The following is a 70,304-nucleotide window of genomic DNA, read 5'->3' on the forward strand; positions in this document are numbered from 1 at the left end:
ATTGCCTAGCTCATGAGCGGGACCATTTGTTTAGTCGCTGAAGCGATGGGCTGCCCCGCTTGAGTCGTCTGGGCGGGGCCTCTCAGGATTTCTTAAGTCGTATGCGACTCCTATCTTTTTCTCACGCCTTTCTTTCTCTCCAGTTCTCTCTTTCTTTTTCTCTCCCTCTCTCTGTACTCGTTCTCTCGCCCATTAGAGTTATTGCGTCCCACGTCGGACAAATCGACGCACGTGTTATGGGAGCGAATCAGAGGAGGACGAAAAGAGCGCGTGCCGGTTCATGATGATGATAGTTTTCAGATCACTCCACGCGGCACAACAGAAAGCTTAACAGGTCCGCTGTTATAAAGTTACTACTACTACTGTCGCATGTTCATAGACAACAACCCGGATTGGCTTTGCCCGGTATTTATTTCCTTTTCCATCTGTTGAGGTCGTAGGAGACACCGAGCATGTCTCTACTTGGGCAACACCAGGTCGGCGACGAAGGTGCGTATCTCTCCGACGGCCATGTGAGCCTTGACGATGGCGCCCTTGTCGCGGTCGAAGGCGTCCCCGCTTCGCCGAGGCGAGTATCCGCGTCGCCGTCCACTGGCCACCGTCACGTTCCACTCGAACTGCTCGGGCTGCTCGTCCAGCCACTGGCTCGCCGTCAGGGTCACCTCGCGCACGTTGGTCGTCTGGTAGGTGGACATCAGGGCCTGCGCAATCATTAGAACAACGCGGCGAGCGTACGCATATAACGTGTATTTCACATAGCTTGAACCAAGCTACATGTAGCTTGAAAGTAAAGGTACAAATTTAGACACCATGAAACTGAGACAACAGGACAAGAAATACCGTGGCAAACTGGTCTTTACTCACGTGTAAGGGTACGGCCACGTCTGCCACGGGGGTCTCGCGGGGCACGATGGCTGGTTGCATGTACTCCAGCCGGAAGAGCACTCTCTTGGGTTCGTGCTGTTGCAGGGTGAGCAGTTGCACGCCGCGCGGCAGAGCAGCTCCCAGGCCGCGGAACTGCGATCGACCGTCAATGTAATTATTACATCGATTACGTAACAACGCCGATTACGTCATATTGCGTTGATTTCATGTAATTGCGTCATTAGAGCAACAGATGATTACGATCGATATGAATTATGGCGGATATAACTTGAACCTCTTAACAACAAACACGGATATAGCGAATTATCGGTTATAGCAAAGTAAGTACGAATTTTTCTTGCTCACGCTTGATTTCAGTGACATTTATTAAGGTGAAATCCGTAGATGCATGATCAAACGCGAAAATTGTGAGTCGGCGGCGTCGGCATCAAGACGAGTGATGCAAAAAGTCGTCATGTGATGCCGTCACCATATGACGCCATCATAATGTCACGGATCGCCAAAATTTGTGACGTCATCATGACCTCACTATGACGTCACGTGATGATGTCACTACATGACATCGTCGCTTGGGCAAAGGTGGGCTGATCACAGCAGTGCAAAACCAGGCGAGGTGCAGAAAGCTTGCAATGCCCCCGATCCTGGAGGCAGTGCAAAACCACGTTAGAAGCAGGAAGCTTTCGCAAGGTGGCGGGGGTGGGAATCAATGCATCGACTCAGAAGAAAAAGATGGCTTCCGCGCCTTCGAATCGTCGTAGGCGGTTGCATAAGGGCCTCTGTGAGTTTTGTCTCTGCCCATCTACTCTATCATATTCCTTAGCCTCTCTTCGAACCTCATTTTGCTCTGAGCTTCCCTCACCTCAATACTTGTCCATCGCATATCGCCCTTCACAGCCTCATTTGTCGTCTTCCAATGAGCGCCCAACGCCAGGCGGCCCACAGACGTTTTGTTCACATGCAGTCCTGATTGCTCCTCTGACCTCATGCACACCACTGAGTTCCCAAATGTAAGCCCTGGAACCATTACGCCTTTCCACAAAACTCGAAGCTCTTCGTACCTATCGCATCCCCACAACGCTCTGTGCTTCATTATTGCAGCATTCCTCTTTCCCTTTGCTGCCGCGGCTGTGCCATGTACATCCATATATCTATCGCCCTCATTTATCCTTAGTCCGAGGCAGCGGCGTAGGCAGAAATTTGTTTCGAGGGGCGGGGGGGCACCCCCTTGATTCGACGTGGGATCCAGGCAGGTAAGTGTGGTCGAGTGTCATTTTGTAGGCTGTATGCCATGGGAGAAAAAAAATTCGGGGGGGGGGGGAGTAACGGGCCCGGTGTGCCCCCCCCCCTGGCTACGCCACTGGTCCGAGATACTTGTATTCTCCTACCCTCTATATTTCCTGGCCCTCTATTGACACCGCCTGATAATTGTAATCATTGAACACCGTCAACGAACATTTTGTTACGCTAAATCCTAGTCCTAGAGCTTCACCTTTCCTTTGAGGTATAGATAGACACAGCTACATAGCGCCCTCCGGTCAGTGCATGGTGCCTTTATACACCGCACGTGAACAACAAGCGGGTCTTACATTGCGCGTCTCGAGCGTGCGCGTCTGCGGCGAGATTCCCTCGGAGAAGGCGAGAACGGGCGCCATGACGAGTGCGTTGGCCAGCTGTCGTACGCGCACCGCAGCCACGTCCATGCGACCCAGGTGGAGCAGGTGGCGACCGCGCACCACCAGGCCTTTTCTGTCGACGCCCAGGTCGTTGAGAGACTGCATGACTCCTTTGCTGTCGTGGCCCATGAACCGCCGGTGAATCTGTAGCGCGCCGAAGATTGTCAGCAAGGGCTCATGCACTTCTGGCCTTGTTGGTACGACATATCCTAAAGGGCTGATCCACACCTGCGACTTGCACCGGTCGCGTGACCATTTGCGACTGGCGACCAAAAAGCGACTCGAGGCGACCGATGCTCACACCTGCGTGCGTCGCTACTCAGAATTCACGTGTGCTCGCATTGAGCTCACATTGCCACTGTCCCGTAAAATAAGATGACATTATCTCCCGGTGCATCTGCTTGTTGCAGAGGTTTGCGACTGCAGTCGCAAAATCGAGCAGCGAGCAACTGAGCCGAAGCAGTCGCTTTGCGACCAAAGCAGCCATTTGCGACTAACTTGGTCGCGTGACCGGCACTTATGAAGACAGGACAAGACGAAGGGGCACACACACAGGCGTTATTTGTTGACAGTTATAGTCTGCTCGTGCGCGCGTGTGTGTCCTTTGTCTTGTCCCGTATTCATAAATCGGCGCTACATTCTTCGGAAGCTTCGGAAGCTTGTCAGACTGCGCTCCCCTGAACTACACTATAAAAAGAAAGAGTCCCATCACTCCTTTTTGCGAGTCCTGGCTTCTCACGACTCGCTTTAAGGTCGTTATACTCTCATCGTAGAGTGATGGGATCCAAAAGAGAGTTAACGTGTCTCCGTAAAGAGAGTGATATACGTTGCAAGTCGGGACTCACCGAAAAGGGTTACACATACTTTTTTAACAGCCAAGCTGTTCTTAGTCGACCCTTCGCCGGCGTAACGCTGGTCACGTGGTCTTGCGATGTGACGACAGTGAGGCTCGGTATGAAAGAGGGAGGACTGCGCCTTGCCGAGAGAGGCTTGGCGGAAAGCGGGGAAGGCAGTGCCTTCTAGAAAGGGGCGACAGTGAAGCTTGGTAGAAAGGGGGAACCAATGGGAGGCGTGCCAAGAGGAGCGAGTGCGAGGCTCGGCGTAAAGCGTGTCAGAACCAAGCTGTTTGCGAGGTCAGTGAGGGGCGCGGTGGAGTATAAAGTAGGGTGTCTCTTCCAGAACGGCCAAGGCTGCTCGTGCTCCCGAAGAAGCCGCCCGATTTAGGCAAGAAGAAGAAAAAACGTTTATTGAACCCCTAGAGTCATCTATAAGGGGAAGTAGTCTGCCAGACCGTGCCTGTCAGCCACCGCCCCGGCTCTGTTTATGGCCCGAAGCAGGACCCCCGCGTTGTTAGTCGACAGTATTTTTTCTCACGCTACAGTTGAGGGAGTGACCATGAGATTAGGTGGGGGAGGGTCTTCCCTGCAGTTCCAGAGAATATGGGAGAGAGTGGCTATTTCCCCGCATAATGAGCAATTGGGACTAATGAGGTCAGGATGGATACGTGAGTAAACATACGGGGAGGGGAAGGAATGCGTCTGCAGTCGGCGCCGGTTGTTAGGAATTCTTCGTTCATTGTAGCGCTTCACCATTCATGAACGTATACCAACACGCCCAACTGGCAGTCATTTTACGTGTGCATACCATGAGCTCGATGGTACCGGGATGGTAGGCGGTGCCCCCTTGCGGCCGGTCTGGCAACACGCTCATCTGGAGCTGCTCCTTCCTGTCGCGTACATAGATCCAGGACACGACGGGGTAGTAGTTGGACTGTACCAGCTGACGCTCGCGCTTGTTCTTGTCGCTTACGTCCCATGGTCTTGTCGCGTTGGCACTGCATCAGAGAATGGCGCGTACTTTGGTTCGTGGTGCGTAGAAATTAATTTGGGCAAAACAAATGCACGGTGTTCCCGCAAGGCTCGGTGAAAAGAGGGCGTAATCGTCCTGACTAAGGTCTTTCATCATCATCATTATCATCATCAACCTGACTAGGCCCACTGCAGGGGAAACGCATCTCGCATGTTTCACCAATCAACCTGGTCCTGTACTTGCTGCGGCCACGTCATCGCCGCTGACCCCTTAAATTAATCTCACCTGCCCACCTCGCTTTATGCCTCCCCTTCGCGCGCGTGCCTTCTCTTGGAATGCAGTCTGTTACTCTTAATGACCAGCGGCTATTTGCCTACGCGCTGCATGCTCTGTCCAAGCCAATTTCTCATTAATTTTGACTAAAATGTCGCTCGCACGTGTTCGTTACCTGACCCACGCGATTGTGTCTAACGAAAAACTGATAATTGATCTGGGTGGAGGGGGGGGGGGGGGGCTTCCCGAAATATCAGTTCCTCGGGACTCCAATAAAGCTCTTGTCGTGTCATGTCTATCCGTTCCTCTTCTTCAGTTCATTTCAAGAACACGCGTCATTTACATCGGCAACATCGTACAGTTGTAATCCTGATTCCGGCTATATATTGCCACGTGCGTTTCTTATTATCGCTTTCGCTGTATTCGGTTTTCGCCCACAAAGACTGTCAGCAACGCTCAGCGCAAACCGCGCCTCATTGTTCGAGAAGCTTCGCGATTATTGTAGATCGTTTTGTTAAGATTGCGCGCAAGACGCGAACGCTCGAGCTTATTCTAGAGCTTTCGCAACAACCAGCGATAACGCTGGAATATTGGACGGCACATGTATAAATGCCGACGCGCTTCACCGCTTGTGAGTTGATCGACGGTCGACGCTCTGTTCGCCGCTATCAGTGCATACCGTGTGTATTGCCGTTTCTCGGCCACAAGTTCGGCCAAATAAAGAGCTTCATCTTGGACACCTCGCCTGCGGTCTTCGTCGACGTCACGACCACGTGACAATATATCAGCGAAAATGTGGTAGTTTGGGCGAAATGATGTTCGCGGAGGCATGATGAGGCAAAAATCACACGGCCCCTTACGCATTTGCCTAATACGACTGGAAGGCTAAAGCCTGTCTTCTCAGTCCACTGTATTTACCCCTTGAAAGCTTTCTGCACCCAACGCGATTTCGCACTGCCTCTGGGATCGGAGGCACTGAAAACTTTCTGAACCTCACGTTGTTTTGGCGTGCCTCCGGGACTGGCTCACCTTTGACCAACCATGTCATGGAGGACGGCATCATGTGAAGTCAAGTGACGTAGCGTCATGATGACGTCAAAAATTTTGGCGACCTGTGACGTCACGACGACAATATGACGTCATCACTGATGATGTTATTTGCATCACTCGTGTTGACGCCGCCTACGGTCACTTTTCGCGTTTGATGAGGCATCTAAGGCTTTCGCCTTATACCGGTGTCACACGGTGTGCTGCGAGACCGGGATCACGTTTCTCTGCAGTGATTGGCTCCCTTCTGCAGCTTGCGTAAAGGGACCAATCACGATCAGGAAATTCGATCTGGGTCGGGCCTGATCGCGATCAAAAGTGTCCGTGTTACACCGGTTTCAATAAATAAAAAGGACACATATCTTGTTTCGGCACGGCAGAATGTATGTATACACTCACGCTCGCGGCATTGTCTGCTTGCCGTTAGAGTCCGTGTAGAAGACTCCGTAGTTGGTCAGGTTGGACTTGAAGCGCGTCACCACGTCGTAACCAAGCTTGGACGGGGGCCTGCATAAGGTTGAAGTGCGAGCCCTTTATAAACAAGCAGCGCCACTGATCCCTTCGATTTGTCGTCCCAGACTGCCCGAGGGCCGCCCGAGGACTATCGAAGCACTGTCTGAAAACTATCCGATGTGATCCTTACAGCCAATGAGAATTCGCGTGAGCAGCGTGTCGTGTCTTTTAGGGCACACCTGAATGACATAAGAAGATACATTCACATAGTTAAGTATATTTATCTGTTGGTGGCGCATTAAATCCATTAGTACCATCATAACTTGATAATGTATCTATCTGATTCTTAAGGACGCTTTTAAATGTATTACGCGGGATTGTGAGCGAAACAGAAGCAAATGCATTGATTGGGATCCTCTAAGACAGCATATACACAGGGGACGATCATAGACTGCAAACGGTGACTTAATACCAGCTGCGCTTTTCATTTCTTTTTTTTTTTGTCAAAGGGTGCACATTTATGTAGCAATGAGAGTAAAAAGAACAAGGCTTACACAATGCGGATGAGCTCCTTGTCAAAGAGAAAGATTCAAGGGTTGCTTACGCATTGATCTTGCAGTCTGTCAGTCAAGTCAGCTTCCATAATCTCTCGTGTAATTCAATAGTGGTTGTTGTGGGCCCCGCCGCGGTGGTCTAGTGGTTATGGCGCTCGACTGCTGACCCGAAGGTCGCGTGATCGAATCCCGGCCGCGGCGGCAGCATTTTCGATGGAGGCGAAAATGTTTGAGGCCCGTGTACTTAGATTTAGGTGCACGTTAAAGAACCCCAGGTGGTCGAAATTTCCGGAGCCCTCCACTACGGCGTCTCTCATAATCATATCGTGGTTTTGGGACGTTAAACCCCAGATAATATTATCAATAGTGACTGTGCTGTCATGACCACAAATTTGCACCCTTTCACGTATAAAACCATTTATAAGTCAGCGCTTAAATATATCTATGGTGGTGGTGATGATGTTTCCACACAGGCGGGGTTAGCCTGGCAGACCTAGCCGTCCGCCTGAGCGACCCTTTCCACGCAGTATGTCCCGCCATACATCACTTAAACCGCTCGAAGAAAACCATAAAGTGTAGTAACTGCTTCCTTGATAATCATCCGCACACCTTCCGCAAACACAATCTCTTCACAGCATCTGTGGGGAAACCCTCTTTTCTTCATAAATTGTCCATCAGGATTCGTCCGTCCCTTGTTGGTGTGCTGTTTTAGAAGATCAATAACATCAACTAACTCTCGCAGCATCGATTTTATGCGCAAGCACTACGTATAAGGTTAAGCGTTACGTCGTATTTCGAACATTTAATGTTATTGGACGCTTCGTAAGGACACGTAGGACTCACGTGGTGGGAATGGGTCCGACGATCCAGTCGAACTCGATGTAATCCTGATCGACGTAGAGCCTGATCACCTGGCTCAGCCATGGAGTGAACCACTGGTGCACCTCCTGCACGATGGTACTCTGCGCAGAGAAACGGATGGAATACCCTCGTTCGTTGATTGCCTGATTCACCGAATGTCTGATGGATCGGTCGATCGCTGCATTTAAAGTGACACTAAAGAGAAAAGACGATTTTTCTCGTATTAGTAAATTACTCTGTTACAGTACCAAAATCATCAAGCATGCCGCGAGAAGGCGTTTGGTAAGCGAGAAAACGCGCAAAAAGAAAATGCGGGTGGCGACACCGCGTTGAAGTTCCCGCATCAATCGCCGTGACGTCATAGATTTTGACGGCGCCGGCTAGACTCTGTGTAGCTCCTAATCGGTAAGAATGAAGTACATTGTCCTCCGAGGAGGGCAGAGACTTAACACGCCAAGTTTCAGAAAATTTCGTTGAGCCGAAGTCGCAAAAATACCAAAAATACACTTTGAAATCCGTGACGTCATGCGCGGAATTTAAGAATGATACTTTGACTTTGACTTCCTCCTCTAATAATAAACTTATGATGATGAATTTAACGACATTAGAGTTTTGAGAGTGCACTTTATCGATATAAACCGATTCATTGCTTCATTTTAGTGTCCCTTCAACGAGCACACACACGCTTGCTTCTTGAGAGAAGGCTAGACAGTGGAAAACATCTCAAGCGAAAAATTGTTGATGACGTTCATAAATCAGCGTATACTATTCAGAAATGCTCGAGACGATCAAAATATTATGTAAAACGATTTAACTAAGCGTAACTGTTCTGTGTGTGAAGCAGTAGCTGCGCAGATGCCAGGCACCGGCAACACTAACCAACATTAGCTGACGCTAGCCAGTGGTGGGTCAGTGGTAGCCTAGACTAACCAACATTAGGCGACAGTAGCCAAGACTAGCCAACACTTGCGAACCGCTAGTCAATATTAGGCGACAGTTACGTAACGTTAGCCAGTGATAGCCATCATTAGCCAGGGATTGTATGATTAGCATTAGTCAGTGCCACAGCGTAAGCATTCACATCAAGGAAACAGTGCAACACTGAGGCACGCAGCGTTCTAGGGCGCATGCTGGCTTCCACAGATCAACAAACAAGAAAGACATCACAGTTACTTTGAGCAATACAAAAATATAAAATATAAATTCGTTCATTTTGCCGGCGTTTGCTTATTCGACTAAGCCCACTAGGCGATATTTGATCAATTATTCGATCAAATGCCGCCGTCCCGCAAGAACCGAGTTATCGGGAGCCGACTGCATCAGTGCATTTCCTGTATGCTTTCTCGGTCTTTATTGATTTAAACAGTGAAACTGTTCTTAAGTCGACCCTTCGCCGTTGTCGTTACGCAGCTCGGCGAAAGGAATATGCCGATGCGGAGGAGGAGGGTATAGGAGGTGACCAATACAAGGCCGCGCTGGGCGCGAGGAGGAGAGGCGCGGTGGAGCAACACCATCTAGAAAAGTGTTGGGTGGAGACAAGGCGACCGAATAGTGTATATGGCTTCTTTAGGACTCATGCACAGTAACTATAAACGTAACTCTTAATATTTAGTACTTAAAGGTAACATATACAGTAACTCTACTATATGTTTACGTGCAGCGTACCCTTTCCCAAGATGGGCAAGACTTCTCGTAGGCCCGAGGAAGGAGCCGCCCGTCGCGAGCGGCAGCGGGAGTTGCCACCAGAGCGCTTCGCTGTTTTCGACAGCTTTCACTGCGTGTAACTGGCTTTACTTTCTTTAGAAAGCGAAGCTGCTTAAGGTGTCGGTATAGCTTGTGCTCCGTCGTAAAAAACTATCATCATCACGAACCGGCGCGCTCTCTCTTCATTCTCTTTACAGTCAAGCTGTTTAAGCCATATCGGTAACTTGTGCTCCGTTGTGCAAAACTGCACGGGTGGGTATGCGCCACAGGAAATAGGCAAGCCCCACTATACCGTGTACAGCAGGTGCGAGCGTCAAACGAAAACGAACACGCGAAAAAGAGAGAGAGAAAGAAAGAGATAGAAATTATAGAGAAAGAGAGAGAGAAAGAAAGGGAATAAACAGAAATAAACATAGAAATAGCGAGAAAAAGGGAGAAAGATAAAGAAGGAGAAGAAAGAAAAAAAAAACATGGCTGATCCCTCTGCCGTATGAGTCGGTATAAGACGAAAGTGAAACGCGTCTTCACAGACGTAGTTGAGCGTTTGTTGTGCATTCTTTCGCCCCAAGCGCGAAGGAATGAATGCTACAGCAACAAATTGTAATGTCACGCGAAGGACGGCAAACAGCTCGAAACTAGCAACGCGCTGCTCAAGCAGAAAGGGCGCACGGAACGAACATACATAGGATGAGCGTATACTAACTGTTACAGTTGTAGCTTATTTCTGAGTGAACAGCGCGCTCCTTTCGCAAAAGCGGCCGCTGCAGTGATCGAAGTGACCTTCCTGCTCTCAACGCAAACTTGCGGCGAGAGCAAAAGACGTACACACCACCGCCATCACGAGATAAGCCCATAGAGCAACATTATAAGCCCGCGCACGAGCGACCACGCCCTGTAGAGGCGCGCGCTCATCCTCGTGTGGCGACGACCTTTAAAGTGCGCTCTTGAAGCCCTTCGCGCCGTCTCTCTAGTGATAACGAAAACACGCTGATGTACCACCGGTCTCTGAGTACCGCCACCGGCAAATGGTGTATATAAATAGCTCGCCATTAGCATGGCAAAGAACGTGCCGTCTGTGGCCGAATCGTTTCGCGGCCCGCGCTGCGGAGCGAGGGGTTGTAAGTTCGACTCCCGGTGACGGAACTTTTTCTTGTTTTTTTTCTTTGCCAAATGTTAGTCTTTATATTTTACAACGTCATATCTGTGACGGAAATACGTCAGCGGAGCCGCGGTGGACCCCGGCATAAAGCACTTTCGTGTTAAAAAATATATAAAGAGAAACAGGGAAGGTCACCCAGCTCCGCCCTTCCTTCATGCTTGGCACAACTAGGGCGAAGCTGCCATAATTTTTATATTTCGTGTGATTTTAACTGGTTCAACGAGTGTGGGCCGACGAGTCGTTACCGTTACGAGACGGCAGGTGGCGTTTGCGCGGAACTCCTCGGCCTCGGCTTCCTTGGGCGCGAAGAGGACGTGGCCGTACTCGGAGCTGTAACCGGCGAACGACTGCTCCAGGGTCACGTGTTCGTTCTGGCCCAATAGCGATACCTTCTTCAGCAGGCAGCTGCTGGAATCCACCACCACGCTGTACCACTGCGTTCGAGAGTTATTTTTTGTTATATACATTCAACAGTTTTATTTTATGAAGTTCATTCTGCTCCTGTAAGATGCACAAGGTCGCAGTAGTGTTGAAGGGCCATAGGTCTGACATAGGCTTACCGTGAGGATATAAGCTATTAAAACTTCTTTATTTCAAATTTCTTCATTTTCGAGAGATAAAAAATTCTTGAACACGAGGTGCCGTTGGATCGAGCCAGTGTTTTGACAGGCGCCAAATTCAGCGACAATCCTTCCGCTGTGGTAGATACACAACGAAAACCAGTGACACTGAAGTCTTTGTACAGCCATGATTCATCGAAACTTTCCCTTCTGCCCCCTTCGGCCCTTTAAAAAGTTACACGCATAAAGTTATACGAACAGGAAATTTAAAATGCCACTTTGACCATATCTATCTATCTATCTATCTATCTATCTATCTATCTATCTATCTATCTATCTATCTATCTATCTATCTATCTATCTATCTATCTATCTATCTATCTATCTATCTATCTATCTATCTATCTATCTATCTATCTATCTATCTATCTATCTATCTATCTATCTATCTATCTATCCGTATCCGTCCATCCATCCGTCCATCCATCCATCCATCCATCCATCCATCCATCCATCCATCCATCCATCCAATCCACTCATTCAATCCATCCATCCATTCATCCATCCATCCATCCAATCTGACAAAGACAAAGTATCTGATACCTTGTTTTTGAGGACGTAGTCGGTGCCGGCGGAGAGTACTCGTTCACTCGCCTTAATTTGCTGCCTCAAGAATGTGGCTCCTGGAGAAGAGAACAACAGCGAAATCTTCTTTATTCCACGCTCTCAGCATAAAAAAAAAACATTTGTGCGACGAGTGTAAGTTACTCTCCTCTGTACAAAGCTATGTTATTTTCATGTTTTTTTTTTTGTGATTCAATCTAAGCCAGCAGCATGACACGGAAGAAGACCTTTTTTTTTTTTGCATTCGGCAATGCCATTGTACATTACTCGGGCCAGAGGGGCAACGTGACGGTTCTCGAACGTAGCCTTCTGATCCAAAACAGCAGCTTCTTCTTCTTCTTCTTTATTGTTGTTGTTATTTTAAGTGACCAAAATAACATCGCATAATGAGCGCGTCATTTCATTAATGTTGTTCAACATCTCTTCCATAACCCGAATTTTGTAACAATGCCACAGCGTTATCTCATTTCGAAGTAATGAAGTCCTCCTTTCTGGCGAGTACGAGGACGCGGGTTCCATTCCCAGTCGCTGGGGCCGCATTGCGATGGGCGCGGAACTATAAAAACACACTCTCCAATATACTTTTATTTAGGTTGTGGGATCGAAACGAACCGCGCTCGTGGAACACACGGACACAGTAGACGCTGTCAGGCAAACGAACACGTGTACATTTATTAGCTGCTTTTATAACGGTGAGCTCGCCAGCCGAATCTAATACATAACTAGTAACACACTTAATAACCAGATGCATAATCCCAATACAACACACAAGACAACATAACACATACAGTGTACTGCGAATGCGCCGTCGTCGACTCACCACGAGAGCCCCGCGGGTAACGAGCTGCGGTATCGCACCCACGGATACTCCCGGCAGGCCGAGCGTCGCTGGCCACGCCAAGCCCCAAAGAGAGCGAGTGCTCATACGCACGCGTAGCCTCGCTGCCGCCAGGTGGTGCTGCTGGCACTACCGCGCGAACGCAGCGCCATCTCTCGTGGCGGCAACTAACTACGCTATGACGCGCGGGTGCCATGAGGCGAAAACGACAATTTCACGGGGGTGATACCCCCCCCCCCCCCGCTAGGTGTCCTGTAAGAAAAAAATGGAGCTCCAGGGAGTCAGATATGATCCACACATCTCCGCTACGACGTCCATTATAACACAATGTGCAATTTTACGTTTTCACGCTTGTCACAATCGATCTTGCGTCGTTCTTAGAACGCTGCTGCTTGCAACAATCCTGGATCGTCGTCCTGAAACGTCATCGAGGATGACGACGACAAAGGCATTATTGATTTTTTAAAGGACAACAGACTTGGAAGAGCAGCTGTAGACTGATAGTGATGTCGGATACCGCATAAGACTGAGAGACTGTGACGTGTGTTCTCTCTCACTTTCTCTACACTTCTAACTTTCAAACCCCTATCCCCTTCCCGAGTGTGGGGTAGCATACCGGTTATTCTAAACCGGATAACATCCTTGCCTTTCCCTCCCTTCCCCCCCCTCCTCTCTCTCTCTCTCTCTCTCTCCTGTTTTCCTTCCTTACTTTATAAGTTGAACCCCATAAAACTGATTTGTTTGGATTAGTAAAGCACGTAGCTCACCGCGGAACCGCTGTACGAGGAAGGTGGAGACACCTAGCGGCGGCACGGTGGCGAGGAACACGAGGTCGTGGAACGATGTGCTGTTCCTCTCGGGAATGTGGAACAGCGCGTGCTGGATCGGAATTATCTGCGAACAGCCACAGTTGGGAACACATCTGAATACAAATGTATAGTAACTTATATTTAAATAACCGTAATAATTTACTTAAAGGTACCCTGCAACACTTCTTGAACTCATGATCACAAAATGCTGCCGATCGGTAGTCGAGGCGTCAGCGAACATATGAGCCAAACATTATAGAGCAGCACGCTGCCTGAAATTTACAATTAACCCATATATGCCCAGTGTCCTACATATAGGACGCTTCTTTGATGCACTCTAACATCGCTATTTCTTCAGCTGATGACTAGCGCCACCTACAGCACATCAAGCAGGCCGCATCAAAGAAGCTTCCTATATGTAGGACATTGGGCATATATGGGTTAAGTTTCAAATTGAGTTGGAAATCGTTCGCTCTTCTATCGACAAATGATGTCATAAGCGCAATTTGGCTTATGGCATTAATTCGGCTTACGGCCATTGGCTGATTTAAGCACCGTGAGCTGCACAGTTACTGCGGCCGCCGTGTGGGGCCGCGACGTGCCCGCGGTGCGCTCTATAGGGCTAGCACAACACACGATATGGAATTACACCAGCGCGCTGGGGATCACACTTAACGTGAGCCTCGCGTTCAACGAAAAAAAGAAAAAAAAATCCTCAAGGTCATTACGTTCGCTACCGTAAAGACGTAGATGCTTATCCTCTTGTAGCTTTCATGGAAGATGCTTTCACGTGGCCTATGCTTTCACGAGAGTCGATTGCATTGCTCCTCTGTGATAACGTCATCAGATTACGTCATGACATGACGTCGTTGATGACATCACGTGCCGTAATATTGGTACCGGTTGGTATTGTCAAACCTGGACGCCGGATTTTTCGACTCGTGAGGCATATCGGGCGTTAGCTTTAATAAATACTAGTAGGACTGCAACCAGCAAGCTGCCGGCGCATAGGAAATCTACAGCATAGTAATGCATTTTATTCGAAAATAAAAAAAGAGTTGTTAGTTCGCGCTCCCATTGTCTCTATTTTAGTGTTTGTGTATAAAAACAGCGCTATAAAAAAAACTATGAGAATTATTATATACCTCTGAAGGGACAAAGGCTTTTTGGTCGTTGACTACCCTGTAACCGCTTGTGGCGACGGGAAACCGGACTTGGGTCTTCACCATGATGCTCTGGGGGTTGTACACCGACACGTAGAACTGCGAATATAGGCAGGAAAGTAAAACAGGTCAGGAGGGTGTCAGAATGTCTTCACACAAGCGCGCACACCTTCAGAAAAATTCAGAGCCCTTCCACTACTGCGAGATGAAATCCAGTGGCTGCGGCTGCACGTTCTGTGGCTGCGGTTTCACGTTGTTTTTGCGGGCATTCGCACTTCTGTGCGCGTAGGCGCTCCTTCAGTGCCCTGTCCTCTTCCTCCGATCGAACCACGCGCGTCCATTACATAGCGAGTTCAAGGCGCAATTGCTGGTAACAGCGCTAGCGCGATATCTACGTGACGGGACAAACGGGCACAGAACGGTGGGAAGTGCCACCGCCGAATATCGCGAGACTTCTGAAAGAGGCATCGGCGGTGGTGAGGGGCGCCGAAATATGTGGTTCTACGCGTCGTTTTGTCCGCGGACGCGATCCGCCAGAAAGCGGTCATATACGGCTGCTCTGTAAAAACTGCAAATCTCGGACAGCAAAAACGTTCTCCTCTGTCATGTGGTTGGCTTCGCCGCATTATTACTGTAGGAGCAGTGATGCACCCTTTACAGGCATCGTGCGCGAAATACGGCAGAAGGGGGCTTTGGTTAAGGAGATGGATGTTGGATGACCCTCTATGGCTGGCAGCTTTCGCGTCGAGGCAACTTTCACGTCGTATCTGAAGAACTAATGCGCGAGGAAACATGGATGAGTGATTGACAAACAGCGTCGGGCACCGGTCGAGGCACTTGACCGAAGTTTAAAAGGGCACTAAAAACAAAACATTGGATCAATTCTGGCTGATTGATTACTGTTTGAAAGCTCAGTTTTCGTTAATTTCGCTATAATATGCTGATTATTGCAAGAAAAAAAATAAAATTCAACTTTCATATTTATACATTTTGCGTTGAAGTCCCGGGCCAATACGTCAGTGTGACGTCACAAATTGCGACGTTGTCTGTAGTGTTTCATTCCTGAAACTGATATATCATGATGATAATTAGGATCGTGATCATCAAGAAGGAGGAAGAGGAGCTGACGAAGAAGAACGGGTAGAAGATAACAACGATAATGAAGTAGAAGGAGAGGGGAAGAAGGAGACGATAAATGAGCGATGATAGTAACAATAGTGAAGGTGATAATAACTATGATGATGCTGGAAAGTATCGAAGAACAAGAAGGTAAAGGAGAGGAATAAGATTAAATGCTGTATTGGAATTTTTTAGTTTGTTCGTTTGTTTGTTTGTTAAAACTATCGCTCAGTGGAATCTTCTGCCACGTGAGCAGGTGTGCAGTGTTAATGAAAATGTATTTTTATCAAGCTAGTACCCCCAGCGTGTGTGGGAATGTCTGGACAAAAAAATAAAACGATTCACTATAAATAATTGATGACGATGATTATGGTGGTGATCATGTTAGTCAGGCGCTGCGGGGACGGAGGAAGCGTACCCTCTCGAGGCTCTCCGAGGGTGGACATTCGCTCTGGTTGAGTTTCCGGCAGAACTTTGGGAAGAGCACCCGGTTCGTTGTTATGGTGGCCAAGTTATCGATGGCCTTGGCGACGATTTCCTGCGCGACGCAGGAGTCGGTGCGTGAGAATCGGACGGTGGCGAGGTCCTCCCTAGAGGCTATATCTGTGCGTGCATGCGACGGTTGTCACTTGTTTTGACGAATGCAAAGTCGACGGGACAAGGAAGCACAATACACAGGCGCTCCTTAAAGGGAAACAACGAATCGGTTTAAATTGATAAATTGTACTTCGATGACTCTAATGTTGTTAATTTCACCATCACAAGGTTTTTTAATAGAAGAGAAAATCAAGGTTGAAGTTTCATCTCTAAATTTCGCGCCGAAACCTCCGCGCGTGACGTCACAGATTGCGAAGTGTGTTTTTCGTATTTTGGCGACATTCGCTCAACGAAACTCCCTGGAACTTAGTATGTCAAGTGTATGGCCCCGTCAGAGCATAATGAACACCGTTTTTACCGATTAGGAACTGCTTAGAGCTTAGTAAACACCGTCAAAATCTATGACGTCATGGCGTTGGTTGCGTGAATTTCAAGGTGGCGTCGCCACCCGCATTTTGTTTTCGGGCATTTTATAGCTTAACAAGCGTCTTCTCGCGGGAAGAGGGCTGGTTTCGGGACTGTAAAAGAGCAATTGACTAATGTCGGAAAATTTGTTTTCTCTATGGTGTCCCTGTAAGAATAAGTCACGATAGTGCTCCAGCAAGCTCACTCCGCAACCCTTATGCGAACGCTTATGGGAGCTAGGTGGAGCACTCACCTCGCAGCCGTCCAGGGCTGCGCTGATGCGGTGGGTGAAGTCGGCGACCACCTCGCTGCTACTCGTGCCGCTGCCGGACGCGCAGCATGCGTGTCAGCAAGTACGGCTTGTCGTGGCAGTGAAACAAATTTCAAGTAATCATGCAAGTCGTGGAAAGGACAACACACGAAGCGTGGAATACGAAGGGATACAAGGAGAGAAGAAAATGTGGAGGAAATGTCAACCATGGATGGATGGATGCTATGAGCGTCCCCTTTAAAACGGGGCGGTGACATGTCTGCCACCATGCTCGAAAAAAAAAAAAAACTTCCTTGTTTCATGCTGGCCTAATACCTTATCTACATTGATTAAATCTATGTTATTATATCAAAACATTATAAATTCACGGTCTGTCTCTCTGCCTCTTAAGGCAGAATGACCTTATTTTCCCCCCATTATTTATTTTTGTTCTTTATCTCTACTTTTCTGCCACCAATACTCTAACCGTCTCTTACTTATTTCTATCGCGGACGTGTGCAGCTTTCCATTGTTGTCCCTAAAACCCAAGGCTTCATGTAGACTCGTGCCCACACGTATACCTGGGTGAATATCGCCACATTCAATCAGTACATGTTCCATCGTTTCCTTAGTTCCCCCGCAGCATGTACATTGTTCTTCTTCGTTACTGAATCTCGCTTTATAACTACGCGTTCTAAGGCAGCCCGACCTTGCTTCAAACAGTAAAGCGCTTCCCCTTGAATTATCATAAAACCTTTCCCTCCTTATTTCGTTTTTTTCCCTTTCGGTAGTTACTCAGAGCCGGCTTCTTTTCCATCGCTGCCATCCAATAAGTCCTCTCCGCCTATCTGACCTTCCGCTTAATGCTCCTTGTTGCCATATCGCCCGCACTGCTAGCCGTATATTTACTGGTGAGCCTCCTAGTTCTTTTTCTCCACTGCGTGTCAACACTTTTTCTATACAAATACCTGAAAACCTTCTCTGCCCATCTACTGTTCTTCATTTTCCTCAGCCTCTCTTCGAATCTCATTTTGCTCTGAGCTTCCCTCACTTCAAAGCCTGTCCATCCCATGTCACCCTTTACAGCCTCATTTGGCGTCTTCCCGTGAGCGCCCAACGCGAGGCGGCCCACCGTCCTTTGATTTACATCCATTCCTGATTGTACCTCTGACTTCATGCACACTACTGAGTTCCCAAATGTAAGCCCCGGGACCATCACACCCTTCCACAGCCCTCGAAGCACCTCGTACCTATTGTATCCCCATGAAGCTCTGTGCTTCATAATTGCAGCATTCCTCTTTCCCTTTGCTACCGATGCTTTCTCTTGTACCGCACACACCCAGATCCTGGGTGTGTGCGACACCTGGTGGCGCGGAGATTAACTGGGAAAAAACGTGGAGTGCGGCCTCCGCGATCTGGTGCGTGCAGGTGGATGAGCCTACAAAACATGAAATACTGATTTATATGATATTTTTCAAAAAGTGTAAGTATCTTTCAGTTAACTAATCACGGCTGTGAGTTGACGTAACGCGTGTAGTCACAGAAAGCTGCTTGAGAAATTTTCAAATATGGCGCACGCCACCCGTCGCTTCCTTTGAGCTGTTTTCTGGCAATGCAGGCATCGATTGCTGAAAAAAAAAATAATAACCTGTGTGTCATGAGGAAAGACGTGTTTTTAGTGCCACCAGCACCGAGTGGCACTCTCATTTCTCTTTCAAGCACTTCCGGTCGAGATAAGGGCCAACTAACTGTCAAGAATAAAAAGCGATTGAGTTCATTGAAAGAACAGACGGTTTCCTTGCGAGCAGCTGGTATCGCTGCGGCACCTGGCGGTGCAGGTCTCAACCACGCGCTTCTTTCTACGCGGCCTCTGTGATCCGCTTTGGCAGCGCGCGAAACACAGGGCTTCCCTAAGGAATACACGAGCGCGCACGAACGCCGAGGTACGAGCGCCACTACTAGACGCCTATGTCAAAGACTACGGTCGCCTCCACGTTTCTTAGGTCCTTGAGCTGCGTTCGGTTAGTTGAAAGCTTACGTGATACCGTCGTGGTGTTGCGCCATAGCGATCGCCATTTCTGAAAACAAAACGAAATAAACTGAAATTAAGGCGATAAAAAACACGCTATTGGCTGATGCAAAACATGATGGAGCAAAGAAGTACCAGCGCGAACAGGCACCCGCAAGAGTGTGAGGTGCTTCACACTATCGAAAAAGTCGTGAGCTTCCACGTCAATTTATCCCGCTCCATAATGCTCTATTTTCTAGGAGATTTCGGACCGCACAATCGATAAGGCCAGGTGATAGCGATTAAGAGGGACAGAAGCGGTTATGTCTGCGTGTATCTTTCGTGGTTTTGTTGAAGGTTACAGTTTCGCAGATATCTTTAAAATGTTACGATCCCTTTAACTGACACTAAGGAGACTTCAGGCTAGAGAAAACACTCATTAAATTACATTTGATTCACTTTGACGAATTATTATCTGTTAATGTGCATTTTATTCACCTGCATACCCTTGCTGCTTTAATTCATTTTACTGTTTGTATACTGTTCCTACAATAATTAACAGTTTATTCAAGTTTTATTCACCTTTATTTACTGTAATCACAAGTTATTCACCATCAATTCGTATTAATTTGCATTTGATTCACCTTATGCACTAATTATAATTTCTAAACACTTGGCACACCCTTGCTACGAGTACATTTATTGTTCGAGTTTTACGGGCCAGAACCATGATGTAAATATGAGGCACGCCGTAGCGGAGGGCTCCGGAATTCTTTCCGGGAGCCCGGGGTTCTTCAACGTGCACCTAAATACCCTCGCTACGTTAACAACCTTAATGAAAACCAGCAGATAATGAAGCCAAAGAAATAATAGGGAACGTTAATTGTCGCAGGTTCGAACCCTGCCAGCGGCAAGTTGTCTATTTGCCCACTTTACTTTCTCCACATCTGTGTCACAATTGTTGCAAAACACTTAAAAACAGTACAATTAACGTTCCCTATACTTTCCTTGGCTTCATTATCTGCTGGTTTTCATTACCGTTGTGTCAAACAAAGAAACAAGCCCTCGCTCGAAAATTCCCTTCCTTCATTCTTGCTATGTTTAAGTCCTCCCTTGAAACTTTCTGCCCGTCCTCCGGTGGAGCACTACCTCTGGGATCTGCCCGCCTTTTGGCTTTTCTAGAGCGTTTGACTCTTCTTTGACTCCTCTGACTCTTCTTAACACCGGAGCTGTTTAAGCTTCTCATTATGCCGCATGGCGTGAACAGAAACTCGGCCCAGTTTGCCTTTGCCACGTTGAGCCTAGTTAAAACTTAGATGAGCCTATTTAAGCTAAGGCAAGTATATGCAAACGTAATTAGTCCTAGATAAGCTTAATATCTCCGAATTAAGGCGACTTAATTAAGTTTAATTAAGACGAGCCTAATTAAGCCTAGCTCAGCTTGCCTTTGTTATGTTAAACCAAGTTAAGCTTAGTTGAGCCCAACTGAACCAGATTAAGTATAACGAAAAATAATTAAGCATAGTATCTTCTAATGAAGCCGAGTAAAGGTAAAACCTAATTAAGCTCAATTAATCTAAATCGAATCCCAATTAGGTTAGTGGAGCCAAGTTCAAGATGACTGCTAATTACGAGTGTCCCAGTCGAGTCTAAGCTTAATTAAACTTATCGTTAATCAAGACTATGACTAATTGACAATAATTGAGTTATGTATGATTGTGTCGAGCCCAACCGAGATACTTGACATACATGTGGCTATGCTAATTAAGTCTAATTAAGCTAATTAAAATCCAATTGAGCCTAACAGTGGTTTTTTGATCGAATGACTGAGACTCAATGAATTCCGATCCTACCAAGAAAACTACCAGCTCCGCCGTGATTTTCAGCCTTGCGCCGCTTAGTGCAAAATGGCCACATTTTATTTTGTGAGTCCTGACTTTCCACGTATATGACACTCTTTAAAGAGGCACATGAACTGTCTTTGGAGATAATTATATACTCTCGTCGGAGAGTCGAGTGACCAAGAAGAGTGATCGTGGCTCTCTAAAGATAGTCATATGTGGGGCAAGTCAGGATTCATTGAAAAGAGTAACACACACTCGTTTTCTTTTTTTTTTATGAGTGTAATAGCCGGGACGAAGGCAAGAATATCGTAGTTCACGCACCCAGCTTTTGTACTTTGGAATCCTCCATAACGTTCAGCAACGCCGTCACCCTGGCGGCATACCTGCGAAGCGTCGACGCGAATATCGGTGAACATCGACAAAAATGCGAGGCAGAAATACGCTCTTAGCCGATAACGCTTTCAATTGGGAACCCTTATCAACCTCTTTTGGTTTTTGCTGACTGTGTTTACTCTTGCTGCTGCTTGATGCACCATGAATCGAAGTGTAAGGTCACGTGGGGGGCAGACTTTTACTCAGTTGGATCAGTCCTGTCATTGTTTAAAGATTAGGGCTTTGGCCACGCAGGTTCCTCACGGTAATGGCGGCCGAAGGCCCCTGCTGCTGCATTCCAAGAACTGCTTACTTCGCACCTTTCTCCCGGAAAGCCAGGATCCAAAGGCAGGCCATTGTGTGAAGTAGGCCATAGCATCATTTTAATTTTTTCTTTCATCCAATGTGAAGCGTGTTGTTTTTTGCACTGGGGGGGGGGGGGGGGAGGCTACGATGAACTTTGCCCCTCCCCTCCCTAATGGGGAACCCTGCGCCCGCCTATGTACACTCAACAGCAGAAGTTTGCGGAACGTTGGCTCCACACCAAATGCGAATTTCTGCTGTATTAGTGCCTAGCGCTTCTAAGCAGGTAACTGCATAGGTTGCAATGCCAACTACGGGCTGGAACATTTATTTTGAGGCTATGTTCCCAGAATAAGCGAGATTATGTCTTTTTTGAACATTCTGTATCCCGCAGACTCTTGCTGTTGGGTGTGCACAGCTGGAAACCGAACCCAGGACCATGGTGTACAGCAGGCGACTATACTCTGTGTGTATACCTGAAGGAAGTTGGACGCCTGGCGTATGTGGTACTTGAGCTGCGGCCTGTTGCTGTAGTATCCCGTCCACCACTCGAAGTTTCGGTCCGAGTAAGGCATGAAGTCCCCGCTGTAAGAGAGCGCGCTCTCCGAGGGTCCCTTCTTGCGCCGGAACCACTGCTCGTGCACCGACCGGAGGTAGCACTCGGGCGTCGAGTAGAATGCGTGGTACTGACTCCCATTCTGCACCGGAACGGAATTACAGCGCACTGTGGGCGCACTGTCAATATTTGAATACAGCTTGATTACGCATTTATGCACATTCTTACAGAAGCTATTTGAGGAACTGTTAGATCGAGGGTCTCAAACACGCGGCCGATGGACCTTTCGCTTGCGGCCCGCGGCCCGCACAGAACTGTCTTCGTCCCATATTTGTTTTAAATCGAAGCTGTTATTAAGTTCGAGGTAAAACGGATGACCACAAAAACTAGCATCATCACGAACGGGTATGTGCCACAGAATTTGGGCAAATACTACTACTCACTGCTCCGGCGTGGCCTGTAGTAACCCTGATGAGTGAGAGAACGAGTACAGAAAGAGAGAGAGAGAAATAAATAGAGAAACAGAGAGACAGACAGAGAGAAAGATATAGAGGAAGAGAGAAATCCATGTAAAAAGTTCTTCACGAGGCGGGATCCGAACCCGCGTACCCTCGATCCGAAGGCGAGCGTCCTAACCATTCGGCTATCCAGGCACGCTAGCACAGCATATGGCATAGCCTTTAAATATTATAGTGTAGCTAGGGAGTGGGAAAGTGAAGTGAGCGTGAGGAGGAGAGATGTGATGTTGAGGAGGAGGGAAAGGAGGAGGGGAAAGAGTAAAGCGTAGCACAGAAAGAATGAGAAAAACAGAAATAGAGAGGAAGAAATGTAGAAAGAGAGAGAGAGAAGATCAACGGAAAAGAGAGAAAGAAATAGAGAGAAAATAGGAAAGAAAAAGGAAGCAAGAATCGCGTCGTCTAGCGACCAGATACCACACAACCTGGCCAAGCCGCGCATGCGCAGTAGCTAAGCCACGCCCACCGACGGAGACATCGCGCGCAACCTCCGCTCTACGGTGCATAGCCTGGATGCGTACTCCCGAGGAAGAAGCCGCGCATCTCGAAGCTAGACTTCTCGGTCGACGGGGAGTACGAGCGGCGACGGGCCCGAGCTTCGCTGTGCCAAGCTTTGCGCGACTTAGTGCAAACTTCCCGCGTTTTTATTTTATTTTATTAATAAGCATGTTCATGAGCTACACAGACGTGACTGGTGTCAGGTACATTTTTTTTTTCGTGAAGTACCCCATGCCGTTGCAATGTCTAAACATAACCGTGGAACAAAAACTATATTTCAGAATCGGCGTTCCGATTTCTATCATTCTGGAAATCAGTATCGATATATTTCTCAAATAGTAACGCCAGATCATTTTCAGATATGACTCCTATATGAGATGCCCGGAAGGCCTTTTAAATGGCAACGCTAGCTGTCACTTTGAATAAACTGCATCCACACCTCCCCCTCCGCTCCAGTGTCTTCACCGTCCCAACCGTTTGCCATTCAACGTTTGATAGCCGGTTGGGCAGGAATTCACGCGCACTCTTGCTGGAGCTATGAAATGTCTCAGATAACTTTATAAGAACGGGATACAGAAGAAAGAACAAAGAGGAACGGCGCAGAGATTAACCAAGGAGGTGGCCGGTTCGCTACCCGGCATTCGGGAAAGGGAGAGGAGGGAATAAAACAGATAGGAAGAGCCGGACATAACCATGTCAGGTTGTTCGTGTATGTGCGAGTGCATATAAGGGATGAGGTTGAACGAGAAACAAGGGAGATACCATAACAGCCACATTTAGCCAATTCTAGCCGAGATTAACCAGAATTAACCATAATTCAGCCAAAGCTAGCCGGCATTAACCAATGCTAACTAGTGCTGACAGCAAGCGAGTAAATAGGGTGTAGGGCCAGGAACGGTTACCGCTCTGACAGATCACAGGGGAGGGGAGGTGGGAATGGGTGCGCTGAGTTATGCTTTAGCATATGAATGAAAGCTTAGGTTGGGACATGTCTTCTCAGGACCAAATAAAGTTCTTTGTCTGTCTGTCTGTCTGTCTGTCTGTCTGTCTGTCTGTCGTCTGTCTGTCTGTCTGTCTGTCTGTCTGTCTGTCTGTCTGTTATGTTAGGTTAGTTAACAATATGGAAACGCACAGTCGAATCGTTATGCATCTCACCATTGAGTTTATGGAGTCGATGAGCAGGTCCATCTGCGAGTACCACACGGTGGCGTTGGTGTACGCGAAGTCGTCACCAAACATCACGATCCGCTGCTGCGTCTGGTAGCCACGACCAGTCTGCATCGCCAAGGAAAACAGAGTCGCGCCATTCGACAGATTCCATTCAATTAAATCCTTTATATTCATTGAACAATGAGAGAAAGGAGCAGTTACAGAAAGCTACTGCAGTGAGTAGCTTGACAAGGTGACTGTTCCTTTAGAACGACATGAACGGACAGTCTGTAGGACGTACATCACTAAACAAAACACAAGAAACCGAGATACACGAGATAAAAATCAGTTTCGCCGCAAGGGCGAAGCAGTGCGATAGCAATAAATGGGAATGTTATACGAAGTAAGGCTAGCAGCTAACGCTTTCGGATTCGATCTCGCGCGACTCAACAGCAAGATGGTTTAAGGGAATACGGCCGCTCCACGGACCGAAACCGTTACGCACCTTGAGAGCACAGCAAGTTTCTGATGTCTGTCTAGATAGCGAGCGTGCCAGCGCTAGCGACCGCGCCCTTGTGAACAAAGTTCGCAGTTGCTGCTCAAGAAACGCAGCCGCCCCCCCCCCCCCCGCGCGCCACGCTCCTTCGCCCGGGGAAAGGCGGCGGGGGCGTTTGCTCTTTGCTTGAGGCCTCGCACGCGAGGCGACGTTATCGCATGCACCCTTCGTGCGACGGAGACGGCCAACTTGTTTCATACCTACTTCAGCCGCGTTCGTCACCAGCGCTTGCGTGCTTTTACTCGCGCCTAGAACATACGATGCGCGGGGCGATGTTATCGATGGGGACTTTATACGGAACATGACGGCGACGGCAAGAACCCACCGAGAGTGTATATATTGTCACGTGGTCGTGACGTTGACGAAGGCAGCAGTTGGTGTGTTCAAGACTAAACTTTTTATTTGGGCGAACTTGTGCCCGAAAAATGAAAATGCAATGTGCAAGCGATTCACACTGTAAACTGATGCCGGCGTGGACATTCGTCGGCCGTCGAGTAATCTGATCATCGGCGGAGCGCGTCGTCTTTTATAAAGCAGTCATCGAACCTTCCAGTACTATCGCTGGCGCTCGCGTAAGATCTCGAATACACGTGACTATTCGCGTCATGCGCGTAATATTAACAGACTGATCCCAAAATAATCGCGAAGATTCTCAAGCATTACGGCGTGGTCTGCTCCGAGCGTTGCTAACAGTCTTTGTGACTGTTACTGTGTCATCTGGTCCAGGAACCCTAATACATCAAAATGAAGTTTATAAACGCGCGTCGCAGTGTAATCGCCATCACAATAAAAACACGGGCTGTAATTAAACATGACTATCACTGATATACAGCACGTACAGCTTTCCTAGAGCGCATGGTTTTCTTTCTAAATTTCGGTCCTAGTAAGCTGGGACACCCTGTATACATGCATATGGCGCGACCTGACGTACTCATGCATTTTAACGAAGCTCTTACCTGAGCGGGAGGCGAATCCGGTGCCTGCCTGGCGCTTGCCTTGAGTGGTTTATTCTGCGGCGGTACTCCGTAGCGCGACCTTGCGGCCGGGTGCAGCGCTAGTCCGCAATCCGCGGAACCCGGATGACAACGTTCTCCTGACGCGGACTCCAGCTCGTCGCTTTTCTGCAATTGCGCGCGAGTTCAGTGCTTTAAGCCATCTTCGAAAAGGACGAGATGTATTATATTTGCTTTGTAACTCTAATTCATTGCGACCTGGCTGGCCTGTTACGTCATTTCTTATCGCTTGACAAGCAGTAAATAAGAACAGACATGCGACGTCACAGAAACAGCAAGCGACACGCCTCCACTACCAGTTACGCCACTAGCACAATCACAATTGCATGTGGCACCCGAGTGAATATCATTTTATTCTTATTTGCACATCTTTTATGACTACCATTATTGCATTACATTTCTACGATATGGCTAGTCATGTATATCTGTGCATGCCACCTCGTTCATTCATTCTTGCATGCATGCATGCATTTGCGTTTGAAAAGTATCCATGAACAGCTATAGGCCTTCGTAAGAGTGCCCTTCTGTTACACGAAGAACCGGAAAAAAAAGCATGAAACCTGAAGCAGTGGTACAGGAACACAGTAAAATAAAGAAATGAAATTAAGGACGAAAATCAGACAACGAGCAAATTCATGGGCTAAAGATTTCAAGATCATAACGGAAGGTAGTTTGTCGCTCGACTTGGAAAAGTGTACGCCTAATTAATTAATTTATTTATTCAGTGAGTCAGTCAGTCAGTCAGTCGGTCAGTTAGTTATTGACATGGCATAGCAGAATGTGTGGACTAAGTGCGTGCCACTATATCTGTGTGCGAACAGACAATTTCCACTCCTCTATTACGTAATACAAACCTAATTATTAAAGCCTTCACCAGCAATGAATTATTACGTATGCAGCAACTTCAGCGCTAATCTCATGGATAATCACCAATTGGATAATCGCGAAATCACAAATGTCATAAATTTTCGCGATATGTGACCTCATCGCTCGGACAAGGTCACGTGGGCTTATAGCGATACTTTTGGATACCTTACGAGACCGTTAGTTCTCGCAATGTCTCGCGCAAGTCCCACGGACGGGAGTGCCAACATAGGCACTTAAAGGGGTGCTGACACAAAAATTTTGGCCCCGCGTTTTTTTGCTGCAATGTGTTGCTGGGGGCCTGTTAACGATAACACGGCATATCGTTTGCTGCAGCGCGCGGCAGATAATTACAGGCTCCTCATTACCGACCAGTCTCCTTTTCGGTTTGAGAGCTCCAAAAAACGACAAGCCACCGGGTGCAGCTATCGCCACCTAGCGTGTGCAACGATCAACCACGTCAGCACACAGAACTGTGACGCACTTCCGCACGGTCCGCATCAAGAAGTCCTTTCGAACAGGAAACGGGAAAAGAGTCGCCATTCAACGCGTGCGCCGCGGCCACGGACTCGCGAGCAGCCACCAAAAAGTTGTCTGCTGGCGCAAGCGCGACAAAAGAAAAATGGCGACTATGACGTCATCATAACTTGTTGTACCGGCCGCAGCGTGGTGACGTCGGGTGAAGTAGGCGGGGTCACCGTCGGGTCACTTTCAAGGGTGTCAATGCCGCGAGGTGCGGCTTATGGCGCAGGATCGCGCACGCGAACTTCAACATTCATATAAAAATATCTTCCAAGCCATATTCGCTGTTGATATTTTGCAGATGCTATAGACCAGATTTTTCTTAGCCTCGTAGCGCGAGTGTCAGCCGCGCCGCTGGATGGATGGATGGATGCTATGAGCGTCCCCTTTATAACGGGGCGGTGACATGTCTGCCACCAGGCTCGAAGGATAAAAAAAAGAAAAAAAAAGAAAAAAACTTCCTTGTTTCATGTTGTCCTAATGCCTTATCTACATTGATTAAATCTATGTTATTATAACAAAAAATATAAATTCACAGTCCATCTCTCTGCCTCTTAAGGCAGAATAACCTTTTTTCCCCCAATTATTTATTTTTGTACTCCATCTCTACTTTTCTGCCACCAATACTCTAACCGTCTCTTACTTATTTCTATCGCGGGCGTGTTCAGCTTTCCATTGTTGTCCCTAAAACCCAAGGCTTCATGTAGACTCGTGCCCACACGTATACCTGGGTGAATATCGCCACATTCAATCAGTACATGTTCCATCGTTTCCTTAGTTCCCCCGCAGCATGTACATTGTTCTTCTTCGTTACTGAATCTCGCTTTATAACTACGCGTTCTAAGGCAGCCCGACCTTGCTTCAAACAGTAAAGCGCTTCCCCTTGAATTATCATAAAACCTTTCCCTCCTTATTTCGTTTTTTTCCCTTTCGGTAGTTACTCAGAGCCGGCTTCTTTTCCATCGCTGTCATCCAGTAAGTCTTCTCCGCCTCTCTGACCTTCCGCTTAATGCTCCTTGTTGCCATATCGCCCGCACTGCCAGCCGTATATTTACTGGTGAGCCTCCTAGTTCTTTTTCTCCACTGCGTGTCAACGCTTTTTCTATACAAATACCTGAAAACCTTCTCTGCCCATCTACTCTTCTTCATTTTCCTCAGCCTCTCTTCGAATCTCATTTTGCTCTGCGCTTCCCTCACTTCAAAGCCTGTCCATCCCATATCACCCTTCACCGCCTCATTTGTCGTCTTCCCGTGAGCGCCCAAGGCGAGGCGGCCCACCGTCCTTTGATTTACATCCATTCCTGCTTGCACCTCTGACTTCATGCACACCACTGAGTTCCCAAATGTAAGCCCCGGAACCATCACACCCTTCCACAGCCCTCGAAGCACCTCGTACCTATTGTATCCCCATAAAGCTCTGTGCTTCATAATTGCAGCATTCCTCTTTCCCTTTGCTACCGATGCTTTCTCTTGTACCTCCATATATCTATCTCCCTCATTTACCCATACTCCGAGGTACTTGTACTCGCTTACCCTCGGTATTTTTTGGCCCTGTATTAAGACCGTATGGTCTCCGTGATCATTGAATATCATCAATCCACATTTTGTTGCACTAAATCCTAGTCCTAGAGCCTCACACTCCCTTCCGCATATATCTGCCAGTCGCTGTATATCATCTTGACTGTCCGCAAATAAGACAATATCATCAGCATAAAATAGACCTGGAAGCTTCTGCTCAACCATCGCTCCGACCTGTTTGTGTGACAAATTATATCCAATGTTGCTACCTTCTAGCGCTTTTTCCATCCTCGCCATGTACAGCATGAATAACAGCGGGGACAAAGGGCATCCCTGTCTCAGCCCCTTGCTAATTTCAACGCTGTCCTTGCTACTTATTCCTTCCCATTCTATACAAACTGTATTTTCTCGGTATATTTCTCTCAAAAGCTGTACACAGTCGTCACCTATGCCCACTTCCTTCAATATATCCCACAAAATTTCCTGATTAACGTTGTCATACGCCCCGGTGATATCTAGATAAGCTACGTATAAGGGCCTGTTTTCTATTTTAGATATTTCTATACACTGGGTAAGAACAAACAGATTATCGTCTAACCGCCTGTCGATTCGAAATCCATTCTGAAGTTCTCCCAAAATATCATTTTGTTCTACCCACGCTTCTATTTTAATTTTACTGCCTGCATCGCCAACCTGTATAGCACCGATGTAATTGTTAGGGGTCTATACGAGCGAATGTTATCTTTTTCTCCCTTGCCTTTATAGATTAAGTTCATTCTACTTTTTCGCCAACTGTCTGGTATTTCCCTCTCCTGTAAGCACTTTTCTACGGCTTTCAGCAGTGCTTCTTTAGTGTTATGTCCGAGTTCGTTAATGAGGCTGACGGGAACCCCATCTAAGCCCGGAGAAGTGCGCTTAGGAATTTTTCCTTCGGCCTTCTTCCAATTGAAATTCTCTAGTACTACATCTTCGTCGGTTGCTCTCCTTTGCGTACTTTTACTCACCGGGGGAATCCCCTGGGGGACCTTTTTAAACGAATCGGCTGTTATCTTTCGAATGTAACCTAGCGCTTCATATCCTTCGAATTTATTTCCTCCTTCATCTACCATATGTTGTTGCATTGTGACAGACTTCCTACCCAGCGCTTTTAGGTGGCTCCAAAATATCCTAGGCGCGGCCTTCTTCTTTTCGCGAATCTCTGTCATCCAGCGTTCACTTTCACCTTTAATTTTTGCCTCGACTAATTTCTGCACAATGGATTTTTGCTCTAAATATATTTCCCATATTTGGTTAACTTCGTCCTGTGGCCGCTTCTCCTTTTTTGCCTGTCTGTGCTCCCGTGATGCCTGACGTCGCATCTCGATCGCTTCCCGGATTTCTTTGTTCCACCAACTTTTTGGCTTTTTCTTTCCTTTCCAACAAATAGTTTTCTTCTCTATTTCCATTTCTTTCGTGATTACATGTAGCAGCTCACTATACTTCCAGTCTTTGCCTGGTAGTTCGTCTACTTTTTCCTCGACTCTTGCGGCTATATTTGTTATTTGTTTGTCATTTAGATACGAGCTGCCAAACTTTGATTCTATGTTCTTATTTTCAGTTTTATATCCCATTTGTAATATTATGCGTTTATGATCACTACCCAAGCTGTTAATGCCTTCTTCGTCTATTCTCATGTCTCTAAGTTTGTCATATATTCCTTCTGTCATGAGACAGTAATCAATGCTCGATTGCCTGTTTCCGACTTCCCACGTGATCTGCCCCTCACACTTAGGCCCCACGTTAACTATCTCAAGACTATGTTGCTCGCAGAGATCTAGCAATAACTTGCCATTGGTGTCTGAATATCCGTCAAGGTCATGAATGTGAGCGTTCATGTCCCCTAGAAGGATTATTTCGGCATCATGACCAAATTCTTTAATATCGGTGCTTATGCATTTCACTATCTCCAGATTCTTTTCTCTGCAGTTATTCCCCGTCCACAAGTAAGCTACACCTAGCCACGTTTTCTTTCCACCTACTGTGCCCGAAACCCATATGTGCTCTGAACACGTTTGTTTCACTCTCTCCCATTTTGTTCTGCTATGAATTAGCATTCCAACCCCCCCACCTCTCCTTTCTGATGTGATCCTGTTACATCCTTCCCAAACATAATTTTCAATATGTGGTGGCTCTTCCAAGTCTCTAAGGTGTGTTTCTGTAACCGCATAAACACCTATCTGTTCCTTGTTTAACTGTCCCTCAATCTCTAACCATTTTGCCTTTTTTCTGCCACCCTGCATGTTAATGTAACTAATTGCAACACGCGCCTTCTCCCTTCTTTTACCTTTTCTCTGTTTTTTCGCTATACTACCTGTCAAAGAGTCCCCCTGGTTGTTTTCCTCATTACAAGCTACCTTGGGCACCGAAGGGCCCGCGTGCCCCCCAAAAAAGCTACTGCGCGTCCTGCAAGACGCCACCCCACCTCATGGCCAAGCCTCCTATCGAAGTGTATTCCGTCTCTTCGAAAACCATCCCACCTGTGCACCTCTCTGTTTATTTCCACTACCTCGATGCCTTTCTCTCGACTAATTCGCCATATCTCTTTGTTTGCGACGACAACCGCTCTTTGCAAGCTGATATTTCGCACTGGTACTTCCGGTATTGTGCATACCACTATCTGCACCTGAGGGGAAATGGCGCGCATGTCATCGACCCCTTTCGCCAATGTGGTCGCTAGTTCGGCTGATTCTTTACTCAAGACGTCGTTTAGACCTCCCGCGATTATCACGAGGTTACGTCCATTAGACTTAGTTGCGAGTTCTGCGCTAGCTTGTCTCATCACTGATCCCAGCCTATGTCCCGGGAACTTCCCTATTAAAACTCGTTTGTCGCCTCTCACCCTTTCCTCGATTGCTTCTGCGCATGTAGCTAAATTCGAGTCCCCGGCGATTATCACGTGATCCGACTTTTCTGCTGGACTCTCCCGCACCTGGCCACTGCCCCGGTTACTAGCGCGTGCTACTGCTGTTGTTTTGTCCCCTCCCGTTCCCAAGACTACTTCGCGGAAAGTGGGTCCTGTGACCCTTGCACCTGTCTTTTCCAAACCTGTTTCCCCCTTCGCGCCTACCACTGTCGGGGTCGATGCCCCATTGTTGCCGCTGTCGCTTGCTACCTTTGCTGGCATGGCTACCTTTGCTAATCCCTCCTCGGCTGACTTAAGCCTTTCCGCCATAGCCATCGTTTTTTTCCCGCTCTGTCGCTACCGCTTTCTCCAGCTCGGAGATTCTCACCTTGAGCTCATTCTGGGCGGCCATAATTATTTCCATTTTCGCCTCTAACTCGCATTGCTTACACTTGGCGTCAGCTGTCTCTGTCGTCTCATCCTCACAAACCTCTATTTTCCGCCCCATTCCGCATCCTGAACACTTTACGGTCTTTTTGACCATGGCTATAGATCGTTCACACGGTGGATTAGATACAAGCCAAATGATATCACAAAACTCCGCAAGTACGTTACACGTCTAAGCACCTGTGCACCTTTCAGCCACGTGGTGGCCGAACAAACAAATATTAAAAAAAAAACACCCGAGGCGACTGTCACACCACTTTGTACCAACAGTACAAAGTTGTAAGCTCTATTAAGCTGCAATCTAGTGGATTAACTAAAAAAACAAGCTCGAATCATGCAAAAAAAAAAAGAACACTTATCTGACGCTGTCATTCCGGAGCCCACGAAAAACACGTCCGTCCTCTAGCTACTCTCTACACCAGGCGCCGCCTGGTGGTGCAGACGACGGCAGGGCACGGATATGCACGGAGAAACGGCAGGGGCTGCTGATGGCGGGAGGTAATAGCCGCGCTTGCGTCGCGTGTTCGCTTGTGTCAGTGCTTTCAGAGCTGTTAGAAAGTTGCGGTCTCAGTTGCTTGCTTGCCGCACACTCGGAACGGCAGTGCAATGTATAAAAATTCGTCCGGGTGGCACTGCGCCGTCGTTGGGTGCCCGAACACCGAGACAAAAAGGAAGCGGCTGATGCAACAGACCTACGACGTTGACGGGAACACGAGCGGCTTGTGTTTGTGCAGCGTGTATTCCAGACGTTTTCAAGGCCCTTGATTTCGATAAGTAATATGTGAGCTGGTGCTGTTGCTCAGGAGGCCATATTTTCTACGTATTCAAAGGGCTGCACTGCAAGTGTATGGGTTAAAACAGGACCACCTGCTGGATGAAAAAAAAATAATAATATACTGAATTACTAGAACGACAACGACGAATCTTGAATTGAGAAAGACAGTATTCATGCACCTCACCAGATATTTTCTCAAACTGCGAAGCCAATTAACAAATGTTTCTTAATTTTGCCTGAAGACTTACAGGCGCCACCGCAGCTGCTGAGTGGAAAAAAGCTTCAGTTATTAACATGCACAGAAATTTGAACACGCGGTTGTTTAATCTTGCTTCTGAAATACAAAATGCGACCACCTTGGTTGTAAATTTGTTCAAAAAGGCGCAGGTAAACCTCCATGTAACGAACTGTTTCACTTTTTACAACTTCATGTCTATAGAAGATATATGTATTTTGAACCTCACAGCCGCGAGGTATGTCGACCTGTGGTTTCATAACAACGAAGTTTTACTGTGACAGCAAAGGAAGGTCGAGGCGATAAATCCTAATCCGGCTCAATTGTCATCGAAAGTGCCCGTGTGACAGGGATCTTGTCATTGCAGGGGCGATCCTTCAATTGCAGTTAAGTATATCCTGAACGAGGCACGTCGCGACAGAAAGTGCACGCGTGTGCGCTGCTTGGTCAGGATCGAACTCAATCACTATCGGATTCAAACGTAATCTCCACTACAGCGTTCTGCGTTCAAAACTGAAATTGTCGCCTAATTAAATTCATCCCGTTGTATTTTGCGAGAGAGCACAAAACAGCCATCGTGCAGCACAAAGTCGGACGGTAGCGCGGCACGAAAATATCTGTCGCTGCTGTCTTTCAGAAAAAAAAAAAAGAAGAGGATACAGCTTACTAGGCTTCATCTGGCCGTTATCATACGCAAATGCGTAAGTTTAAAACGTTTCTTGATATGGTGCAGTTATAAAAAAAAAAAAAGAGAATGGACAACTGCACGGCGTTGCAACTATTCAAACTTTCGTGACGATGTTGCTGAACGTTCTCGCGATGTTTGGCAAGCTCCCTGGCACAATTCCACTGTTCGAAAATGTAGTCGCATGAAAGAAGATGCACGTTCCGACATTCAGAGAAGACTGAGCGGCTGCAGCGCTCGCGAATCTGCCATCGCCCGCTACTGAGAGCCACAAACGTGGTGCACCGCGCTGTACGCCAGCGCGTTTCAGCAGCCCCCAAGCAAATGCTCGCACCGCGGCGCCTCGGTCGGCCAAACATGGCGGCCCCCTACGAGCGCTGGAAATTCTGGTCTATACGCATGTTCACGGGAGTCGATCCCACAGGCTATCTTGCCCGCGAAATTTTGTGTCAGTACCCCTTTAAGGCTTTCGCCTTAATAAGTCACACAGCTGACGTTGCGCAAGCACGCGAAGTGGAGGGTGTAGAACATACGTTTCACGCGTTATCGGAGATGTATGGATGTGAATGTGCACGTTACTGTTGATGATGATGATGCGATTGTTTAATTACCTTCATTGGGTCAGCTTGAAACTCATCGTTCGGAGAATCGAGGGGCTGTGGTGCCTGTAAAAAATGCATATTTAGACTTCATCTTTGAAAGAGTTGCTATGGCTAGATCGTATGGGTGGATGGATGGATAGATGGATGGATGGATCCTACGAGCGTCCCCTTTATAACGGGTTGGTGACATGTGTGCCACCACGCTCGACAACAAGATAAAAGAAAAAAAAGAAACTTTTCTTTTTATGTTGGCCTAATGCCAATAGTGAGTAGCGCCTCCTTCCGAAAAAAAAAAATGCTACACACTCCTGCATTGACAACGCCACGGAGGAGGCCAACCTGGATAGTATTGATTGGTTAAAGACATATACGGAAGTGACGTGGACAATACATTTCTTATGTATTTTTATGTACTTTATGTACATTTCTTATGTATATACGGAAGTGACGTGGACAAAACATTTCTTACGTGCACTTAAATCGTGTATTGAAAGAGAAAGGCAATCACTGAAGTCACCTTGTTCCGCCTCGCAACACTTCCTGTTCACTTTCAAGTTCAGGACGATGACATATTTGCAGTAAGGTATAAAAACTAGCCAACTCGTATGCGTTATCGAGGATTGCGCGAACAGGTGATCATACCGCTTGTCCTGCCTTCCTTAGTCAACGCAGGGTAGATGGTTAGAGGAATGTGCCTCTAGAATATATATACCTCTAGATGAACATCTCGATAGTCTGCAACAAGATTTCTCTGACTTGAGGAGAAAACGTGGTGATGGCAGTATAATGCAATCAAACAAAAAGTGAAATGCATCAAATTACAAGTCGTCATTCCAGTTGTATTGAAGCAGCACTTACGGTTTCTACAGCTTCGATGAAGCCATGAGCGATGTTCGCTTTATTTTCTTCCTGAAAAAAAAAGTGAAACAACCAAAGTGAGATGTTTTATCACTGTCATTTTAAGAAGCGCTTCGAGCTCTCGCTTTGCTGGTATTCCACCACCGAAATCAACGAGAAATTGCAAGTACAGTGTACGTTCTCTTTTTGTCACTTTTAAAGATGCCGCAGAATACTGTTATCGACTAGGAGGGCCGTTCGAAGAGTTGCTACGGCATATGGAAGCGCACATCAGGTGAAACGACGAACACGAAAACAAAGGAACAACTCAAACGCAGAACTTCGACTGACTTTTATTGCGGAGAAAAAAAAAACGCTTAAGTAGGCACTTTTATGACGCATGCGTTTTTTACACATGACGAGAGCCTAGTACAACGACCAAAACCAAAAGCACCATATCAATCAGCAGCAATTAATTCGCATAGGCAAAAGCATCACGCAACAAAAGAGATCAGAATATGTAACAATGTCACGTGTTTATGCCTAAAAACTGACATTGTTATATATTCCGATGTTTTTTGCTGTGTGACGCTTATGCGAACTGATTGCTGCTAATTGATATGGCGCTTTTGGTTTTGGTCGTTGCACTAGACTCTCGTCAAGTGTAAGAAACGCATGCGTCATAAAAGTGCCTACTTAAGCGTTTTTTTTTTCTCCGCAATAAAAGTCAGTTAAAGTTCAGCGCTTGTGTCGTCCCTTTGTTTTCGTGTTCGTCGTTTCACTTGGTGTGCGCCGCCATATGGTGTAATGATAAACCAACTAGCCCACAAGTACATTTTAAGAAAAGTTGTTATTGCTCAGGAAGTCTGGGAAGTGGTTTAAATACAGTAATTACATTATTTATTCCAGAAAGAGGTAATGCGTAATAGTATTCTTGTTTGCTATATTACGGGTGGGAAGTCAAACGTTAGGGTCGCCTCCCTTTCTTAATTATCGCAGTCTTCGATGTGGAACCTTGCGCAGTGAACTTTTCGGCCTTCTCTTTGTGTGTGCCCCGTTGGTAAATATCGACACGAAGAAAATGTACAAGGTTTTTGAAAAGCGAGACACAACTGCATCGATCAGATGATATTTTAGCTATCGGTCTCACCGTGAGGAAGTATTCCCTGAAGTTCACCATGCCCGGAGGAGAGTATCGGTGGGGCAAAATGGAGGTGAAGATCTCCCATTCTGCGAGTTGGAAAAGTCACGTCAAAGTACATCTCATATGTAAGACGAAAGCCATGCATGGCTTACGAATAAAAGAGTCCGGCGTTGATAGCACGAATAGAACTAAAAGTCACATGTGGCGCATAACCGCATATCCCGGGTGAGAAATAAAGTCAACTAAAGGTGAATTAAACGTTAATTAAAGTGAGTTAATGTGGCATGTTCATGCGAAGTGGTTACTAAGTGCATGAGGTTAATCAATTGTGAATTAAAGGGCTTCTAAACAACCTCTGCAAACAGGGCCGTACCCAGGAATTTTTTTTCGAGGGGGTGGGGGGGGGGGGGGGGTGGAACGGCTAACTATTAACTTTGGCAACTGGTGGTCGCTGTGAGGGCGTGTAAATATTTTAATATCACCAGAAAAGTTAAAGCACGAAAAAAATTCAGGGGGGAGGGGGGTTCAGAACCCCTTGAATCCCCTCCCCCCTGTTTGTTACGGCGCTGTCTGCAAATACAAAGAACGAACGCGTTATTCTCCTCGGCACAGTTAGTGACGTCGGCAGACTGTTCACGTGACGTCATGAGGAAATGAGCTCTCGATTGGTCCATATAAGGGGTATATCAGTTGTGAATTGTCTCCCAGCCTGTCCTGCCGTACAGTCGCACGCCCGTTCTGCCTTGTCTGGCATGACTGTCGGGCGCGATCAACTGATTTCACTTCGCTTTGCGCGTTTTCGAATACGCAAGCAAATATAACGGGGTGTGGCTGAAAAGCTGGAAATCATGATAGGCTCATCGCTTAGTGCTGCCATTGTACACGTGTTTTATGAAGGAATAAGTGGCGCGGAGAAGATAGTGTCTGGGGGAAGGGTAGTTAAGGCGAGAAGGAAACCACTCTCTCGTCTTTGAAGTCGTAGTGGTTTAGGGGCCCTTTAAACGGAATCAGAGGTGAATTAAGATGAAATAAATGCGAATCACATGTGAAATAAGGCTAATGAAATGTGGATCAGCAGTTAATCAAGTGCTAAAGTGGTTTAAAAATTGAATTAAAGGTGAATCAAATTCTGTGGATTGACAGTGAATTGAACGTGATAGTATAGGTTTTTGCCTGTGCCCTCCTTAGGGTTACCTGAAGGGTCAGTCAATGTTTGATCTGAGCTAACCAGCGGGCTAGAAAACCGTTGCGCGAAGGCGAAATAAATGACTACTCGAGCACGCGCACTGATTATTGTGAGCGCCCCGGAAAGACACTGGTTCTGGTCCGGGTACGAATCCCGAGTGGGGACGAATTTTTCGTCAACTAGCAAGCTTTTTTTGTGTGTGTGTGAAACAGGGATATCCAAACAGTTAAAATCTTTTGCTTGCTATATCGTCGCTTTGTATGGGAACATAACCTCCGAATAAATGATCCAGTATGTAGCTGGTACTGAATCCTACACAGTGACCAGCTATAGATTATACGCATTGCGTACTAATGCAGAAGTAATTCGCATTTGTTGTTGAACCAACGTCCCGTAAAATTTTGCTGTTCGGTGTACGTATTTTGCTTGTAGTTTCGTGAATTATACGGGCGAATGTCACTTAATTCTCCTTCATTATCGTCGTGATTGCCTGTACAGTAAGACCATCGCATCGAAAAGTATTTCTTGCCCGTTCGGGTAAATATTGTGGGGTGCTGCTACAATGATATATATATATATATATATATATATATATATATATATATATATATATATATAATATATATATATATATATATATATATATATATATATATATATATATATATATATATATATATATATATAATATATATATATATATATATATATATATATAATGACTGTCCTATTAACATCATCGCCTTCCCTCCTCGCATTCTGCAAGCTCTGTATGTCATAGGAAGCCCGCATCGCAGTAAAACAACTATTCGTGCGAGTTCGCACATCTTTAGGAGAAGGGTGAAACAGCGCTTACGGCAAGGCACATAGAATGCAGAAGACAGGACGACGCCTGTCTCGTATTTTCTTGTTTAACTAGCCATCGTAGTTAGGCATATGTACACATATATGAAAAATCGCGTGCGTCGAGGGGCAGCGAGAGCTCAAGATAAAACAGAATCTGTCTCGTCTTCCTTATACTGCCGTGCATTGTCATGCGCGTTCTGCGCTTCCTTGCAAATAGTCCTTATTTTTAAGCCCTTGCATCTTCGTGGAGACGACGGTGAATCATCAGACAAGGCTCACCGAGCTTTTCGTCGGCGTGCCACACGAACTCTAGGGCGTCTTGGTTTCCCCTCCATCGTCGCTCCAGGTGATGCACTCGGCCCAGGAAGAGGCCGTCGAAACCCATCTGCGAGGATGTGTCGACCGCTCAGCTTATAACAATAATTGAACACTCTCTGTAACATTTGAATGTGAAAGCTTCCTGCACATTTGGTAATGCATTGAGCTATACAGTTGGGGAACGGATTTCTTGCAAGACATATTGAGGCGCAGTAGTGCGAGACACGCATTGAATTACTTACGCGCTCTCAGTCTGTTGCGTTGCTCCTCACCCCCTCTTCCTCTTGAATATTCCTGCACCTTACGGGGTGTTGCACGACCTCAGGGATCGGTTATCTTCGACCAAGCGACGATTCCATGTGATATGTCATCATATGACGTCATGTTATATGACATCATGATGACGCCACAACTTTCTACGATATGTAACGTCATATAGTGACGTCGCTACATAATGTCATCAGCGACGTAGTTCCCGTGGGTTCACGTGGTTCACGTTAGTTAGGCCAAGTTTGACCAAGAATTTCTAAAAAGAAACGTATGGTGCAGTCTTGGCACCCCTCTTAGGTGATTAGCGGGGAGGGGGAGGGTTAGCGGCGGTACCTCCTCGCCCCCAACCCCCCCCCCCCCCGTGCGCACGCCTCCTTAATCATCAACACGTGTCAGTACCGGGCGTGAGGTGTGCTCACCTGTGCGAAGAGAGCCGCCTGCTCCCTGGAGTGGCCGTACGGGTCCAACTGCCAGACGGCGCGGGGAAGCGCGCATGCGCCGAAGGTGGCGTTGATCCAGCGCATGCCCAGCGTCATCTGGTCCAGGATGTCCGAGTAGTGCGTGCTCGCCTCGTCGTTCATCACCATGCCGCCGCTCACCAACTCCACGCGGCCTGCGGCGTGGCCGTTCAATCAATCAATCAATCAATCAATCAATCAATCAATCAATCAATCAATCAATCAATCAATCAATCAATCAATCAATCAATCAATCAATCAATCTTTATTGGTAGCATAGTAATAGATTACAATAAAGTAAATATGCCGTTAGATTCTATGGGAGCCGAGACAACGCCCGTGCTTCCTATACTGCGAAAAGACGAAGCGTTCCATTTTTTGACAGTGCACAAACAGACAATACAGGAGAAAGGAAAAAAAAAATTGGCCGCGTATCTGCGTGCTTCGCTGCAAATGTCGTGTAAAGACGATAGAAGAGGCGCTGTGTGAGATATGGACGCCATCTGGCAATACGTCGGGAAACATGAGTGCTGTGTTGCGTGCTGGTAGTCCCGGCGCAGCAGCAGGCGAAGACCTTTGCAGAGAAACGTCCGCACTCAACGAGTACTCTCCACACACTCTTTTATTTACACGTCGCCTGGGTAAAACAGGAACGCCAGAGCGGCGCCCACAACCGGCAGCCTGAAGGCCGCCCACAACGCTGCTTTTTCATTTATTAAATACTTTTTTTTCACCTTCTTGGCCTTCTCAAAACTAAAGTTTTTCAACACCAACCCCTGGCATTCGTACAGTGCAATACAGAACCGAAACCGAAACACAACAATGAGCTCGTGCGAAGGGCACGGAGGAAGGCAAATTTCAGCGCAGTCGCATTTTCAGCTTTGTTGAAACAGCGCTCACTAGACGACGAGGAAGTAAAAGAAGGCACAGGACAGGCAGCGCCTGTCCTGTGCCTTCTTTTACTTCGTCGTCGTCTAGTGAGCGCTGTTTCAACAAAGATGAACGCATACCAACTCGCTCAAGCTTCCATTCTTATGCATTTTCAGCGCAGCTTAAGAAACTAGGGTCCTTAAAATTACGTATTTATGCATTTTCTATTAAAGGAACACGCCACCTAATACTTACCTAGTGATGTTGCACCTCAGATATGCATGATATTTACTTTTTGATCGACAACGTTCACAAGTATGGACAGCCGTACCAGTTCAAGACGGCTGGCCCTTGGGCAAGTGGTTCAACTTTGGCCGAGTGGCTGAATCGAGGGACGTGCCGACAAACAGAAAGACAGACCAAAATTTCTGCGTTTAAGTTCCCCAAGAAAGACTATCGTCTTTAAAAACAGGGCAAACGCCGGTCTAACAACGGAAAGGTCTGTTCAAGGAAACCAATGTGTGCAGTACAAATAACACCTTGACTTGGGCGAGTTGGTACATACCTCGGACAACTGCAGCGCGACTTAGACGAAGACAGGAGGTACTTGTGTCTATCTGTGTGTCTCCTGTCGTCGTCTAAGCCGAGCTGACTTTGTATAACATATACAGTAAACGCCAGTGGCGTATGCGGGGGGGGGGGGGGGGGGCGGAATGTTCATACCCCCCCAAAAATTGTGGCTACGCTACTGGTAAACACGTAAGTAGAATACACGTAAACACACATACGCAGGGGCGTAACAAGGGGGGGGGTTCAACCCCCTCCCCCCGAAAATTTTCAATTTTGATTGTGTATATATACACGCACACATACAAACGCACGCACGAACATACATAAAGTATGGTTGAACCCCTCCGAAAAAAATTTCTGGCTACGCCCCTGCACATACGTGCCTATATAAGTGATCTGTTAACGCAATTCCCTCTTCAGATAAAGAGATCGATCGCTGACTTATGCAGTTGTATGCGTTCTAAGCAATGTGACATGCCTCAGGGATCTCCCGTGCCTTCGAATCGTGATGATGCATGATGATGGAGGTTCCCATGAGCATTTATTCATGGTAACTTCCGTTAGGGGGAGTGAAATTTCTCCGCATGCAAAGGTATTTCGCTACATCTAAAGAAGAACCATGCGCACGCCAGTGATCATGTCTTCATGAAAAAGTTAATTTCGTGACACTGATGACGGTAATAATGGCGATTGTCATCAGGATCAGCATTCTGGCGCATATTCAAATGCTCTTGCATTCTACTGACACCGGCTGTCACGATGACTGAGTTTCTATCGTTAAAAAACAAAAAACAAAAAAAACATTGCGCGTCCCGCGCTTCCCCGAAAATTGGAAATTTGCCGTTGTCCCGTACCTTCGGCGATGAATTTCCTGAAGATGATCCTGAAGACCTCGCTGCTGGACTCGTACCAATTCTTCAAGAAGGCCATCTCAGTCATACTGAACATGCGCTTCTTGTTCTTCAGCAGCTCGCCGCTCACCGAGTTCAAGATGGCTGTCGCCTCTGGAAAGGCATAAGATGACTCGCTGTAGTGCCCCGCATATATAGTACGAGTGCACGCAGTTAATCGAGGCATCGAGCAAATCGACTAGGGATTATGGAAAAAGAAACACTGGAGCTAGCTGATGACGATGCGCATCTTCATCGCCGCTTTCTTGTTGTTGTTTTTTGTTTTTTCAGATGACAACGTTGTCAATGATTTTGTTGCTTGCTGTGTCTTTCACATCTTGGTATAGTTTGGACAACAAGCTGTTTTTAGATTAAGCATTGTGTACAGTATGGTCCACTGTCAAAGGGAACGCTCAAATGAGCACCTTTGATATTGCTTTGCATGCAAGTGGATATGGAAGCATTGTTCGCGCACTGCACTAGTCTGTCAAAAGGAAACTGTCAGCCATAAGTAGTCCTATGGAAATCTAAGCCGCTATGCTTTTGAATTAGAGCGAAATCCGGACATTGGCTGCATGAGGTGTTCCTTTTCGCAGTAGACCCGTCTGTACTTGATTCCTAATGATGTTTTTTAAATGGCTACTGCATTTCTGTTCGATCGGAAATTGAAACGCGATCATGCTTATTTAGTTAGGCTTAGTTGAACTTCTCCGTGCAAGAAATATAGCAAATGGAAATTATGCAGTAAAGAATGTCGCTGAAACCTGCATGAATACTTAGCGTGTTGAATTGGGCTGGTCGGTGCATTACTGAATTTGAAGCAAAGCAGCGCCAAGGACAGGGCGCTGACGAGATAAAAACGAAAAAATACAGTGCAGCGCACAGTGAACTCAATTACGAAACCTTGCACTATATTCGGATACAACGTTAGAAGTCCGCGGCATTTCCTCCTCAAAGGCGGACGGACACAAGCCTGTGCCAATGGGCGCGCACTCCAGAACTGACGTCATGAGCCGGACGGCCGGTGACTCCGCCTTCGGAGAACGTTGCAGAGTGCACGAGCCGTACTATTTGTTTAGTCGCAGAGGCGATCGGCTGCCGCGCTTCGGTCGTCTAGGCGGGGCCTCTCCGGACTTAAGTTGTGTCCGAGTATAGGTGTCACTATCCCTATCATTTTACCAAATGAGCTTACTTCTCAAGTTGACTTCGAAGGTGTTGTGAGAGGCGATGTCCATGTGCGAGTGCGGCACGAAGTGAATGTTGATCACGTTCGGCTTGGCCTTCGGACATAGCTGCCGAAAAGTGAAGAGAGTAGTGAAGCGAGTTATTCAAGTGTTGTGCCGGGCAGTGAGCGAGCCACTAAAAAAAAGCGAGATCAACTTATTACCCGCCAAACTTTAGCGGGAGAGCAGTGGTACAGAGGAAGCGTATGTGGGTCTTTCAGAAAGTAGCATCTCAGTTCAAAAAGATATTGTCCAGGCGCAGGCTGTCGCCAGGAATTTTTTTCAGGAGGGGGGGGGGGCACTTGTGGAAGGCCTTGACTATTTGAGAAAACACCTAGTTTCATTATTTCTATTTCGTAAAACACCCCCCTCACGAAAATTTCGTGACACCCCCCACCTGGCTACGGGCCTGTCCTGGTGTTACGATTGCGATTTGAGGACCAGGGGGAGTCCGTGTTGCGCGAACGTGACGATGATGGCGATGGCAATTTGACGATGGAGATGATGGTATGAAGATGAGGTAATGAGAATGGATGAAGGACCGTAATCGCCAGTTACATAGTCACACATTGCTTAACCGGTGAGGTTAGTGAGAATCGAGCCTACACCCTTTGAAAACAGCGAGTAAAAAGGGTGTTTTTTTTGTCCCACAACAATAGTCCTCATCTATATCGCGTGTCTTTCCTTGAGTTATAGAAGCGCCTCCGGTACCTCTCTGTCACGAACGGAGTGCGCGTCATCAGCGTGACATAGCATTCTTGATAGTAAGTGGCGAGAGCCGAGTTTTCAAGAAAGGTACCGCTAGCAAGCCGGGTGACGATTATTTTTGTGGCACGAAAACACGCCCTTTTTACTCGATGTTTTATTACATGAAATACCTTACAGGCCCATGAGGCATTGTGTAAAGGGGGGCGCTACAACTGCAACATTGTATATAAAATAAATGCACCAAGAACCAGAAAATAAATGACTGTACAATGTACATAAAATTTTAGCACATAATGCATAAAGTAATATCTAATGAATACATAATACATTAAACATACATAATACTTACATAATATATACAAATGTAGCTATGTTAATTGACGCATTGCGTGTATAGGGATTGATAGGTATTGACGCATAGGGTGTACAGAGTGTATAGACCTTTCCCAGGAGAGAAAGAAGGCCGCCATGCTGGACTGCGCGCGGGAGTACAAAGGCTGAAGTCGCAGTCTCGTCAGTGCATTTTTTTATGGGTTACGCCTATTTAGCGCAGCCCAGAGAGGATTATGGCGGCGTCCAGGGAGCCGTCTGGGAAAAGGTGTATAGGGTCAACGTAAGACGCTCACTCTGAACGTGCAGTGAATCTCGCTGCCACGTGGCTTCGGCTTCGCTCCCAAGCCTCCAGGTGGCTCTGAGCGAAGCGGCCCCATACCGGCTGCCATTGGCTGCGCTGTGGCTGTGACCAGGAAAGTGGCTATGGCCGCCACGATGATGATGATATCGCTGCACCACATTGCTTGCCGGCTCTTCCCTCCTACCTGCTCGATAAGGAGACAACGGTCAGTTAGGCTACTCGGAGTGAATGAACTCGAATACTTTTTACACCGAAGAGCCGTTTGTGAAACGTTAGTTCGTTAATTAAGGCAACTCGCCACGGTGGTCTAGTGGTTACAGTGCTCGACTGCTGACCCGTAGGTCGCGGGATCGAATTCCGGCCGCGGCGGCCGCATTTACTGGAGGCGAAATGCTATAGAGGCCCGTGTACTGCGCGATGTCAGAGCACGTAAGAACACCAGATGGTCGAAATTTGCAGAGCCCTCCACTACGGCGTCCCTCATACTCCTATCGTGGTTTTATTTATATATTTTTATTTATTTACAGAAATACTGCAGACATCATGGCTCAAGCAGGAGTGGCAATGCAAAAGTATAATAATCACTGAACAACAAAGGTTGCAAACAAGCACTTACAAAAACAGAATCCAAACGAAAAAATTAATGTGATACAGGCGGCAAAAATGCAACGCGATTAAGTCAGTGTGAATACATAAACAGTGAAGCAAATTAAGAAGTGAATAAGAAAATTCTAATTAACATTGGAAAAAGAGATTGTGTACAAAGTATCTTAGGAGGAGGCACTCGAGACAATATGTGGTCAGGTGACAGGTTATTCCAATCTATGTTTGCGGAAAGAATGAGAATTTAAATGCATTAGTTCTGGCAGAATAAGTAGTTATATAAAGCTTATGAGTATGACGAGTGCGCCGCGATGTAAGTGAAGATAAATATGGTGCTGGGTCGAGCCCGAGCTTCCAAATAAGCAAAGAAAACAGAAATTTTAAACGCTGATATTTGCGCCGGGATTGCTGTGAAAAAAAAAAAACTGACTTGATTCCATAAATGATGTAACGGAATGCTCGTGGCCATATAAAGAAAAAATGAATCGCACAGCTTTTCGGTGGATTTTTTCAAACGCGTTAATATTTGCCTTAGTGTACGGTTCCCATATAATGCAAGCGTACTCAAGCTTAGGCCGGATCAAGTGTTCATAAGCCAGACGCTTAATATGTGTTGGTGAATCTTTAAGCGTGTGATGAAAAAAAGCAAGTTTTGCGAATAGCAGCAGAACATATGTGTTAGCAATATGGGTGTTCCAACTGAAGCTACTTGTTAGAGTGACGCCTAGGTACTTATATTCACAGACCTCAATTAAGGGTTTACAACCTATGGAATAAGAAAATTTAAGGGGACGAAATCTTTTGGTGGCGCGAAAAAGTACTATTTTATCAGAGTGAAGTTCCATGGCCCACTCATTACAACAGGTAAAGATATCGTTGAAGGCTGTGCTAAGAGCAAGTTGATCGTCAGTGAAATGAACATCGTTATGTAGTACTCAAACAAGCCTGTTTTAGATGCGAAGTATCTTATGGCGGAGTTCAATCCGGTGGTGGTGGTGGTGTGCGGCGTGACCACCCTTACTGCGCATACCCTCTCCACTCCCCCTCTCCCCTGCCATCTTTACTTCCCCTTCTCCCTCCCCCTTTCCACTCTTCCTCTGAAACGCGGGCTAGACATGCCGAAATTCTCTCCTGCGCAACGCCGCGATGAGCACCAGCGAATGCGCAACCCCTCCCCCTCTCTCTCCTCTCCTACGCTGCCCCCCTCTCGCACGCCTGTCGACCGCGTTCCCCGCTCGCCCTGTGAGAATTAACGGCCAGGCTATCCGCCTCGTGCGCTGCTGCTTTCAGTGGTACTGGTGGCGCCACCAACGGCGGACGGTGGCGATAGGTGGATATGCGCGGCTCAGAGAATCCGTGGGTAAAGCGCCTGTTACTCTCCGTTTTTCTATTCATGTTTCATTCTGGTTTGATATTTGTACTGCCGACGCTGCTCCACTAGACAACCATGCCGTCTGTTACGTCCATTGTTCTATATTATTTGTTTTAAAATGACAGGCCCGTTTTTTATGCGTGCGCGCAATGTACTGCGTACGTTTCTTACGTGCATGTGTCCAAGTTGTTTGCGTGATCTGTTAACACAGATGAAATAAAAATTGTTGCAGTACAAAACAGCATTCTTGTTTTATTGAACACCCCAAACAGTACAACAATGACTATTACGGCTGTATGCCTGCTTAAGAAACGCACAAAAGACACGCGATTTTATCTTCGCCCAACACTCGTAGCACTCAACTAGGCCAAGAAAACCAAAATCTAACTTGCTGAACGTTTTAACAGCCGTCACACAGCTGCATAATAATGCGTGAAAGTACTGTAGCAAATGACCAACAAACATTCACACAGCGTTTTTTTTTTTTTGTTCACAGACCGTATTAACATATGAGAAAGTTCTAACTGCATTGCAATCACATATTTCGGAATATCTAATCACTTTCACCATTGAAGCCACAATCCTCTAACACATGCGCTTTAACTTGAGCATGGCATTACTCAGACTTATATAGGAAATGCGCACGCGTGGCATTACTCAGATTTATATAGGAAATGCGCACGCGTGCAATGTATCTCGTATGCTAGATTCTCCTTTGGTACGTGCAGCTCAAAATAAAATGCGGTTCTAGAAGTAATGTTCGTGGAGTAGCGAGCATATAGCAGAACAACTACTTACAGCTTCACTTACCTTTGCCAAAACGGTATTCCAATTGCAATTCAATATTGGCCGACGCAACAACGATAACAACACACTTGTTGCACACAGGCGTACCAGGTTGACGCTCGAGGCCAAGCGCGGTATTTTAAGTGTAGCACAATCGTGCGCGTACAGTACGCTAGAATATTCTGGCACAATGTCGTCAAGCTTGCAGTCACTTCAGCGGTTCCCACGATGTAGCACCAGTTGACGTCCTCGCGTCATCAAACTTCTACGACGCCGAGAACTACGCACACAGCTGTCTTGGAAAAACGCGGTCTTGCAGGAGGCCATCTTGTCCCGCAACCAACGGACAAAAGTACACAACTGAGGCGTCTGAAACATTGCCGTTGATGAGATGGCAGCTGAACGAAATCAGGGCTCATCGTCCGACGTGTGGCCACCGCCTTAACACAATATTAACGTTGCAACGTTCAAGGAAGACGCGACGAAAGCGACGAGCCCAGCCGGTCTTGTCGGGTGCGCTACAGCACAGTGCACAGCGCGCGCTCTGGCGCGCTCTCACGGCCACCGAAAGAAATAAAAGAAAGTGGAGAGAGGAGTTAGCTTGGAGCATGGCCAGTCGGTGGAAGCAAGAGGACGTGTTGCGTCGTCGGTGTGGCGTATTGTCGAGAGATGGCGCTAGTTTGTTTTTGCGCAACGAAATCGCAAACTTGATTCAAAATGCATGGGATCCTATGGGGGGTTGGGAGAGGGTACAACCGCCTTAGCCGAGCGGTGGCGCCACCATACCGATGCACGAGGCGGATAGGGATGACAAGACGTGCGTAGCGTACATTCCTCTTCGCATTCCACGACGCGAGGTCGGTAGCATGCCCAACGAACGCCAACGGAACGCGATCGTGCGAGTGCTCCGGCTTCGCATCGCCTCATGGTCCCCTTTAGCGGGAAATGGCGTAATTTCTCTCTCTCTCTCTCTCTCTCTCTTATTTTTTATTCTAAAGGCGCCTGGCTGTACAGGCTGTTTCATACTTAGGGGAAATCTCGGAGCGCCTGGCATCGCGATGCGACTAGCGCTACAATCGCGCGCCGGCAGCAGCTCGCGCGTGCGCAGACACTTCAAGGGTGTAGAGTTGTACATCTGCGCACGCGCGAGCTGCTGACGGCGCGTGGTTGCAGCGCTGGCCGCATCACGATGTCACGCGCTCCGAGATTTCCCCTAAGTGTGAAACAGCCTGTACGTCTGCCAGCGCCATCGCGGACGGAACTGTCAACATAGCGTTCCCGCTTGTGGCCGTGAGTGGGGCAATATGCGTGAGGAAAATATGTCCCATGCAGATTTGCATTTGTTAAAGGGGTGGTGCCACCATGTTTGTGGCTTGCGCGTTCTTTGCTGTAAGCGTTTCCTATAGCTCCAGGAAGCATGATGCACGCACCAAGATTCACGTATTCTCGCTAAATAATCTAATATCGCCTTTTGATGTGGACAACTTTCGGTTTCGGTTTCTGGGCGCCGAGGTTGGGCAGTGACGTAGAAGTGTAGGAGGCGTGGTCACATGGCCACACAAGGCTGTGACGCACTTAGCCAGGAAGCGATCGAAACTCGGCGTGTGAGGTAGCAACCGATGCCTTGCCGGTACTATAGTGAACAAGAATATATTCTAGTTCACTACAGCCGGTACGTACGTTGCGGAGGTGGCGGAGGTCCGAAGGTCACTCACGTCACTACAGCAGATCTGGTGTGACGTCACTACAACTTCCGTTGCCTTTCCTAAGCTACGTCAGTGTTTGCGCGCTAGCGATGGGTTTCGATCGGGAGAATGGGCATTTAGGTACACTTTGGAAGTGAATTAAAATATATTCTAAACGTTTTCTGTGTCCGAACCTTTGTGTGGAGTGTCCTTGCATACAGAGGAAACCCACAACAGGCTTGTTATACCCTCGAAATTTGATGGCACCACCCCTTTAAGTTAAAGGACATGACGGAAGAATGAATAATTATGCTACTATCTGTTTACGTTGCTGTTGCGCGCCACGCTGGTTAGATATTCAGACAAAATTAGCGTGTTAACCCGAGCAAGCAAAGAGGAAGTTTAGAGTATTATTTTTTTTTAACAGTGCTATTTCGTTTGGCTCCATTCTTCCTCCTCCTCCTGAACTTAACCAGGGCCTGCCTGGCGTGAAGCGCACCGCAGCGACGGATTCGGACGCGGAGTCAACCCAGTCCACCGTCAAGGGCAGTACCGTGGGTGAGAAGAGCTTCTCTTCTTGCCCCTTCTGTGGTCTAGGCAGTTGTGGTGGTGATTGTTCACCCATGTCTGACCGAGTGTACTCGTCCACACACGAGGACTCCTCCTCTGACGAGGAGGGTTCTCATTAGCTTTCCACGGTAGCTTTCAGTGGGGCTAGTATTCTCAGGTACTAGCCTTCCCCATTTCCCCCCTTTTTTTTCTTGTTTTCTAGCTCTCCTAGTCCCTTCTTGTTCCTAGCCTTGTCCCCCCCCTTTTTCTTTCATCATGGCTACTCCTTCTTTAACTATAGCTACTTTCAATTGTCGTGGGATTTCTCGAGCAGCTAAACAGGCTGAGGTTATTCACTTAGCTCGGTCTCGAAAAATAGACATCCTCGTTTTACAGGAAACATTCGTGTCTAGACTTGGTCAGATTTATAACTTTGACAGACAGTTTGGCACCAAATCCTACTGGAGTTATGGCGCGGCGCATTGTCGGGGGGTCGCCATCATTTTGATGCCACGATTCACCGGCTCTGTGCTGCGTCACGCCAGGGATTCGGAGGGCCGCGTTCTGTCAGTGGATCTTGACTCTGGTATTCGGATTGTGAACATTTATGCTCCCACTCGAGGGAAGGAACAAAAGGATTTCTTTCCCTCGTTAGATCCATATTTGGTTGGCCCTTCTCGAATTATTTTAGTCGGCGATTTTAACTGTGTCCTCGAACAAGTGGATCGCGTTTCCCCTAAGGGAACTCCAAAGTATAGAGACAGGAAAGGCGACTTAGAGCTGCGGGAGCTTGTTGATGAGCTCGGACTGGTCGATGCCTGGCGCACCCTTCGCCCTGTACAGTCAGGAATGACCTGGACAGGGAGGGGCAGCCGATCAAGGATCGACCGTTTTTATGTCTCGCCATCGCTCGTTCCTAGCATGCATTCCTCTTGGTTGTGTTCTTCCGCTTTGAGTGACCATTGCCTCCTTGCTTTGAGATTCGCCGATTCCAACCTCGTAGCACAGGGCAAGAGACCGTGGCGTCTGAACCCACGGCTCTTAAAAGATAAAGAAGCCGCTAAAGATGTTGCTGGACTTCTTTGCCGTTCGCTGCTAGATGGACAGGACTTAGGCGGCAGCGAATGGGATGCGGTGAAGGCCAGTGTCGCGGAGTGCTTTCGGGAGTGGGGCAAGCGGCGGGCACGCGAGGAGCGTGCTGAGATCAAAATCGTCTCAGACGCTATCCTCCTGCTCTCAAAGCCGCTGTCCGGTGGCCCCGGAGTAACCGCGGCCCTGACTTCGCTTCGCAAAGAACTTAGAGTCCTGCTTCAGCGACGCTGGGACCGCTTGCGAGCCACAGCGCGCGCTGAGCAGTGGGAAATGGAGGCATGGTGTAGCAGGAATGTTCTTCGTAGGCACCTAGCTCGAAAGAGAGCGGTTATGACCTCTCTCACAGATCCAAGTACTGGCAATCTTGTCGAAACGCAGGACGGAGTATTGGAGCTGGCGCGGCAGTTCTACAAGAACCTTTATGCCAAGCCACCTCCCTCCCCGTACTCGTTTCCTTTCGTTAAGTCCTATGAACAGGTCGATATCTGCGACTCCCCACTTGTTGAGGAGGAGCTCCATGCAGCCCTGAATCTATGAAGCGCAATCGCAGCCCAGGCTCGGATGGCTTGACCGTTGAATTTTACGTCAAGTTTTGGAAGGTTTTGGGGAAGCCTTTTACCACTCTTGTAAACAGGCTCCTCCGTGAGGGGACCCTGTCAGCAACTCAAAGGGAAGGGCTTATCACTCTCCTGTGCAAGGACGAGTCGAGACGCACTGACCTGAGAGCCTGGCGGCCCATCACCCTTCTGAACTGCGATTACAAGCTCATAGCTAAGTGCCTGTCCGTAAGACTCACTCCAGTGCTAAGCACGGTTTTGGGTCCGTACCAGGCATGTTGTGTTCCAGGGCGGTCCTGCCAGCTTCACGGCTTTGCTATCAGGGACCTGATCGAATGGGCGAATGCACGGAATCTCAGCGGCATTCTCTGCTCATTTGATCAAGAAAAGGCGTTTGATGTTATCAGTCACAGGTACCTTTTCAAGGTTTTAAGAGAGGCCGGCTTCAGCGGCCAGTTTATCAGTATGGTTAGGGCTCTCTATTCTCGTCCCAGCTCGGCTGTTGTAATACAGGATCGCATCTCGGAGCCTTTCAGCGTGGGTCGTGGAGTTAGGCAGGGGGACCCGCTCTCACCTGCCCTCTATGTGCTCGCGTTTGAGCCGCTCCTGCAGAGGCTTTCCAGTGACAACAGCATCGGTAGGTTTCCCCTTCCACCAGGTTCCCCTCCTGTCGCACTGTTCGCTTACGCAGATGACCTCTCCATTGTCGTCCCTGACGAGGCCACAGTTTGCACCGTCCTGGACGTCATGGAGGGGTACTGCTCGGCGAGCGGAGCCAGGATAAACAGGTCCAAGAGTGTAGTCATGTATTTGAACTCCGCTCCTTCCAGTCTGCGTCCTGTTCACGGCTTACCCGTGCAACAACGCCTACGTATTTTGGGTTTCCATTTCGAACCGGACGGCCTGACTACTGAAAACTGGAGGCTGGCTAAGCAAAAGCTGACCGACAGAATTCAGGAAATCAGTGCCTTGGGATGTCCATTGACGGCCAGGGTAACGATCATTCGATCGCTGCTCTTTTCTTTTCTGACCTATGTAGCTTCCGTTATGCCGGTTGCAACCCGAACCAAGCTAGTCTTGGAGGGGCTCCTCTTTCGTTTCCTATGGAGTGGCTCATCTATGTATGTGGCGCGTCCTGTGATCAAGTTGCCCAGGAATAAGGGAGGACTCGGAATTCCCGACCTGGGCATCGTGGCCACTGCGCTGCATCTCAGATGGACACGGGTAGCTCTCGAATCGGATATGCTCCTAACTCGAAGCTTTGCGTCGTTTTTCCTGAGCACACGACTGCGGCTGTTCTCGCCGGAGGCATTCTCTAACTCAGTGCCTCGGGCGGGAACTCCTTCACCCTTCTATGCGGGGGCCGCCTCCACTCTGGCTCGTCTCCGTGAGGCCAACCCAGGGATAGAGCTAGATTCTCTCGAGCTCCATGATCTAGTCGACTTACTCACACCGGACCTCCCGGCCCACTGTGTGAGATATGACCTGTCCCGCCACAGTCCTAACTGGAAGCTCATCACTGCCAGTTTTCTGGATGCCAAGCGCTCTACATTCATGTACCGCCTGGCAAGAGGGTGCCTGCCCATAACATTCAGGCCCTTCACGAAAATCCCTACCAGAGGAAAGTGTCCGTTTTGTGGCAGTAGGGAGGACTTGGTTCACATCTTCTCTCAGTGTGCACTCCCAGCAGCCCTCCTTCAAAGGATAGCTAGCTTGTATGGCCACCCCGGAGTTCCATTCGAAACCGTTCGGTTTTTGCATCCCCTGCCTGCGCAGGCGGTTAACCAGTACGTGCTTCTTCTCGTCGAGTGCTCTTACCAAGTTGGGTGGCACGGTGCGCTGCCGTTTTCGATGGGAGGCAGCCTAGTCTTCATGAAGTACTTGCAAAAGTGCGGAAGGAGATCTGGTTTGTTCTCCACCGGGAATGGCAGCGTTTGGGCGTTAAGAAGTTTCTCGAAACCTGGCACCGTCCAGCAGTCATCTTTAGTGAGTCAGGAGGGCAGATCACCATTAACTTTTAAAGATGGCTCTCTCTAAGGTACACCGATCTGGCCTAGCGTGCCAGTCACTTGTGTCTGCGGAACCAACAGCCCGAGCCGGTCTGGGTGCATGCGGCTTCTGTTGCTACACCGCGGTGATGACGGTCGAGGTTTCCGCTGTTGCTTACCCGGACTCTGCATGCGCCCGGGTAATCCAGTCGCCTTGCTGGGCTCCGCCCACGAGGTCCATGTCGGTCGTTTCCGTTCTGTGCTCGGCGACTCTGTTCGCTGCGACGAACGGCGGCCCCCTTGTCCGAGTAGGACACCGCTGGCTTTCGGCCACGCGGTACTCCCTGGGTACGTCTAGTCTGTGTGCGGCGACTAAGGTTGCCGCGCCAAACGGTAGCCCCTATGCGGTCGCAGTTCAGTGCGCGACGATTGGACTCGTCGAGCCGAACTGCGGCCCCCCCGTCTGGGTAGGACCCCGCCGGCTTCCGGCCGTGCAGTATTTCTCGGGTACGTCTGTTTTGTGTGCGGCGACTGAAGTTGCAGCACCAAACTGTAGCCCCCATGGCCGAGTCTCTCTGGCGTGGGGCCGTGAGACTGGCTACGTCTGTTTGGCGCTTTGCGCCGAGCGGTAGCCCCCTTGTCCGGGCAGGGACCGTCTTTCCGAAACAAACCTTCCCCTCCTCAACCCGGGGGGGAGGCGGTACCGGGATAGACGTACAGATGATGATGGGTTGATGAGTGTCGTAGAACTCTGGGACAAAGCGCCTCCGGGTGCCGCGTCTCCTCCCATCTGACAACGGTACCACCAACTAGGGTGGTATTAGGGCTAGCTTACTGCTCTCCCATCGATAGAACCCGCGACCTTCGGCGAAGCAGCCGCAGAACGGCAGAGACCGCAGCCAAGCGCAAAAGGAACCGATAGACCAGGGATCTCAAGCTCAGCTCAGCTAGCGGACCGAATTCAGGAAATTTATTCCCGCAAGGGCCGAGACAGTGAAGATGGTTGGAGCAGGCGAAGGCAGGGGGGGGGGGAGAGTTCGAACCAGACTAACAAGCAGCTAACAAGCAAATAATCATCACAAAGGGAGCGCAAAAGAAGCGGAAATTTATTAATTTAATTAATTTTGTTATTCTTGGAAACATCTTTTATTATAATGAAAAATGCCACTGAAATACGAAGGGGAGTTGGAAAAATACGTTAATTATTTTTTACAGCGAAAATATGCGCAATTATGCACGGAAGCACATATTTACTTTTTAACATTGTCTGTAGGGTAGTCTCCATTCGGTTGCATGCACGTTTGCCAGAGCACGATTAACGTTACTTGTTGATTATCCCAACGAATGCTTGACATGTCTGACTTCAACACTCAACTACTCAAGGTTGTCGACAAACGCGCTACTTGCCAATGACAAACTCGCTATTGATGAACGTCATGATCACTAAAATAGCGATATTTGCTGGAAAAATGCAAATAAGCCCAAGAAACGCGACAAGCGACTCGAAAATTCAACAAGCGACTCGGCGAAAAACATGACCAGGATTTTGGGACATGTGCACGCAGCGCCATCTCTTGTCAGTGACAACGGTGGCCTGCCGTGACTGAATGTGAAAAAGGCGAAAAAAAGATCGTATCTGACGAAAAAAGCTAGTTATCAAAAACGACTCCCGGTTCTGTACAGCAGACACATATTTTAACATTCTGTTAGAATTACAGTGTCGCGGTGCACACCGCGTCGCTTCCCAGACTGATTAATATTTTACAATGGGGTACCATGTGTTTCTAATGGGCGCTGTTCAGTTGTCCTGGGAAGCCACACGCTTTGTAGCGCGATACTGTAATTTTACCAAAATATTCCAGCAGGCCTCTCCTGCATAGAACCCGGAGTCGTTTTTGATAACTAGCTTTCATCGAGAGATATGATTTTTTTTCGCTTATTTACCATTTAGTTATATCAGGACGCCGTTGCTGCCGCTGACAGATGGAGCTACGTACAAATGTCCCCAAATTCTGTTAATGAGAAGCCCACTTGCGCTTATTATAAGCGGAACTGGCAACTCTTGAACAAACGTTGCCATTTTAAAGTTTGCTTAACGTGGCCATTTGAAAGAACGCCTTTCCTACACCTCACATATGGGTCATTTCTCGAGAGGATTTGACGTTAGGTTACGAAAAACATGTCGATATTGACCTTCACAGTGACTAAAATCTGGGCGCCGATTCTGAAACATGGAGGTTTCGTTCCACGGCGATGTTTCAACCCATACTGACCGCATGGGGTGCCTCACGAAGATAAATGCTTGAGACCAGTCCCGTCTCTGTAGCTTACCCGAACAAAGTGTTATTAATCGCAGTAGGCGAGAAAATAATTCGAGCACCATTTAGCAAATTAGCAAAGTGACAGCACTTTATTCCGTGTGAAGCTGTGAGCCGCTAACGAAAGGTCTGCGGGCCGCGTGTTTGAGACCCCTGCGATAGACCATCGTATTGGAACACCAAAACAGCTTTTGAATTAAAAAAAAAAATACTCTCAGGAGCGTGTGTCGAGTTGGCAATGCATATGAAAACTTAAACTGCGCTTAGGCCGAGACACCAGAGTAGAAGCAGATAGGACGAGCGCAGACTAACAACTGATTTGCTGAAATCGCGTAAACTTCCCTCCTGGAATAATGCGCGTGCGCAATAACAGTCATGACCGCGTGACGAAAGCACTCTCCCCCACCAAGACCTCTATCTACACAAGAAAATCGAGCTCTTTCCTAGAGAGACACACAGATGCATCGCTGACGCACTGATCTGGCCAATGTCTAACTATCCAGGATTTCACGTGCGCTTTGGCCCTTCGCTCGCCCTAACACCTTCGTGCCACTAAAAATGGGCTTGCACTTCTTCGCACATGTGCTACAATGAACTTGCAGATGCTTCCCACTGTCATCCCCCAATGAGTTCGAATGTTCCATTAAGCGCTTATTAACACACCTCCCGTTCTGCCCCACATGGACCATCCCACAGGTCAGGGGAAATTCATACACCACTTCCGTTCTGCATGGTACATACACTCGTTCGTGTTTCACGCCACATCCATCGTTCTTTTCTTTACTTTTGTCAGAAGTGGTGTATTGAGAATTGTTTTAAGTGCGTAGGACCCGCCTTGCCGTCCATCCGTAGATCTCATGTGGCGTGCTCACGCTCACAATCAAGCTTAAAGCTTAAAACAAGGCTTAAAACAAGCTTAAAACAAGCTTAAAACAAGGCTAGCAATGCTCAAAACCGGGTTAAAAGCACGATATGATTACGAGAGACGCCGTAGTGGAGGGCTTTGGAAATTTCGAGCGCCTGGGGTTCTTAACGCGCGCTAATATCTAAGTACACGCTTGTTCTTTGCATTTCGCCCCCGTCGAAATGCGGCCGCCGCGGCCAGAATTCGATCCCGCGACCTTCGAGTCAAGCAGTCGAGCACCATAACCACTAGACCACCGCGGCGGGTTGATATGGAAATCTGACATTTTATCGAGGTCGCTCGTCATTTCACGTGGCCACATTTCATTGTTGGCTTTCATTGTTGCACTTTATTGTTTCACGCAACAATGGTCATTATGTGTAGAAACAAGCGTTGTGCAGCTAAGCACACGGGTGAAGGTCCAATTCCCGGCACGGAGGAAGGAAAAAGGCATTGTGCACTGCGATAAAAATAAACAAACAAACAAATAAATAAATAAATAAATAAATAAATAAATAAATAAATAAATAAATAAATAAATAAATAAATAAATAAATAAATAAATAAAGAGACTAGGTAAGTCGTGTTCATGCGAAGCTTCGCTTACCTCCATTTTCCGGAAAAGGAACGTCTCCTTTTTTTTATTGTTATTATTCTGATCCGAATGAACTAATTTTGCCTCCTCCATCAAGTTCGTGATGATAAGGCTTTAACAGTATACTCACGTTGCCGGCTGAAAGCGCTGACATCGATTACGGGACGAAGCGGAGCGGAGGCGTCGTGCGGCTTCTGCGGCGGAGAGCGAAGACGATCCTCCCTTCGTTGCCGGAACGCGACAGCCTCGCTACAATGCGCGAAGGTGTAGCAGTACTGGCAGCGGACATAGGAGAAGGTACATCCGGATTGCTACGCCGACGCTATGCAGGTACCCCCATTCGGTTTGTTCGGCGACAGCACGCATAATCAAACTTGACGCGCCTTTCAGGGGCGTAGCCAGAAATTTTTTTCGGCGGGGGGTTCAACCATACTTTATGTATGTTCGTGCGTGCGTTTGAATGTGCGCGTGTATATATACGCAAGCAAAACTGAAAAATTTCGGGGGGGGGGGGGTTGAACTCCCCCAACCCCCTCCTGGCTACGCCCCTGGCGCCTTTTAGGGAACGCCAGGTATATTGGGATTAAGAAGTTAGCGGGCATAACGTACGTGGCCGCAACAAGCACAGGACCCGGCGAAACACGGGAGAAGCCTTAACCCTGCAGTGGGTGCAGTCAGGCTTTTGATGACGAGACATGACATATCGAGACGTAAGTGAAGAGTTCCAGCACGTTACGACGTGAGCAGAAGAGGATGGACGCATAGGACAAAGGCTGGACTTTCAACTGAAGTCGACTAAAAGATGGTATTCTCTAGAATATCGCCACGCATGCGTAAAGAGCCAGCAGCAGTAATCGTGTAAACGTACACAAACTAACCCGCTCCAGCCACCTTTTACCTTTTTAACCGAGCCTTCACACGTGCACTATAAGGAAAGAAATAGAGGAAGAAAGGAAGACGGGAACAAAGAAGGAAAAAGAAAGAAAGAAAAGGTCAAGCACGCCAAGCCTCGCTTGCCACCATTTTCCCGATAGGGGAAGGTCTCATGATTTTTTAAAGAGCTCACGAGACAAAAAGAAACAGTATCTCTCTTCCCAATTCCTGAGTTGCGTCATTCAAAGAGGAGTAACGCTGTCTTGGTTTTTGGTGCGTAACGCCAACAGACATTATCATCCCCCTTATTAGGTCGAGAAAGCGAACCGAGAAATCTAGGGGCAGTTCGTAATGATGATGGCTATTGCGCGAACTGAGGACTAGCACAAGGAGACGCACGAGGACGAGCACTATAGCAATCATCCTCAATTCGCGCTAAACATCATCACATATCAACTAGCCCAAGCCGGCTCCCTTCACTGTTCGTCAACGCATCTGAAGTCCGGATAGCATGAGACAATGGTCATTAAAATTTCTTCAGCAAGAGACTCAATGTTGCCACGTTCATTAATATTTAAAAGTACTAAAGGAGATTATAGCCAGTTCCACGCTGTGAAAACCATCGGACAGCGAAGCGCAACATCACGTAATAGCTAGTCACGTGACATGGTCTTGGCAAAACCACGTAAATTCTAGTCACGTGACGCGCTCCCGCCAAAAACAATTTAACGGCTAGTCACGTCACCGAAGTCACGTAACATAACGTAACAACTAGCCACGTGAATAAAATCACTTAGCAACGGGTCACGTGACAGTTCCTGCCAAAACCACGTAACACCTCGTCACGTGACTGCAATAACGTAACACCGCGCAACAACTAGCCACGTGAATATAACGGCGACATCACGTAACAGCTGGTCACGGGACATATTCCCGCCAACCCCCGTTACACGTGCGTAGTGTGGGGAACTGACCGAAACCGGAGAAGGATCGCCAAGCCTTGCCATACTTAGCACTACTAGCAAAAATTTCGCATCTCACTCAAAAGCTTGGCATTACTAGAAAAAAACTTAGAAAAGGTTATGTCGAACACTAGCTCCGCTGTTGTTTCCAACCGTGCGCCACTACTGCAAACTGCGCACATTTTTTCACTAAGGGTTTCTTTGTTGTTTCTTTGGTCTTCAGGTTTAGCCATGTGGATCCAGCGCGCAACGACATGCTCATTTCCTTGGATCCGGCGCGTTCACTTTCCTTAGATCCGGTGATTATTAAGTAATATGAAGCGTAGGCGCACCTACAAAAAAAAAATGAGCCTCGAGTGCCCAATATAATTGATATCGGCATAAAAATACGACCTCATATCCTCACGATATTTTATGCATGCTTCCGATTAAAGCGAAGATACTGAGTGACATGATACTGGCGAATAGGACACGGACAAGGGAGCAACGCCAGAACGAGCGCCTGCACAATGGTTTGCACACGAAGAAGGAAGGAGACGCGGGGCCCAATGTATTGTAAAGTACGTCGCTAAGTGTGGACAGCTGGGCTAGTTTGTTTTTGTAATAGCTATGTAGCATGATTCTGGTGTACAGGACACGGACAAGGGAGAGACTGGCGTTGTTGCTGTCTCGGTCTTGTCCGTGTCCTGTTCGGCAGTATCATTTTCCATTGCTCTAACCAAAACCAGCTAGCCCAGTTGTCTACTCTTACAGGTACTGAGTGGGGTTTTGCGACCTTAAACGCACTACGAATCATTTAATATGCTCCGCAGCATGTTTGTCACTTTAACCTTTATTCGAAATATATATTAGGCGCAAAGAACGCCGGAAGAATAGAGTGTTACACTCACGCCGCATAACGAAGCAAGGCGACACCAAAACAACGCGAACAAGTGGTGCCATCTGCGAGTAGCGATAAACCATAATATTAACAATCTGACAACCACCAGAACAATCGCCCTATTTATGTTCACTGCGGAATAAATCGCTCAGTGTCCTGACGCACAAAGTCGTACTCGATACAGAGGCGATTGCCGATTGTGAAACCACTTCTTTCCAACGTATCGATTCTCACGCCATGGCTCGACGTCTGGTAGCTGCGTCGTCGATCCTCACTAGAGTCCTCGTCTGTTGCGCGTTGTTGCCAGATGAACTGTTCGCTCAGGGTGATGTGCTTGGATTCGTCGGTTGGATGAAGGAAACGAACCCTGGGCGTCACGTTCACGGGCCACTCCACGAAGTCATCGTACAGACCTTCGCGTACGACCGCTTTGAGTCGAAGCTCGCCGCTGGGGGCATGAAAGCCCAGTTCGGTGAAGATGCGGTAGCCGTAAAAATACGCGCTCGGACCGACACGCCTGTAGAAACCTCTCTCGGTTAGCTTGGAGCGGAAATCGTTCCAGTTATGTACGGTCCATTTGCGAGACTCGCACACTTCCAAGGCGTCGTTCGTGACGGCTAAAGACGAGAAAGCGAGCATCTTCAAAAGTTGGGCCGCTTCCTTTCCCGACAGCGTCTCCTTCTCCCTCAGTTCGTCTCGACATTTCGTGATCTTCAGACTTACTTCGTTGATCAGGCGAGCGCGAGCAGGACAGTGCGTAGGAGCGGCTTTGGTTTGTACTTCGGATTGCACTTTGCTTTGTTCGTACTTCGGTTTGCTTGTACTCCGGTCTTCCTGGGCTTCGGCTAGCACTTCGGTTTGTACTGCGCTTCGTGTTTCGGTTTTTACTGTGGCTTGCACTACGGTTTGCACTTCGGTCGACAACCGGTCTGCAACTTTGTCGCCCACAGCGTCTGCCATCCGTTTGCATTCCCGAACAAAGGCTTCAACTGTCGATCGCTCCCTCTCAACAAGGATGTCTTCGACCTCCAAAGACGCTCTGTGCATCTGTTCAGCCAGCAAGGCCCGAGCCTCGACACCACTCGTCTCCGCCACTCTCTCAACGGCTCTCGTCACGATCCGCGAGAAAGCGGCGGTCAGATTGGCCGTGAGGTCGTCTCTAACGGAGGGTAGAAGCAGATCTTCGAACGACTCAAGCTTCGCCTCGATAGAGGCGCACTTTTCCGAGACCCCTCTCAGGGCCTCCTTGACCTCCATCGCGGCATTGGCGAGGTTGTCCACGCCATCTAGCTGCTCGTCGGGGGGAGGATTGCACGACGGCACGCAGGACTCCAGGTGATCGGCCATCTCGACGTGGGGTACCCTGCCGCGGCACCTGGGGCAGCAAGCGACGTGGAACCGACAGCCGGCGAAGTGCTCCAGCATCCACGAAGCGGTGTTCACGGCGTCGCAACCGTTGTCGACGTTCCAGCAGCACACCCGGCGACTCAGGACGCTGTCCTTGTTAATGCGGGACGACCAGACCACGTCCTCCACTAGGAAGTCTCGCTTGTCCAGAGGACACCGGTTGATGCCGCCGCATCCGCCGCGAGTGTAACACGGCTTGCACAGCAGGTGACGGCACGGCAACATGGCCGTCGCGGGGGGCACGAGTCCGCAAGCGCTGCACTGTCTGGTCGAAGGGAAGGCGTTCACGAACCAAGTAGGACGCCAGTCGAGGCCACAGCCGAAGCCGATCACGGTCTGTGGTGTTCGGGCACGGTCCATGATTTCGGGATATCGCACGTACTACTACACGGCCTCGTAATAATACCGTCGGCACACGAGTGCAGGCAGCGACTGACGGCTTGAGCGGGTTGTCGACATCTCGTTTCCTGAGCGACGGCTGCGCCGTTTCATCATCGCGCTGATAGCGCTGGCGATAACGCGCAAGTGCGCTTGGAATAAAGATCTTGAGAGCGGAGCAGCCGCGTGGCCCGAATGAAGCAAGCATGCCATGTAGTGCAAGCCGCGTCGACTGTATGTATACTTGTTACAACAGGAGTCTCAAACACGCGGTCTCTACCGAATAAAGTTTTGTGACTTCGCTAAATAGTACTCGGAATAATTTGTCGCCTACTGCAATTAATAGCGCTTTGTTCGGGTAAACTACACAGAGGCGGGACGGGTCTCAAGCATTTTAATTTCGTCAGGCACCCCATGCGCTCACTGCAACTTGAAACGTCACCGTAGAACTAAGACATTATATTTCAGAATCGGCATCCAGATTTTAGTCATTGTGGAAATAAGTATCGATATGTTTTTCGAAACCTGACGTCAAATCCCCTTCAGAAATGACTCATGTATGGGATATGGGAAAGGCGTTCTTTCGAATGCCAACGTAAGGTGATATTTTATTCAAACTCCACCCTCTTCACTGTCCCCCGGCCCTTGTGGGAATAAATTTCGTGACATGCCGCCCGCTAGCTGAGGTGAGTTTGATACACCTGTGGTACAATGTTACTTGGACTGCGAAGTCTAGAGGGTGTTGACTACACCCCCGCGTACTCTCTCTGTCTCTCTCTCTCTCTCTCTGACGCACACGCCGGGTGTTCAAAGTTAAGTTAGAACAAAGAAAGTAACAGCGCGAATGAAACAAGGACGACAAAGGAACGAAGACCACGTGGTCTTCGTTCCTTTGTCGTCCTTGTTTCATTCGCGCTGTTATTTTCTTTGTTCTAATTATGAACCAACTAGCCCACCTCATGTTGTTACTAAAGTTAAGTTGTTTGGTTTTCTTAGAATTCAACACTGGAAAGAACGTGAAAACTATCTTTGCGGATAACTTGTGTATCCTGGAGGACACGAAGTGAGACAATTGTTATCGCTGTCAGCCGCCAAATTAACTAAGATTGCATAATGAACTTTTATGTGCGGAACACTTTAGGGGCCCGGCCTGTCGTATGCTGTGATCGGATGTTGTCGTAGCTTGGCGTAACGCAGGCAAAACCACGAATAGCATAGCCATCTGTGGCATATTGAGCGCGCGCTCGCGCCAAGGAGAAGTCTTCTTCCTCTTTTTCTTCGAGCGCCTTGACGATAATAACAAGTGCGGAGCACTTTAGGGGCCCGGGCTGTCGGTATGCTGTCGTCGCTTGGCGTAACGCCGGCAAAACTATGTATAAAAATAGAAAAAAAAGAGGATCAAGCAAGCGAAAAATAGAAAGAGAGAGAGAAAGAAGGTAAAAAATAGGAAGAAAAATAGAAAGTCAAGAAAAAGAAAGAAATAGATAAAGAGAGAAATAAACGGAAAAGGGGAAAAAGAAAGAAAGAGAGGAGGAAAGAAAGAGAAAACCGAAGAGAAACAAAGGCTGCCCAGCTCCGCACTTCCTTCAGGCTTGGCACCACGAAGCTGCCTTAATATTTTTAGTGACCGCACGAAGCGGGCATGTTGGTATTGAAAAGTTGGAGGCAGTCACGCTTCTATACAGTTCCACTTGGAAGGATTCTTCTAACATGTATGTGCTCGGAGATGTCCCGCTACATAGTTTAATTGTTGTTTGCAATTTTGCATTATTACACGTGCAAAGCGGGGAGGATCAGCGTTATGTTCGTCCCTCATGTGACGAGCAGTCATTGCTTGCTATCGCGAGCCGGTATAGTAGAAGGGTGATTGCTATCATCTTGTCTTAGACCCGTTGTCAGATTAAACGCAGTGCCGCGGCACATCGGGGAGGAGATTTGCGCCAGTGCTCACTGTCTTGCAGTAATTTACTAAGAAGTCTTCCAGTTCAGCCACTTTGTGTTTCGTTGTATGTACGTTGGCCGCTTACAATAAACATAGGAGGAATTCGTTGAATAAAAGTACGCTTGTTTATTGCAATACATCAGCCAAAATAAAATGCTGTCAGGATCAAATGCGTCGCCGAACACACGGATGTGCAAACGTTGTTGCGCTTATCGATAGCAAGATCACACTCAAGAATCCTATGTACGTTAAAAGCGTAAATAAATAAAAGCATTTCACAGGATTGTACAGATCGAGCTAATCGGACAAAGCTTGCGCAATGGCGCTGAGCAGCGGATTAGCGCCTCAAGTGCGATTATACATTCACTCCAAATTGAAACGGAATCGAAGTTTGCCGTTCGTCGTGAAACCGCGCTCTCTCAAGTCGGCAATGCTCGTGAACGTCACGCCCGACCACGTGTAGAGGGCCTCGCGGGGCGCTTCGTTGCTGCCGCCCTCCAAATTCCGACCCCACGGAGTCATGGCCTCCCGCAGTCTCAGGTCGCGACCGGGGTCGCCACTCGGGTGGACGAACCATAGCGTCGGCGTCCTGTTTAAGGGCCACGCCAGCTGTTCGTCGAAGTCTCCTTTGAGGGCGTACGCTTTCAGTTTGATCTTGAAAGGAGACGTCGGACAAATGACGACGTCCGCCACGACCCGGTAGCCATAGTAATACCGCGGCGTACTGAACAGGTGCGTTCGTTCACGCTGGTTCTCCCGGAAGGCGAGGAAGGACCTCAAGTCTTCGATGCTCCATTCGTAAGGCTTCGAGACGTCGAGCACGGTGCCGGCGGCCTCAACGACACGTGAGGCGCCGGACGTGTGTCGAACGCGCGCACTCACGGTTCTCAGCAGCGCCGCTCTAGCGCGACGCTCTGCGCTTTCACGGGCGACAGCCCCGTTCCCGACCGCACCGGGGACGTCGGCAACGTCTTCAGGGACCGCGGCGGCGCAAGGTTTTCCTTCAATGCGCCCCTCTTTCCCAAATGTGTCCTCCAAGTACCGCTTCGTCTCTTCTCCGTCTGTATCGGAGCTATCGCTTTTTCCGCCAGCAGCACCCTCGACTTCCGAACCATGGTCGTCATTCTCGGAGGTTAGAGTCTCGTCCGAGACGCTCGCGGCGTTTTCCGGAGTTGTTAGCGCTTCGTCGGTCTTGGTAGGAGACGGCGATGCCTCGCTGTCCTTATCAGAGAAAAGATGTTCCATGTCCTGCTCAATCGCTCGTAGGGAGCGCACGTCCACCACAAGTACCTCCCGAGAGCTTCGCAACTTCTCGTCCGCGTTCCGGGCACTTCGTTCGCGAAGTCGTCTTCTCAGCGGCTCTGGCCAAACCGGCGAAAACGGCGCAACGCGAGTCGCACTAGTGCCTCTGTAAGAAGTCCCCGTCCAGGACCCGGTGGCGACCGCAAGTATCTAGTAGTTCGACGGCGTGAGACGTACAGCTAGGCGTCGACGACTTCGAAGCGTTCCATACCCGTCGCGGGAACAGGGCGTCAGCGAATTCGTTCTCCGCGTTCCAGCAGAGTACGTGAAGGCGAAGTATAGTGCGACGTCCCTTAACCAAACGACTTCTACTCGACGTCGTGCTCCCGCGGAAGGATCGGTCGTTTTGCTTCTCCAGTGGCCAGTCGTGGTCGGGGAAGTGGTCTTAGCAAGTCCCGTATATCATGTGCTTGCAGGGCAACGTATCCAAGGCCAGATCGACGAGACTGAATCTAGTGACACAATTTCCGTGAAGTGCTAAATGGTTCACGAAATATTAGCGTCACCAGTCTATGGCGCTCACGAAGCCGGATTAGGCCTGCTTGTCGGCGAAGGTCTAAGGTGCGAATGCCGTTCGGGAAAAATCGCTTGCAGACTGCGTAGTACGTTCCCTCCACCTTTCTGATTGGGCGGCGTCTTGGGGAAGCTCGTGACCGCGCTGTCACGGTCTCGTATTATCATCTTGCGCTGAAAGGCGTGACTTTCGCATTAACGTTCCCAGCCTAGCGGCCCGGCAGAATCACAGTGCGCATGCGTGTTGAGAGCGGTCTGCATTCGCGTGGCTCGCGTCATGGAAGCATTTGCACGTCGTTAGCTATGTTTTTTTTTTGTTTCGTTTTCACTGCTGGTCAGAGTTAGCTGTGTATGTTGATATTGTCACAGCGGCGCGGTCTGCGCGGAGCGTTGCTAACAGTTTTTGTGGCGGAAACCCGAATACATCAAAATAAATTGCAATAAACACGCGTGGCAATATCATAAGCTGCGCAACGGAACTGAAGCATGACGTGGTACGCTCGGTCCTCAACGTTGGCGCAACGTCCAAGTAGAGTTAATAATAATAATAATTGTTGGGGTTTTACGTCCCAAAACCGCGATATGATTATGAGGCACGCCACTGTGGAGCGCTTCGTAAATGTCGACCACCTCGATCGTGTCCTTCAACGTGTACCTAAATCAAAGTACATGGGCCTGTAGCATTTCGTCTCCATCGAAATGCGGCCATCGCAGCGGGTATTCGATCCCGCGACCTTCGGGTCAGCAGTCGAGCACCGTAATCAGTAGACCACCGCGGCGGATTAACAGGTCAGCACGGTTGATATACGACACCTACGTTTAGAATATCCTTGTCAAAAAATAAATAAATAAATAAATAAATAAATAAATAAATAAATAAAGAAAGAAGGAAAGAAAGAAAGAAAGAAAGAAAGAAAGAAAGAAAGAAAGCAGGGATCATGTTGATAGAGCAGGAGTCGTTGCAGGCATTGACAGATTACGTTATAAAAACGGAAGATTTCATGAAGGAAAAAAAAAAAAAAAAACTTCAGCGAGTTCCACGACGTGAAATCCGTCGCACAGCGAAGCTGTAAGCGGGCGAGTGTATGTGATTGGCTAACGAGATCACGTGGTGTCGTAAATCCGCCGCTAGATTTGAAACGCAGCGCTCACACCTCACTCTGCATTCTTTACTCAAAATCGACTTCAAGTTATTTATTCATCCCCTCATCTGGTCACGTGACCTGCGTGACGTCTGCTACTACTACGGCTACGTCATATGGTAAACTAAGACAGCTGCGGTCTAAAAGAAAAGCCACGTGTACGCCAGGAGCTATATATATACGCACGCGCCCTAAATGAAACGAAGTCAGTCTGTTCATAGACCACAGCTGAGGATTCCTGTCGTCTCCGAAGCCTCTGTTCGGCCAGCTGCTGCTGGAACAAAGCCCATCACCAGGCATGGCTGCCAGCGGCACGGAAATGATTCCGTTCGGTTTCGAGAACGACTTGGACTGGGTGCCTACAACGTTCGTAGAGCCATTCGCTCCGGAAAAAGTGTGCGGCGTTTGCGGCTTGGTCCCTCAGGCAATGTACGTTCTGCCCTGCGACCACCGATTGTGCTCCGAGTGCTACCGCCATGTCGAGAAGTCCCACCTCTGCCCATTGGACAAGGAAGCATTTGACACGGGCCTCGTTGAGCGGACGACATGGAGCGTCACGGAGTTTAAAATGCTCCGCGTACGCTGCTGGAATGCTAAATACGGTTGCAGAGATGAGGACACTCTCTCCAAGATGTTGCTTCACCTCAGAACGACGTGCCGATTCCGCACCGTCCGCTGCCGGCGATGTCACGCAGTGGTGCTTCACAGGCGCATCGTGCGTCACCTAGATTCTGACTGTGAAGCCTATCGTATTCCAGGTGAGCAGTCAGTGCGCGATAACGCGGCCGACTGCGATCAGAACGCATCCCCGCCCGAGGGGCAGCAGCTGGCCTCGGAGAGGATTGGCGCGACGCGGGCGGTCTCGAAAGCTAGGTTTGATCCTGGGGCGGACCGCGACACGAGCGCCGGGAGCAATGACGACGTCCGTGGTCCCTTCAGAAAAACTAGTGAGCGTGCCCTCGCCACTAAAAAGCGCAGTTTCGACCGGGTGGTAGGCGGAGCTGCGAACGTTAATGCAACAAACGTTTCGGCGTGGGACATCGTGAAGCCTGTGGAGCTTGTTTCAGCCATTGTGGACAGTTTCGAGTGGCCCGCTTCAGCCTACGACACCACGCAGCTTGCTTCCACCGCTGTGGACGCCAATGTGGGACCAACGGTGTCTCCAGCGAAAAAGAGTAAGCGGCAGACCTCGCCGGAAAGTCCCGTCGAACAGGTCATCGGGGAGCGTCGCGTCGTGTGGCCTTTTTTACCGACGCTTTCGCCCGGGTTCGGGAAAGAGTGCTGCGAGTGCACCATCGAGAACTGGTCCAGCTTCCGTGCGGGTCAAGCTCGGGCCGTGATACGTAACGGTCGGTGCGAGTGCGATACGAGCCCTAGTTCTTACGGGTTTCTGCTCGTTCCATCGGTGGCCATGGGTTACGTCTGCTTCACCGTGCACGCCTTCCGAGATTCGCGCCGTACGATCGTCCCGTATCCCCGAGAAGAAAACCTCAACCTGCGGTTCGTTCACCCCGATGGCGAATCGTCGATGGACTTGACGAGGGTCAAGCGAGTTTCTTGGGACAAGTGTTCCTTTCCGTTGAAGGATACGCCCCACCAGTTGCACGTGGCGAGGTGTAGAGACTTCCATGTGACTGTCGCGCTCCTGCAAGCACGTGGCTTAGTAGCTGACGACAAACTGCGTGTTCGTTTTAGACTGTCGTAGCACTTTTTTGTTGTTCTCGTTGTTTCAGTGACGATGGTTGGAAGGCCTTTGGATTACTCACCTATACTGACTCTGTTCGTTCAACATGCTTCGTGACAAGCGCATTTGATGTTTGATCAGTTTGCATGCACAAAGTAAGCAGGCTGTCGCTTCAGCGGTAAATGCGACAGAATTGGCTACGTACCGGACGACAAACTGCGCACATGCCTCAAACTCTCACCGGAATACCTTTTGTTTCCTTAGTGATTTAGTGAGGTTTTGTTGTTTCACGGTTGCGCAAAATGCAAAAATAAATAGCTGCGCTTTTCTTGCACGTGATGAGTCTCTTCGTTCAATGTTTTAGCGTGATGGCGTTAAAGAGCTTGTTTCGCAGAAATTCCGGCGTCGCTCTCGGCGTCGTTGGTTGTGAGCGAAAAATCATCTTGTCCGTGACCGAAAAATCGAGAAAGATGCAAATAAAAAGATTCGGCAGATCCCACGTACCGTGGGAGTCGGTGTTACGCGAAGCATGCGCGGGATGGTGACTGTGGCGTAATTTTTAACATTGAGCGAAACGTTAATGAATGACGCTAGAGAAATGTGAAAGGGGTACCGCACACTCATATGCTGATGAGTCGCATATGCATTATATAACCAGTTGTTTACAGTTGCGTAGCAATGCCAACAGCTACATGGGTGTTACCATCACCAGACGCGGTAAGCTGATATGTAGTGCTTATATTCTTCAATACTGGATAGCGCGAATCCGAACATTACATTACATTACATTAGAAGTTATGGAGAGCGCCCAGACGTAGGCGGCTAGATAGATAGATAGATACGTAGATAGAAACGCCCAAAGTGCCTGAGGTTCGCTAAGAAATGCTTCGCATTTAATAAATAACAAAAATATTCTGTTGGAGTGAGAATCGAAACCAGACCGTCTGCGTGACAAGCAGGCGCTGTGCCACAGAGCACGCTATTGCTTGAAAATGATTCGCAAAAAAACAAAAAAAAAACAAAAAAAAACACGATATGAATGTCATGTAGTGGGAGGAGTCTCCTTAACGAATATAATATGTGGCAGAAGCGAAGAATCGCGCCAGGCGTCAAAGCATGTGAATTGCGCAATGAGTGGGTGTTTTAAAGGCCCACCCATTACAAAGAGCTCAGGCATATTTAATCATCAGCTGCAAAAGCATCAACAAAGTGAGCAGCTGCGTAGGTTCGCGTGTTGCCTTACGGACGCGTAGTGGGCCCTTCGCTCATGCGCAAAAGGAGGAATTATGGCGTAGTGGGCAATTAACAACTGTACCTGCAGTGGACATTCTGGGATAGCTTGAAACGGCCAATGTTACGCGCCCAGACGTTCGTTTCCTTACGGCACGGTTGGGGCATGCACTGACAACTGAAGCCCGGCTAACAGTTGTGAATGCGATGCGCACGGGGACCGATTCTACTCTTGAAGGCGAAGCGTCCTTCAAGTTCAGGGGCGTAGCCAGAAGGGGTTGGGGGGGGGGGGGTTGAAACCCCCCTCCCCCGGAATTTTCACACATACAAACGCACGCACGAACATACAAAAAAGATGGCTGAACCCCCCCCCCCCCCCCGCCCGAAAAAAATTTCTGGCTACGCTTCTGTCCAAGTTTATAGGTGGGGAGCACTGTAGTGACCCGGCTTGTCGTCCATCCATGCATGTGATGTGTCGTGATCACGCTCACAGTAAAGCGCTCAGTACAGGTCATAATAAGGCTAGCAGTGCTGAAAACAGGGTTAAAATGAACGAACAAGGTGTAAAATAATATAATTTGCCGAAATAACCAAGACGTAATTGCAACAATCTGTCACGTGGCTTAATCAAGACCATGGCTTGAACCACATAGGACGCTTCCTTTCTTCGGCCTCCTCAGCTGCTTCTCTCGTCAGATGTTTGTTCCGCGCACTTACATCTTATCGCCAGTGCTATCAGCGGGCGCAGCTGTTGCTTTAGCCATTGCTCCGAAGACGAGATATAACCCGCTCCCGTCGGTCGCTGCCCAGTCCTGTTGCCGACGGCATTAAAATTAAGGCCGCTTGCTCGCGATACCTCTCAATCATGGATCGTGCCGGAACGCCGCAAACGGTGTTTGGCTTCGGCTGCGGCCTCGACTGGCGTCCTACTTGGTTTGTGAACGCCTTCCCGTTGACCATGCAATGCAGCGCGTACGGACTCGTGGCCCCCGCGACGGCCATGTTACACGCGCGGCAGATGCGGCTACATCAACCGGTGTCCCCTGGACAAGCAAGACTTCCTAGCGGAGGACGTGGTGTGGTCGTCCACGTCCAGCATCAGCAAGGACAGCGTCCTGAGTCGCCGTGTGCGCTGCTAGAACCTCAACAACGGTTGCGACGCCGAGGGCACCGCTTCGTGGATGCTGGAGCACTTCGCCAGCTGTCGTTTACACGTCGCTAGCTGCCCCAGGTGCGGCGGCAGGGTACCGCACGTCGAGATGGCCGACCATCTGGAGTCCCGTGCTCCGCCGTGCTGTCCTTCTCCCGAAGAGCAGCCAGAGGGTGACGACAACCTCGTCAATGCTGCAACAGAAGTCATGGAGGCCCTGAGAGGGGGTATCGGAAAAGTGCGCCTCTATCGAGGCGAAGCTCGAGTCGATCGAGGATATGCTTCTACCTTCTTTCACTCCGCAGGGACGTC

At 48.4% G+C, this 70,304-nt stretch overlaps 5 protein-coding genes across 5 annotated transcripts; 1 reads left to right on the forward strand and 4 right to left on the reverse strand.

Annotated features, from left to right (window-relative positions):
• Window positions 1–457: 457 nt before the first annotated feature.
• LOC119399216 (lysosomal alpha-mannosidase) lies at window positions 458–21,000 on the reverse strand. Its single transcript, XM_049418070.1, has 14 exons — window positions 20,957–21,000; window positions 18,822–18,861; window positions 16,787–16,856; window positions 15,950–16,069; window positions 14,395–14,511; window positions 13,208–13,334; window positions 11,582–11,661; window positions 10,664–10,852; window positions 7,538–7,656; window positions 6,087–6,194; window positions 4,203–4,392; window positions 2,472–2,702; window positions 865–1,017; window positions 458–701 (listed from the first exon to the last, which is right to left on the reverse strand). The coding sequence occupies exons 1-14, from the start codon at window positions 20,982–20,984 to the stop codon at window positions 459–461; spliced, it is 1,815 nt and encodes a 604-aa protein (XP_049274027.1). The 5' UTR covers window positions 20,985–21,000; the 3' UTR covers window position 458.
• Window positions 21,001–21,648: 648 nt separating this feature from the next.
• On the reverse strand, window positions 21,649–25,776 carry LOC125759170 (lysosomal alpha-mannosidase-like). The gene is made up of 3 exons (XM_049417577.1): window positions 25,541–25,776; window positions 24,035–24,154; window positions 21,649–22,008 (listed from the first exon to the last, which is right to left on the reverse strand). Exons 2-3 carry the CDS (start codon window positions 24,116–24,118, stop codon window positions 21,649–21,651), a joined length of 444 nt encoding a protein of 147 aa, XP_049273534.1. The 5' UTR covers window positions 24,119–24,154; window positions 25,541–25,776.
• Window positions 25,777–32,848: 7,072 nt separating this feature from the next.
• On the reverse strand, window positions 32,849–49,151 carry LOC125759171 (lysosomal alpha-mannosidase-like). The gene is made up of 10 exons (XM_049417579.1): window positions 49,026–49,151; window positions 44,073–44,264; window positions 42,708–42,807; window positions 41,480–41,629; window positions 39,147–39,340; window positions 38,419–38,524; window positions 36,114–36,193; window positions 34,985–35,035; window positions 34,136–34,189; window positions 32,849–32,869 (listed from the first exon to the last, which is right to left on the reverse strand). Exons 1-10 carry the CDS (start codon window positions 49,149–49,151, stop codon window positions 32,849–32,851), a joined length of 1,074 nt encoding a protein of 357 aa, XP_049273536.1.
• Window positions 49,152–59,373: 10,222 nt separating this feature from the next.
• Window positions 59,374–61,011, reverse strand: LOC119399217 (TNF receptor-associated factor 6). Its single transcript, XM_037666034.1, has one exon. The coding sequence runs from the start codon at window positions 61,009–61,011 to the stop codon at window positions 59,374–59,376; it is 1,638 nt and encodes a 545-aa protein (XP_037521962.1).
• Window positions 61,012–66,195: 5,184 nt separating this feature from the next.
• Window positions 66,196–69,981, forward strand: LOC119400406 (uncharacterized). The gene is made up of 3 exons (XM_037667427.2): window positions 66,196–66,697; window positions 66,728–67,476; window positions 69,861–69,981. The coding sequence occupies exons 1-3, from the start codon at window positions 66,227–66,229 to the stop codon at window positions 69,979–69,981; spliced, it is 1,341 nt and encodes a 446-aa protein (XP_037523355.2). The 5' UTR covers window positions 66,196–66,226.
• Window positions 69,982–70,304: the final 323 nt, after the last annotated feature.

The sequence above is a fragment of the Rhipicephalus sanguineus genome, chromosome 7, assembly GCF_013339695.2.
Source record: "Rhipicephalus sanguineus isolate Rsan-2018 chromosome 7, BIME_Rsan_1.4, whole genome shotgun sequence".
Classification (NCBI taxonomy): Eukaryota; Metazoa; Arthropoda; class Arachnida; order Ixodida; family Ixodidae; genus Rhipicephalus; species Rhipicephalus sanguineus.

Bases quoted from the DNA above. Each gene is read 5' to 3' on its own strand.
- LOC119399217 (XM_037666034.1), bottom strand. From the start codon at position 61,011: ATGGACCGTGCCCGAACACCACAGACCGTGATCGGCTTCGGCTGTGGC.
- LOC125759171 (XM_049417579.1), bottom strand. From the start codon at position 49,151: ATGGGTGAACAATCACCACCACAACTGCCTAGACCACAGAAGGGGCAA. The intron at 39,341-41,479 runs GTACGGGACAAC...GCCACGCCGCAG, and splicing joins CAGGAAATTCATCGCCGAAG to GCCGCGTGGAGTTGGTGAGC. The intron at 38,525-39,146 runs GTGAGCACACCT...ACATCCTCGCAG, and splicing joins AGGCGGCTCTCTTCGCACAG to ATGGGTTTCGACGGCCTCTT.
- LOC119399216 (XM_049418070.1), bottom strand. From the start codon at position 20,984: ATGGAGGATTCCAAAGTACAAAAGCTGG. The intron at 11,662-13,207 runs GTGAGCTACGTG...TCTCTTCTCCAG, and splicing joins CCTCGTACAGCGGTTCCGCG to GAGCCACATTCTTGAGGCAG. The intron at 702-864 runs GTGAGTAAAGAC...ATGATTGCGCAG, and splicing joins ACGTGGCCGTACCCTTACAC to GCCCTGATGTCCACCTACCA.
- LOC119400406 (XM_037667427.2), top strand. From the start codon at position 66,227: ATGGCTGCCAGCGGCACGGAAATGATTCCGTTCGGTTTCGAGAACGAC. The intron at 66,698-66,727 runs GTGCGCGATAAC...GACTGCGATCAG, and splicing joins GTATTCCAGGTGAGCAGTCA to AACGCATCCCCGCCCGAGGG. The intron at 67,477-69,860 runs GCGAGTTTCTTG...CACGCGCGGCAG, and splicing joins ATGGACTTGACGAGGGTCAA to ATGCGGCTACATCAACCGGT.
- LOC125759170 (XM_049417577.1), bottom strand. From the start codon at position 24,118: ATGTTTGGTGACGACTTCGCGTACACCAACGCCACCGTGTGGTACTCG. The intron at 22,009-24,034 runs GTGAGATGCATA...GTTCCGGTGCAG, and splicing joins TCGACTCCATAAACTCAATG to AATGGGAGTCAGTACCACGC.